Consider the following 72,089-nt stretch of genomic DNA (forward strand, 5'->3'; position numbering starts at 1 on the left):
CAAATATATAGTTTTTTACTAAAAAATATAGTTTACCCGCAGACAAGAAATGTGCCCTAAAGACAGCGGCGCTATAAGAATTTGCTCGGCTATCCTAAGAGCGCCTATTGAACCGAGCGGCGAACATTTTAATTGAAATATAATACAGATCCGAGAAAGAAAAAGAAAACTGCCAAACACGGGAGCAGCTCGATCGCCATTGGGCGTTTAGGAAAAATTGTGTCTGACCTGTAATATCGCCACATCACAATCGATAAGGTACAGGGCAAACGAAACTGGTTGTTCCATCTCGGAAGTGAATATATTAACAAACTTTTTATACAAGATTTTGAAATGCAATCGATTAAGGTCTCTTTTAGTTAAAGCTCGAAGTAAAATTGGCATTATTTTTCAAAATTTTGGAACTTGAGTGTAAAAATTGGGCTGTGGCCTTTGGGCAGTGTCGTATCTATCATAATTTTGATGGTTACAAGTGACTTTGTGGGTTTTAGTTTTAGAATTTTAGAAGTAATAGAATAATACTTAAAATGAAAGCGACACCACGCTTTTTACCCGCTACCTCAATCGCAATTTGCAAATTTGGAAAAACGAAAAACAAATGCAGAACAGAGACGGGATATTACTTTCACATTCCTCTGAACAAATTTTATTCCCTTAATTCCCAAATAACAGAAATTGCAGAACAATGCAAAGAACGTCAGTACACATTCAATTTTTTTAGTTTGTGTTTAAAATTTTGTGTTTATTAGTAATTTCCGTTTATTTATTTTTTTCTTATTCATCGTCTATTGATCGATTTTGTTTCAAACAAAACCAAATTCAACAAAATGGGTTAATAAAAGAAAATAATATTAATAAGGAAAATACAGAAAACAGTAACAGAGACAAACACAAAGGGGAGAGCAAATAATTTCTACCTAAAAAAAACTATAATGTGGAAAAAAATCGTGCAAATCCAAAATTACGAATAAAACCGGACATGGGGGAAGAGCGGGGATCCAACAAATGGCGTACTTATAACGTTAAAGCCTGCATTGCGATCGATACTTCCATTAAAATAAAGAGGTTCAAAATACCCTGAAACATTTAGAAGCCGTTATCTCCAGCAACAAGGCGAAATAAATACGCTTAAGTAAAATTTACTGCGTTCTACCCAACTCGGAATTCTCCCAGAAGAAGTAACCGACGACGGTTAATTTTTCTTTTTTTTCTCACTTCTGTTTTTTATTTACGCGGTAGCAGTTTTTATTTTTATCACATCTTACAAATTTAACCAATAAGGCAAGTCAAAAAATTATAAATAGAGAACCTAAATAGAGTAAAAACCGTCTATGTTGAGATATTACCTACGTTTCATCTCACTCATGGCTTAAGAGCATCTGTCTTGGTCACTCGGCCACAACTTCTAGGTTTGGTGATTCTAGTTAGTTTAGTTTTGAGCTAGTTGATTTTTTGGTGATTAGGCAGCAAATTATATAGCTTAGTATCGCTGCTTCTGTTTGATACTGATACTGTTTTATAACGATTTAATTGTGTTTGTAATGTTTTAGTTGTCTCTCTGAGTGTAAATGTATCGGACAGAACCGTAATTTTTGCGTTTACCCCGTTTGTAGGTTCGAAGGACACGATTGGCCTGTGGCGTAAGCGGGGGGAGCTACTGTTTTTTACATCGGTTTAAAAAACTTTCATTGCAGGCAAGAACATGGGTTGGTCAGTGAAATGTCAAAAATACTCGACGGAAATCGGAAATGGGCAAATGATCGTAGCTGTCGCGAAACGTACCGTTGACAGTGCCTTTTTTACACAAACGAGTAACGAAATTTTATAATTTAATTTGATTTCAATTCAATTTCGGTTGTTGTTGTAACTGCTTAAAACATGATTGAACGGAAGTTGGCCCCCAGAGAAAAAGGAGACCCAAACCCAAATCGACGGTGAAGTTGCCGTAGGAGTTTAAACATGACATTAAAGATAAATAAAAATAGATATTTAATATTTAAATTAATTATTCTAAAAGTAGATTTTGATCTGTAAATAATTTAGATTTTATTAGTTTTGTTTACGCAGATAGTCCTAGTTACCTCATCTGGGCCTCTATGGCTTTAAGCATTTGCAGCATAGTCAGCCCGAAACTAATATACATGTTACGGGCCCGATTTTCGAGAGAAGTTGAAAACTAAAATCCGCATCATGATATGTCAAAGTGTTTCTGAGCTACTGGGTGATTCTTAAAAATGTGCGTTCCTAAAAACCCTCTATAACATTTTTTATTTGTAAAGATAGAGATTTTTATTAAAAACATTTTTTGAAGATTTTTTTCGCCGATTTTGTCTTAAAGCCACGAGATATAACACAAAGTTAAATTTTTTTAAATGGAATACCCGAATTTTTCCACAAAAAAAATAGTTTTCTAATAAAATTTCCTGTCAAACGATGTGCCATACACCTATTTTTATTAAGTAGTGAAGAATATATCTGAAATTTTTAATAATTACCACAGTAGGCTGTGCTCAACACTGACGTATGCAATTTTACGTTATCTATCTACCTAGATAAACAACCAGACGGCAGACAATCGACAGACGGCGTTAAATCTATATAGGTGACTACATATTATAGTTATAGTTATAGTTCTTAAGATTAAATTGGCTTCTAAATGAATGTTAATCTGTTAGACAATAAAGATTATTATTATTATTATTATACGATTACATCTCAGCTCTCACTGGTCTGTTTTCACCCGAGGCTTTGCTTGCTGTGGGCTCTCTCAACTGGCGAGAAAACAGTTCAATTCTTCCCACTCAATTCAGAAACTTACGAACAATGTGGCATGTCTTTAGTATGACAGCCTTCTGCCCGTATTCCACGATGTTCGGTGGAAGTCCGATGTCTTTTAAATTTTTGGAGAAGTTTTGGGAGAAAATTCCCTCCGCCGAAATTACAAATGGGTAAATAAACACTTTATTGAGCTGCCAAATATTTTTCAGTTCCACCGCCAAATTTTCGTAATTTTGTATTTTTTCTGTTTCAGTTTTACTGATATTGTGGGAGAGTGGAACAGCGATATCAATTATGAGGGCATTTTTCTTTTCTTTGTCTATAAGTCCACTGTTCTATCCGTTGTAATAGGTCTATCCCAGTACAGTACAGCTCTGCCATGTTCGAGTACAGCCGAGGGCTGGTATTTATAATACGGTTGGTATGTTCATTAAGGCTAGTTGGAGGTGGATAATTTTAGCAAGTTGGTTATGACGGTCCAAATATGCGCTCTCCGCGAGAACGCGAGAATTATTATTATTATTATTATTATCTTCACCAACCGCATTTGAAGTAATGCCTGTGACTGATTATCTTTTCAGGGTCATTTTGATTAATTGGATGAAAGTTTAATACTTTGTTCCCATATGTGGGATGTGGAATGAGGTAAATGATCAATCGCTTGAAAAAAATTATGGATATCTATCCACTATTGGAGATCTTCCGCAATCTCTAGGCGATTTTCATTTTTAGATATACATATTTAGTTTAGTAGCGGCCCTCCAGAATTCCGGACAGTTTTTTGATGAAAGGGCATTAAAATAAGTTAGTTTTTGCCTAGATATTGTCTGTTTTGAATAATTTCGTAGTTAGATGTTCGTATGTATTTTTTATGGGCCTAGTAAAGGGTCTATGAGTAAATGTTATATTATGTTTTGGTAGGTTCATGAAAACCGAGCTACGCACCTTCACTAGTTTTCTCCGTTAGAAAGTGAAGCGTCTTGCGGACCTCTGCTTATCGTATGTTATGAAATGAGCCAAAAAGTTACCAACTTCCTTCCCGATGTTTACGTACACGCTGTAACTTAAAACAAATATTATCAAAAACATGAAATGTGTGCCACACAATTTTCGACATTGTCCGTCTCCACTCTTTCGAAAGCAAATGGCGGTTAGTAGAAGTATAACTCGGCATAGGATATTTGTTTGCGTTTTTTCCCATCAACTCAATTTGCAAATTCATGCTCGCGGTCGTTTGGTTTATTCATGCGTATCGGAGTATGAATGATTAATACGCGTAAAAACAGCCACCGCGCACGTTGGGGACCCTGTATTTTTGATGTCAGTTATGCTGCGGACGACAGTAATTTTTCTGCGCTTTTATATGCTCCGATCGGACGGGACCAATTCAATTACCGCGGCTCTGTTTACTTTAATCATCTTTGTATAAATTTCAGTAGTATTCCTATGAAGGTTCAAATTGAACTTACAAGCCCATATTACAGAGTGTTTTTTAAAAGAAAACTTCATATGAACATACGTCCTAATCGTCTTCACTTTTGGGATACAGGGTGGTAAAGTTTTCAAAAATAAAATATATTTTTTTAATATCTGTAATATTTTCACCTGTTAAATTTGGCAGACATTGATGGTACACCACTGATTTCTCTTAAAATAAAAATTATTCTTGCAATTTCTATTCTAAGAAGGAAATTTAATTTCTTGATTTTTTTCAATCTGAGGTACGGTTTTCACTTAAAAAAATAAAAACCTTTTCCCTGCATGGTTGTAACTAAATTAAATTAAATTCGTTTACATTTGCGAGCGACTAAAACAAAATAAAGAAATCAAATCAGCTCAATAATAATACTTTGGTTAATTAGGTCGCCACTGCACTGCTTAAATCGAGAACTTTTTTGTGAAATAATATCTATCGAAAACAAATTAGTTACCAACTGGATTCCTTCAGAAAAAAAATTAGAAAACTGTGCATTTACTTTTACAGTTTTAATGAAATAACATACTATTTGTAACAAATAAAAAAAGAAAAAACACTACGTACTATTAATAAATTTTAACAAAATGGTCTGTTAATTAATTAATAGTAACCTATTTGAAAAAACGTAGGATACAGAGAATGGATAAGTTTTTGAAAGTGTCGTCCACTTTGTTCATACTTTTAAGATGCCCCCATAAAAAAAATCCAAATTATTTAAACCCGCCGCGACCTACCCAGTGAGCAAGCGCGTCGTCATGCATAAAACACACACATACATACAATACTGATTAAATAGGGTACTCTTTCTACCAATATTGTCAAATCATCTTCTAAAAACCTGCCTTTCCGGCAGAAAAAAGTAATTTCCAACAATTCCAGCCCAAATATTTAAATTCTACAACTTTTCATGGGCCCAAATATGGTTATGGTAGAAATTTCAGAAAAAGGTAGCTTTTGTAAATAGTATTCTTGTTCAAACAAGGGATAATGCGCAATTTTGTCCAAAAGCCATTGAAAAAAATTAATACGCAACCGAAAATCTCTGGAAAGTAAAACTTATACTCGTTGAATAGAATACAATAGAAAATTGTGCAAAATTTTCCAAACCAAGACGTGCCAGATATTCAGATTATTTCCAATTTTTCTAATTTTTATCAACAGAATTTAAAACTGCTTGTTCAATTTATGGAGTTCTTACAGTCGAATGAGGGCAAATACTCAAAATCGACCTTCTATCTACATTGGAAAATGTTCGCCAAGCTTCCGGCACACCTCCATCAGCCAAACAACACATAAAATGTATATCCGCCAACTCCTCATTAGTAAAATCGACCATTGTTTTTTAAACACCAAATTAATAATATGCGAAGAGCTGAATTTAACAACAATTTCATAATTCAACAGAATTCATAAATAATTCTTACAGATTTAAACACCTCAGAGTTTACGTACTTTGTATTCGTACTTCAATTTTTTCAAAAATTTTAATAAAACAGATAGAAAAGTAAGAAATGATAATGATAATTATCTGCTTGCTCTCATATTAAGCATATTAGTTATGGCCATGCCGAGAAGAGTTTTTTTTTTAAGCGAAAACCGTACACTGGATTGAAAAAATTAGGAAATTAAATTTCTTTAGAAATGATTGGAGATTGTAAGAATAATTTTTATTTTACCATCAATGTCTGCTAAAATATACAGGTAAAATTCGACACGACCGCCACTGGTATATTCAAAAAACATTGTGTTACACTAAATGATCCCTCTTGATACATACCATGCATTACCGTCGAATACATCTTCTACTACGGACGACTCGCTTAATAAAGACGACTTTTTCCTTACAGGAGCGGACGTCCGCTAGGTTAATAAATATCGAACGCTTTTCCGGGACGATGCTTCAATAAATTTAAGATCCGGGCAGCACTTCAATAAAGCAAATGCGTTCATCAACCAAATCCATAAACCTCGATGCGGAAGCATCGGAGGGGAAACTATACCGACCGAAAACAATAGGAGGATATATTTTATCGCGAGGTTTAGGCCTCTCGTACGTAACAAAACCGATTCGGGAGACTGAAAATTTAATTTTTCTTGCCGCCGCCATGACCGACATCATAAAGTTTGTTTCAAAGAAGACGATTTAGTGGGCGCCGGTTTAGAAAACATTTCGCCCTATCTCAAGTGATATTAAATACAATATAAAATTAAGATGACGTAGAGGCTTGGTCATTTGATTGGATAAATAACAGCAGGTGTAGTGGTAGATGTAGCAGTAGTGGTCATACAAATAATTGTAGTGGCCGGGGCTAGTAGCGGATGAAAATAAAATAATACAATTAACTACACACTCACAGCAGAATGACAGACGCCCCTAATATTTATAAATTTTAAGCAATGTTTGAAATGTGTTATTCAGGTGCATTTCAGAAAGGTTTAGTTCGGTAGGCACAGCGAGTATAGAGTGACCAAGTGAATCTTTTTGATGCAGTGCAAGTGTAGGTGCAGGGCAGTACCATTTGGGTTAGTTCACTAACATTGAAAATAGTGTGCGTCAGGCGGAGAGAGGAGAGAGTCGTTAAAAGAAAAGAATTTTATTCTAATAGAATACAAATTAGACATTATGTTCATAGAATTAGAGGCCGTAATATTTTATTAAGCATAATAAAAAAAAAACATTACACAGAAATTAAATTAAAAAATATCATAATATTCTATAATATCAACGCTGTCTAGTGAAAGTGTTGTACAGATGTGCTTTTCCCAAGCAAATCAATATTTTTGAAAGTTGATTTATATCGGATTTGCAATAGGAGTAAGAAATAATTGAAGTTAAGGGTTACACTTTTCTGAAGTAACTTCTAATATAAGGACTAAACGTGTAAAGTCAAAAAAATCACATCGGGGCCCTAAAATCCAGGAAGCAGATTGTTTAACCAGTTAAAACCGTCGGAATGGAGCCAGCAAATGTAATATTTGCGGGTTAGAAAGTCATAGTGTACTAATAAATAAAAACAAAAAAAAAACTCGATGTCTATGTTCCATGTTTGGGATGAAGATTGTTATAGGAGCTCCAATATTGAAACTTAGCTGACCTGGCTAAGCTCGACATCCGTCCTTCTCTGATGCCTTTTAACACGTTGCCGCTCAACTACTGCAACATCAAATGATAAGACATCAACTAATCGAGCATGCAATCGTGATAAAACTGTCGATTCGAAGGGCATGAAAAGGACCACACTTTTATTAAAAGTGATCAAGAAGTTGGATCCCAAAACGGGAGTATTTTTAACGGGCGTTATTCGATCTTGGGGCAAGTTTTAGCGACTTCAACCAACTCTGAACCATTACACAGCCTATAAACCTCTCCGATGACTTCTACTCTTTACTGCTAATGTCCGGGGGTTGAATTTACGATGCTATCGATCGAGGGACAATATCAGAGTGTTTTGGCATTACGACCATATAGTTTCACCGTGCAATTCCCTTTGTTAACCCCTCCGATTCGTCCGGGATGATTTCTAAAGTCGACAAATAGACGTTCGGTTTAACCAGTCGGTTTTCGTTATGAGTTTTTGCGTTTTTCGCTGCTATCAAAGATGTTTAACCAAGCAGGAAGTCGGTAATGTTTACAAGAAGCGTTACTGTTGGTAAACATCCCCTTATACGTGGTATAATGCCAAGCGTAAACATCAGTTTATTTAAAAACATATTTTTTCCATTCATAAATATTAAACAGCTTTAATAAATTTGAATAATAATAAAAACAACATTAATAAATACGTTTATTACATTACAATTTTTGAAATAAAATAAGTGTGGCAACAAACCGGTACATAAAAGGTCCAGAAATTGCAGACATCTGGTTAAACCAGATACTGTTAAAGCCTCTGGGTTGTAAATAATACAAAGTATTCTAAAAAGGTAAAGTGGGGTCCAAATCTTCAAAACTTTATGGAAGTGTAGTTTTCTTCTACTAAACACACTTCGCCATTTTGCAGAGCATGAGAACTGCGTTCCCCACGTATTTTTCCAAATGCAAGCCTGAAGCAAGAATTTTCAAGCTTTTGTATTCTTTTTATATCGACCGAGTCTAAGCTCGGGCCATAAATCATGTCCCAATGGTTCAACTGTGAGAGCACTAGGGAATGACAAAGTAGCAATTTCGTTTCTTTTGTTAGAAAGTGTGGCTGGCTATAATTGAACTTAATCGTCATATGATCCTTAAAACAAAGCTTTGAGTCCATAATTAGACCCAAACTTTAACAGCTGTCAACGATTGGCATGCTAGAACTTTTTATCTTAATGTGAAATATTTCCTTTGCCAAAGAAACATGATTATTATTTCCAAAAAGAATTAAATTTGATTTGGATGGGTTAAGGTGAGATGCTTATTGGTCGTTTAAAGAAGGCGCTCGAGATCTAGAGTAATATTATTAATAAAGTTCTTCTTTATCTCCACTCCTTTTTAATTACATGCTGGGTTGCTTATCGCTGTTATTTTCGTAACAATTTAATTTTGAATGTAGTGTCTAGTCTTGTTGCAAATTCTGCATTACTCATCATAAAATATTTCATGATTTTACTGAAAATTTGTTATGAAGAAAAAACCCTTTAACGCGTAAAATGGAGTGCAAATTTAGGCGACTACATTTTAAAATCGCCTTTCTTTAACTTGATGATTAGAAAACTGAAATTGTGAAACGCGTCTCGAAATGTGCCCTTGCGAAACCGGATCACTCTATTCGAGAACCTTAACGAACCTAAGAAGAGCGAACTGATGGTCCTAAATATACTCAAGGGTAATGCTGACCGCAATCAAGATTGTAGGTCCAGCGCAGCGCGAAAACTGGCTGCAATCAACGACTCGCGGTTTTGCAATGTCGGAGTTTGCTTAATACATTTCAGTCCTGTGTACTCACTTTAGTTCAATAGCAAGAACGAAACCATCGGTCCTAGGGGAGACTTGAAGCTTAAATAGGTTTTGTTCTGGTAATTTTCCTGCGGTTGTACATTTTATGTACATAAGACTGACATTTCAAACACTTCATTGTCATATGAGACCATAGACATTGAAGCAGTTCACTCTCTTTGATAGCGAGGTAGGTCAAATAGAATATGCAAACTATAGTTGAAATGTTTTTGCCGCAGGAGAAGTATTTACTTTCAGACTTTGAGTCTCATCTGAATAAAATTATATAAAATGGGTTCCGAGGGTTCCGCGGACATTGCCTATCGATTGAATATTTTGGGCCGACTACTTCAAAGCGTAGATACAATTGCGCCCCAACTAACCCTTAGAGACCCCGAAGCGGCCAAGGAAATTAACAGAAACGGGAAAGTGCTGAGCCATGCATCCATTTGCGGAAATCCTTTCAAATAATCGGATGACATCTATACCCGCTTAATTCTTTTAAACGATTTTTGGTGCACTTAGGGCGTAATCTAGATGCGCGGAATTCGCGAGAAACGGAACACTTTTTCACGTTAGCGGGGGAAGAAAATCCGGCGGCGATGTCGTTTTGAAATAATTGAAAAAGATTAGAGAAACGAATATTTCGAAATCACTCTTTTTCGAAAATAGAACAATTTTAATCCCAAGGCGCTTTTAACCTACACTAACTAAATTTACCAATGATTTGAGGTGAGGTTTTGAATTTCAGTTTTAGCCCATGTCCATGCCCATTGTCCTGCGGTCCCTAAATAACACATTTTTTATGTATGTAAATTTTTATACTCCCGTCTATAAAATGCACAATTATAAACCAATCTAGGGTACGGAAAGCGTCATATACCACGCCAGTTTCATTTTCGACGTATCCGAGTCACTTCGGACATTTCCAGGATATTTCACAAGTGTTTGGGAGCAATCAGATGTTTTCGGAGATATTTCCTACAACTTGAATATTGACGTGTGTCAATTGTATCCGTCATATCAGTTCCGTTGCGCTTCGCTCGCAAATGCCGTTGACCGCATTTGCTCCATAATATACTATTAGTAAAGTAAATAAGTAAATGCATTACGAAAGTATGAAATAATATGGCATGGAACAAAAATTTCATCCTAATGTATAATAGAGACTGTTAAAGTCTGTTCATAGATATAAGAAAGTGACTAACTGATACGAATTAAGGAAAGTCATGGGCAAGCTGTAAGAATGAAATATGGCCGAACAGGTCCGTACTTTGCTTAGAATTTAATTATTTTGGGTTTTGTTAGGAAAGATACTAAACAATATTTATTTATTTATGTATGTATTTATGTTTAAATCTAAAATAAAATCAAAAATTATTTTTATTACCTACTTAAATTAGTCAACTGTCTACTTTGATAACTTGCATTGTCCATTACAATTACGCTATTAGGAGGAATATTTGGAACTAGTTTGCTTTTAAACCAACTTTCAAATAAATCAGCGGTGGTGCCCTCATGGTAATCCAGAGAAGAATCTTTAATATTTTTCGCAGACAGAGAAAGTCCATTTGGCATGCAAAATAGTTATTCTTTTACCTCTTTTTGATGGAGCGTTTGTTTTACACGTATCAGTTGAGTCAACCCAACCCTTTTCCGGGGTATCATAAGTGTCGAACCAGGTTTCATCCAGGTAAATAATTGTCCTTTGTTGTCCTCTGTAAATCCTAATTTTTTCTACATATTCCAGTCGCCATTTTCGAATTCTAAAAGATTCCATTAAAACTTACCTTTTGTCAATTTTTTTAAATCTAAAATCCATGTGTTGAATACACTTCCATAATGTGGTTTTGCCACATTTAACACCGGTTTCATCTTTTTCGATCCTTCTAATTAAGAAACCTAATGTACGCACGCTTTGATGCTGGTATAACTGATAAATTTTACGCTGTATTATATCTTGATCACTTTCATCTATACTAGTCTATTCACAATTTTCCATACAGTTGATGTTGGAATTTTCGTCAATGTGGCCGTTTCTTCTAGAGATGCCTTGCTTGCTGTCACCACGTTCAATGAGAGTCAAATAAACATTGTTTATAACTAAGCTAAGCTAACTTTTATTAATATTTGGGCCGATGAAAAGCCCCGTGCAGTTGTAGAATTGAAACACCGATAACAGTATTTGGTAAATATGTGGGCTGAAATTCTTGGAAATGAATTAATTTTATTGCCAGAGAGTCTAAACGAACAAATTAATCGCCGGTTTCTAAAAGATTTCCCAATTTGTTTTCCCAAAGTTCCCAAAGTGTTTCATGCATGACGACGCACCTGCTCACTTTAATGTTGCAATAAAAGAATATTTAAATCACACCTCTAATAACGGTCTAATAAAGTCCCGGCGTACCTCGACAATGGCGCCGTAGGTCCCCGATTTAAATAGCTTGTGCTGTTTCTTATGGGGGCATCTTAAAAGTATGGTTTATTAACACTGTAGAAGAGCTGAAGGAAAGTATAGAAGCTTCCTACGATTTAATAAGAAACAATGGAGGTATACGTCAAAGTGTGCGCGGCAATATGAGGACAAGAAGTGGAGCATGTATCCTTTAAAGTGGAGGACACTTTCTCAGCAACTTATCCAGTTTTTATACCCTACCATTTGTCAGAAGGTTTGTTATTAAATAATTAACAAACCGTTTTGTTAAAAATTATTAATTCTAGGTGGTGTTATTGTTAGGATATTATGTTATTTCATTAAAACTGTTACAGTAGAAAGAACAGTTTTCTAATTTTTTTTTCTGAAGGACACCAGTTGATAACTAAAAACTGGATATTTTGTTTTAAATATTTATTTCTTCTCTATTTAACTAGTGCATGGGCGACCTAACTAACCAAAATATTATTTGTTTATGGCCAGTCAGTGTTTATGAGCAGATTTGATCTCTTATTTGTTTTTTAGTCCGGCGCACTTAAAAATAAAAACTAATTTCTCTGCATGCTGTTTTCTCACTGTATAAATATGTTAAAAGCTATTTTAATTGTTGTTATTGATGCACCGACACTTCATTAGCAAACTTGTAACAACTGTTTTCCGTTCATTATTATGGGATGGTATTTTTATAACATTAATTGAGCAGGCCAACACAAAAAAAAATTCGATATGTAGCGTACTTAAGTGTGTAAAGGCCGGTATATAAAGAAAAAATAACGTTATTTCCCCAAAAAAAGAAATCAGTTCGCAAACTCCGTTTAGATTTTCCTGTAGACATAATCGAACTCTCGAAATCTTGTCCCGCTACTCTTCCAGCGATTGCTAACTGTTCGAAAATCGATAAACGCCTTACCTCGATGCTTTTCCGAAAGTATAAAATTGGCCCTCTGTTTACTTATACTTACGGTATCGGAAATGGATCTCACGCATTGGTTTCTATTCAAAATTTCGTAAATCGCTAAATCGTTTTCAAATATTGACCCGCCTTTGTAATATCCAAAATTAAGGTCGCCTTGCAGAAGAGACGCAGGAAAAGTTTGCGACAGGAATGGCCGCGGTCGATTCGGAGATTTCGTGCGCCAGGCCTAAACAGTAAATCGTGTAACGGCAGGTACTGACGCCGAGGGTCCATGTAGACGTTTGAAACAATCGTACATAATTCTGCAGTCAGACACATAGGCAAATTCACGACTGACACAAAGCGTTTTGATGTCGCCTGGATCCCTGTTACTAGGATTAGGCAGGCATGTCGCCCGCTGCGTGCACCTAGGATATTCCGGTTTAATACGAAATAGCAAATCGTAAGACGGTTGAAACAATATTAGGAAAATATTTACGGCAGTCCTAACAAAATTAGTGAAAATTTTAGAATACACAAAGTGTCCAATCGGGTAACTTCTCGCATCTGTAAAATACCTAATTACACACCGATTTAGCGTGCAGGAAGCGTCACTTTATCACGTCAGTTTCGTTTTCCACGGATCCGAGCCACTTCCTGGATTTTACCGGGAGCAATCGGAAGCTTTCGGAGATTTTACCGCAATTCTGGCGCTCATGTCAGTGAATCTATTCGTGTTATTTTGCAAAAATATACCCAAAACGTTATGCAATATACAAGACAATTTAAATACTACGTGCTGTAAGCTACAATTAAACTTAAGTGGACTAGTCGGTAAGTATTTATAATTCAAGTTTTCCACAGAAATTTTACCTACCTTTCGCATAAAATTTAGTAGTTTTTACAGTTTTTTTGTTAATATCTTGGCAGTTGTACCATTTTCAAATATCCATGTCTCATCAGTACAAACAAAACAAAATTGAAGGTTAGGACCTGCTTTTTCTTGATTACACGATTTTAAAATTGTGTTTATTCCGTTGTTTATATGACATATCTCTCTCTGTCTAACAAACACAGTTATAAAGGGACAACATTAGCAGAACCGATAACTAGTAAATATTGTGTTTGAATGGTACGAAATTAAGTAATCCGATAATCTGTTATTATTTGTAATTTGTTAACTTATGATTTTTTCGTGATGGTCGTATCTCACTCGTTTATTAAGCACTCGCTCCGCTCGTGCCAATTAAAGTCTGGTTGCATAATATACTATTTCATGCAAAAAGTTACTATAAACGTGTGGTTTAGAGTACAACAGAGTGTCAAGGTTTTATTTTTATTTTTGTTTTTGTGCAAAATTTCATAAATAAAAGCTGATACGACTTCTCCATATTGCGATTAAACATCGGAGCGATTAATTAAATCTGGTTTCCCTCTATAACTTAAATCCCGGTTTTATCGCGTTATGAGGGTACTCCGTTTGAGATTGTTGCGGCTTAGGAAGCCATCTTGCTTTGCTTACTGTCATCCCACATTGTTGCAGTACGTTACTGTGTGGTTCAACCGGATTTCATTTCAATTTCAACAGTTAAGATATAATCTAGGTTTATGTGAATATTTTTGGCCAAACGTGGCTCTCGAGAGTACACCAGGTTTATTTTATTGCCCGATTTTTCGGAAATGCTATCGGGAGTCACATGTTGTAAAGTCACCAGTTTTTATTATATTATGAATATTATTGTAATAAACGTTAACTGAACCTCATTGACTGTATTATTGCCCGCCCACTTCGTAGCGTAATTTCGAGTTCCGATTGAGATTTTTAGTGTCTTTTTTTTATCTCAGCGTCTTACTTAAAGAGCGGTGTGTGTGCGTGATAAAACACATGGCGCCCACTGGCAAAAGTTACGTAACAAAGCGATTCCTAGGCACACATAACAGTAAATTAGTAGTCTCAGTATCTGAGGCCCTCTGAAATTAAATTTCAAAATATCCTTGATAATACACGTCAATCGCGGGATTTTTGAATAAGATTCAAAAAGAGCAGTAGTTCACTGATTCGAAAATCCTGATGGGTTAATACGAAACAAAAAAAAATATTTTTCTCTTCTGTAAAATTATGCAACGATCTAGCATGCGGGAAGTCACTTCACCACGTGAGTTTCTTGAGATCCGAGCCACTTCAGACATTTCGGGGATTTTACCGCACGGGTTTGGGAGCAATCGGATGTTTTTGGAGACTTTTTTGCACGGTTTGAATATTGACGTTTGTCTATTCTGCTGGTCATGTCAGTGAATGTTGTTTTGCTAAAATGTACCCAAAAATTAACTGTCGTAGAAGAAGTATGCAACACGTTTGGTAAACTTTAGAAGTTGATTTTAAAGAAGAAACATAGTGAGCACAATCAGGTAATCCGAATCCTTGCGATAGAAGGATTATTTGAAATAATATGTAACTTGGCAGCATTGCCACGTTTATGAACGATTCGAATTCAAGGAAGCCATATTAATGCTTCTGATGATTTCGCGCTTTATGGTTTCGATGCTCGAACATAATTAGTAATTCACGGTCCCCGTCTTCCGAAGAGAATCTCCTTTAAAATACGCGCTAAAAAATTAATAACCACCCCACCCCGCCCTGCGATCTGGAGAATTTTAAACGGCTTCGGATACGGTATCAGTGTCTATTGCCGGTATCGGGTATGTGGGAGCATGAATAATTCAACACCGCAACCCGAAAGAAAAGTTACACCTTTCGCGTGTCCAGCGCCCTCCGGGAAATGAATTCTATGGGGTTGTAATTTCTCCCCGGATTTGCCGCTTTTTATTACCCTTCTGGTGGACTTAAACAATGATACTTTTCTTCGAGGCGTGAAAGTGACGCCGGTAATACTTTTTCCCTACGATCTCGGGAGCTTTTCCCGGACAAACCGAATAAATCAAAACCACAAAAATTAAGGATTTCATATTCATATTCATATTAAAAATATAATGTGAACCCGATCCTATTTTCGTTAGATTTTCCTACTTCGCTATGAAACGAAGTGAGTGTCCGAAATTTTAAGTTATTCAATTTCAAATTTAACAGACGGAGAGAGTTTAATCCCCTGGCGGAATCTGTTAAAACTGGGCGAGACGAGAATCTCGAAGTATTTTTACAAATTAAAAAACCTTTTTTTTCGGATCCAAAAAAATAAGCCTTTTTCGGATGACATATGACATATTTTTTCGATATTTTACCTTGACGTTGTGATTCGCTGTAATTTTCGTATTTACCCATCATACATGGTGATATTCCAAAAAATATAGTTGAAAATCGCTACTCTATTTAACGCTTTGATATTTGACTATGTTTGACAAGTGAAATTAGATCGGCTGCTATTTCAAAAGGCACATTATACAGAAAGCATGCAAAAAACATTCCATTAACTTTCCGCCAGAGCGAACATATCTCTGTACAACAGTTTTCTCGTATTGATTACCGTTTAACATACCCCAAGTACTCCCAACTTTTAATATAGTCCCATTCCGGAATATGCCCGCATTGCTGCAAAATCAAAAATCGTGGCGGGGCTTCTATATAGCTCTAAGAACACCGTCAGTTCCTAACGCGTTGTTGTGGTTTCATTAACGTTGCTAAGTCACTAATATTTTATCATTGTCTAGTATGTTTACGACTCTTTAATCCCGAGATTATAAGCCGGCGTTTAAATCTTGCATATAATCTTACATTGTTGCGAAGAGCGTTTTATTGGATTTCCTAAATTATAATTTTGACGTTTTGATTGGTTCAAAGATTAGGCTCCTATCTTAATTAATCTCAGTTAGAGACAAGCAATTCGACATGGACAATTTTCCCAATGTAAACGGCAAACCGTTATTAACTTGCAACTGCAAAGGCCCCATAGTTTGTTTACCAAAATCTAAATTCTTGATATACCTCAACTATGAATTCAAATCTTTGTAGGAGTTCAAATCTTTTTTTTTAATTTATGATAACTAAACCAGTTTCCCAAAATGCAATTTAATAATTTTGGGCGATCTCTCACACCCTGTATAAAACTATACAAAAAATATTGTAGCTCTCCATGTGGCCTATATCACTGACAAAACCAGATTGTTTTGTTTTTGTTTTCTCGTTTTTTTCATTTAAGACTAATAATTTACCACCGAAAAAGGTCTTGATGGTCTTTTCGCTTTTTGCCTATTACCGACACACCCTGCACATCATCGAAAGAACGGCTAAAATAAATGTTATATATCGGGTAAGTGCTTTTCGAGAATATATCTTTTTTAGAACTCAAAATTTGTATTCTTTTAATAGTCCCGCCAAATTTCAAGCCGATAGCTGCAAATTTCGGACACTTGTATATTCTAGCATATGTATGGAATATACCCACCCCACTACAACTTACGAAAACATTACATGCAAAAATTTTGACTCTTAATGTCGCCCTTTGCAGTGTTTCAGGTGTGACCAATTTTCCTTCCCAGCGGAATTGAATATTCAGTTTTTGGCCAATAACTGGCGCACCCTGTACAACACCAAATGCAAAAGTTATAGTACCCAACGGTATAAGTCTTCTCGTTGATTTTTTGAATAAAACGAAATAATCTTTGATTTAAAAAAAAAAACTCTTTCATTTTTTCGTTTATTTCTTCAGGAATTTTTTGAACGCCACAAGCACAAGCACTATCCTTCTATTAAATTGGAAATGTGTAGCTTCAATTTTCGGAGAGTTAACTGAATTCATAGTGTTTAGTTCATCAACAACCTACGCAGGACGAATCCAGAAAAATTGTAAATAGTATTAGAGTAGACTGCGGAAGCTTCTTTGAAAAAAACAATTATAATAATTCATCCTTATTCGTCCACATGTGCCGCAAACTTGTATTAATCACTATCATTGGACCATAAACGCGCACCTTAAAGAGTACTTCAATTTTAAGGGCCGATGGGAGGACTGTATGGGGTTTCGTCCCGATCGGCCATTAAGTTTCCTCAACACTTACTAACCCTCAAATAGTCGACCATCTGAAAACGTTTAGGTAAACTGTTTTTTTTGGAAATTTTGATTTGTAGATGTCACCATGAAAAATACTTAAGTATTAAATAAACACTGGCGCGGCAAGCATGTTGATCCCACGGGTCGTAGTAAATTTTCATTCCAACCAGGCAAACATTTTGAGCGAGTATCCAATATTGAAGCCGTATAAATCCGCCGAAACCTACCGCGCCTTGCTTCTTGCATGCATTTTATCAATACCCTCAGGTTATATGTCTAGGGAGGGAGCTTAAGGGCTCGAAACGCGTCTCACCTGTTCTGTGGCCGTGCCATACCGCATATCCGACCGCGCGCCTTTCGTTCCCCGCCCCACCCTTTGCCCCGTCTTTTCGGCATTATCGACCCACCCCGACAGATTAAGCGGTCCGGTTACCAACCTGGCCACCCTTCGACGTATAACGATTTATGACCGTTCGGGACTACTGTTCGCTTTAATTTGTTGTCTTTTGCAAATTCCGATCAATTTGACTTAATTTGTTCCCCGGAAAAAATTCCGGATGATGAGAACTTCTCTAACTTCTCCTGTTAGTCAAATAATTTATTAAAAAATTCTAAAACCTTTTTCATAAAACAAATCTTTGCAATCATCTTTCGATATACACTTTCATTTGTTAAAGAATCTCAATAAATTTAACGAATATTGTGCCTGTATGATGTGTCAATCTATCTTGAAGCCGTAGAAATAAAAAAAGAATCTCCTACGGCCATTGTCTCGAGGACAGGTGTCTACAAAAGTGAGGATCTATGATAATAAATTCGTAAGATCAATGTTAATTTTGAGTTATAGCGAAAAATCGCAGAAAAAGTAAACTCAATTTGAGAAAAATCATGTATATCCCATGTCGTGAATGTAATAGAGCGAGAACACCGAATTGTTTCCTAATGGTTTGTAAAAGTTTTTCTGTTTGAAAACTTCGGTATGAAGAAATGTAACGCCGTTGCGACGCAAAGCGCATATACTGCCGCAACCTCGTGAAACCCTACACTCTCGATATATCTCGTTACTTGCAACTCAGGTCGCGAGTCCTCTAATTAATAGCATTAATTAAAAATATAACTGGACACGTATTGCACACCAGCAAATAAACTGACGACCAAACATCTCTTTGGGCAGAACAATGACATCCAATATTTAGTAAAGCTTTTTCATTCTCTATTCTAAATAACTGGTACTCTAGTAAAGGCAATGAAGTACGGTATTAGGGAAATGGAAGGTCCTAGAAATTTGAAGAAAATATTAAGTAAATCGGCCAATAAAGTGTTTTATTTTTAATTAACTTTTTTTTGAGCCCTAAGTTCTTTTATTCATATTTCTTTATTTCTTATTTGAATATCTAATTCTCGTTTATTAAACACTCACTCCGTTCGTGTCAAATAAACTCGTGAGTCAAATGCCATTTACCGCACTTGTTGCATAATATACTATAAGTCATGCGTGACCCGTGACAAAATGCCGTTTACCACACTTGTTGCATAATATACTAATTTTCTGCTCGCTTCTGTAGAACACCTAATTATACACCGATCTAGCGTGGGGACCACACCACACCACACCACACTTATTGCATAATATACTATTTTCGAAGAATTCTGTTTTTGCGATTATGTCAGAAATCGCCACCTGGTGGCAATGTAAGCAATCGCTATCACGCAGAAAACATTAAGCAAAAATCATTTGAATTCGTGTCAGCTTTAAAATAGTACTTACTCACTTTTCCCATGTTTAACGTTACAAATTATTGTAGAAATCGACTTTTAAAGTTCAAAATGGCAATTATGCCCTTGGTGGCCATTTCAGAAACTCGAAAATATTTTTTTTTGCCGATTTAATTAATAATTTTCTTTTTCAAATTTTTTGAATGGTCCGTTTCCCTAAGACCGTACATCGTTGCCCTAACTGGGATGCCTGGTATATTGTATTGTAATTTAAATGGTGCAGGCGAAGGAAATAATTGCAAATTATTTGATATAATTTTCAAACTGGTACTGTTCTATTTTATTAATTAATACTGAGAGTGGTGAGCAGTGCAAATGCTCGCAATTGTGTGTAATATATATGTTGTTATAATGATATATATGATATAATTTATAATGTATATGTCATTTGTTCATCAGAAAGCCTAGAACCAATTCACTTAGTACAATCAGGCAATTCTTATAACACTTGTATAGATTACCAGCTAAGTTATGCAGCGCAATACTGTGTACTACCTGCAATGTCCATCGAACAAAAGCCGCAAATGCAAATAGCGTTTTTATTTTTAATGAGGTATTATAGCGAATCGGTAAGTTATCCCGAGAGTGTTATTTATTCCAACGAGTGAAATTGGTGGCGGCATGGAATATTATGGATAATTTATTAAACCGGATCTGGTACCAGGGGTAGGATTAAAACAAGGAAAAACTGCACTCGTAACACAACAGCTTACCGCGGATATAATTAATCGAGGGGCCTTGCGAGAACTTTTTTTTAGGGCAGCACCTATTCACCTGAAATGTTTTCCTTACATTTGACATGGGAATATCGGTGAGTCCATCGCGAATATTTTCTTTTAATGAGAGGTTCTCTATATTTGCAAATTTTGATTGAAGTTTCATTTTGAAAAGCAACAAAATTTCTGAAATAAACTAACAACTATTTTCTAAACCGTTTCGAGGGGTAAGTTTCGAGAATACCTACACGAAAGTTATTTAAATCATACATTTATTGAAGTAGTATTTACACTTTAAAGAAAGTAGATCCACAATTCTCGTAATACTTTGTAATATCCAGGTCGTCACAATGGAGGACCATTTTCATAACTAGTTCGAAGCTTTGTTGAATTAGTAGACAGCTGTGACTACAAAGGCGAAAGTTATTTGAATTTTTATTAACGGACATTTGCGATTGAGAGTGTTGATAGCGACCATTCTGTGTCAGTCTGGACTTATACTTGTCATTTATATTTAAAATAATTCGCCTTATTTCTCGTTTCGCATACCCCTGCAAATCAGGGGCTTTTAAATGCATGTTACGCAATTCATCTGCCACATGGTTTCCAAATATTTCAAAGGAATCTGCTGAATGACATCGGTCCAGTAAGGCTTGTTGGTCTTTTTTATTGTTCCTTTTTGCAACTTCAACGGTGTTTGGCTTGTATGTGTGTCCTGCGACCTAGATGATGGCGGTGAGAAAGCACGGGATGTAGAAGGTTCTGGAGTTCTCCAACGCGAAATATCTGTAGAGTCTTCAACAAGTTGTGACCTATGGTTTGAAAGATTAGTTCCTTGATCTTCCGATAAATAACTCTGCGAGTCATTATCAGTTATGTCTTCTTCGTTGATCTGAAAAAAAGAGTGTTTAAAGATAACCCATAATTCGATTAATCATAGTTACTATTAGTATATTTCTATTAGACATTTCTGCATTTTGTTTTACGTAGTTTTTTGTCATTTCCCGACACCACCCACTGAAGATGAATGGCTAAAAATTTCACAGCAAATTAACGAGAAATGGAACTATCCGAACTGCGTAGGTGCCCTTGATGGTAAACATGTACATATTACAGCATGTAAACATAAAGGAAGCCTCTTTTATAATCATAAAGGCATGCATAGAATTGTTCTAATGGCACTGGCTGACACAGATTATAACTTTGTATACATTATTGTAGGAAGTGTGGGGCGAATTTCTTATGGAGGAGTTTTTAACAAGTGCTCTTTGGCACCAAAACTTGAAAATAATAGTTCAAATGTTCCAAAACCTAGGCCACTCCCAGGGCGGAATAAAGCTATTCCATTTGTTATAGTAGCAGATGATGCTTTTGCCATATATTATAAAACTTTACGCGTTTAGAAACTTGCATGGTAGACAAAGGGTGTTTAACTACCGATTGTCTCGTGCAAAATGAATAATTGAAAATTGTTTGGGTATTGCTTCAGCTAGATTCCATGTTTTAAGGAAGCCAATTGAATTAGAGCCAGGAAAAGTGTCCATTATAGTGTCGGAAATATGAGTTTTACATAATTTTATAATGACCCGTCCTCGGAAGCTTTACGCCCCTAATGATATTGAAAATTACGAAAATGGTAATATCGAACCAGGTAAATGGCGACAAGTGACTGAAGCCTTATTGCCACTGCAAGTTAATTGCAATATTCGAGAAAGTATAAGAAGAATTAACAAAATACTTTCAAGAGGAAGGTGAAGTTTCGTGGCAATATAAATAAATATAATGTATAATCTATAATATGTGTTTTTTTTTGTTTTCTATTTATCCTTTGAATTTGACATCGAGGACTTTGGATTTTATCGTTAACTTCTTGAGCGGATATCGCCATAACTTCTGATATAGCATCAATGGAGGCTTTTCTAGTATTCCGGTTTTTATATTGCCTTAATGAGCAATCCCATAAATTCGCATGGGATTCGTATAGTTCAATTTATTTGAATGTCATTTGTAGTCACCAATTGATTCTACCTCAAGCTTTTCTTTTACTACTTTTTTTCTGATTTATTATTTTATTCATTGTCACAATAAACCAATTAAAAACGATAATCAAAACAAGTTTCTTTAATATATAAACACACCGGATACACCGATTTTACTTGCCCATGAGCAAATGTCTCGTGAAATATTGCGTCATGAAATTTTTCACAATATTTCACGCAACTCTATAGTGTTTCTGCCGTGAAACACGAAAGTTTTGAACTAATGACACAAAAATTTCATGAAAAACTTTCATCGTGGTTTTGCACCTTTATGGGTTATAGATTTTCCGAATTCGTTGTGGTAAAATGAAATCCTTGCAATAAATATCGCGTCCCACAGCTGACTTCGACCAGGAAAGCAGAGATGTTCTGTTTCCTATTTCATAAAATTCTCTTGTAAATAACAGCGAATATACCAAAGAGCGTAATAGAAAAGAAGAAGAAGAAAAGAAAACGAAGTAGAAAGTCGCTCCAGGCATCCTTGCGTTTTGCTTTTCTATTACAAGACCCAGCAATCTCTTTTAATTACTACTGTGCCCTGTCCTTATGGAGAGATATCCTAAATTTTTAAAATTCATATTCCTAATTGTTTGATTGTAGCAAAATGAAACGGACAGTTTCGAAATTTCGACGGACGACGCTGAAATAACCAAACGGAACTACTACAGCCGTTAAAAACAAATTGATATGAACTCTCTCGATCCTGCACGTCGTTTTCCTCCGCCAACGCTGCAAAACACACCTGCAACGTTGCGGCAGCTTTTTGGATAAGCGAATAAGCAGTAATCATTCCGTTTAACAATTAATCACTCGTCCAACGATTGCCTAGCGGGCGATAAATTAGCCGCCGCAGAAATACGCTTCAGATCCAAAATAAGCCCTTAGTTTCCACATACGGCTACCCCCACTCTTCGTGCCGGTGCGGTACAAAGTTTGCAGCCGGTCGAAACGCAATGATGCATTTCGTGGGGCGTCGGCGGCGTTTCAATTCCACACGGATTTGCATTTTGCCCGTGCGCGACATCTGAGTTATATCCCCGTCAACCGTAACGTTTCCTTCCTCTTGTAAATATTGGCGCGATTACGCAATTTCCGAATTAATTAGCACAATAGGAACGTCGCGCACAGTTTCTGTGGCCTCGAGGACGGCACCGACACAAACCTACACACTCGCACTCAATATCCCTTCTATATTCCGCCAGAGCAAATTCCTAATTTTCAGGGCTTCTCGATTGTAAAGCGGAATTCTTGGTTATCTCATTATTTCCTTGTTAACGTCGTAACCTTTTTAATTATGATTCCTAATAAGAGGCAATTAGGTTTCGATTAAACTTCAGCTTTATTACAAGCCCGGGGATATTTTCGCAGGAAAAAAGCAGTAGGACGGACAGAAAGTTGAAATGGATTTCAGGGAGAACACTTCTCTGGTATACCGAATTATAATACAAAACACGCTACTAATATGCAACAGCATCTGGCAGATAGACGGGAAGTGTTCAATTTTAGCTGCCAATTTAACCCAATACAGGAACATACACCGTGTGCCAAGTAAAACGACCCATTAAAAGATCTGGAATCCCATAGGAGATACGAAAAAAGTTTCGTACAAAAGTTTCTTGAACCCTCCTGAAGATATAAAATATTGAATGAAATGAACTTGTTCAGCATATTTATGATAAACTAGATATCGGAGAGACAGTAATCGGAGTTTTTTTCGATTTACCGCGCGCCTTTGACTCCTTAACCTTCAGTATAATGGCAAAGAAGCTGGAATGCTTGGGAATCAGGGGGCCTATCAATGATTGGATCATATCGTATATGAATCATAGGAAAATAAGTGTCAAAATAAATGGAACGTACTCAGACCTTTATAGCGTCAGCCTGGGCACGCCTCAGGGGGAACTTTGGGTCCATTATTGTTTCTTTTATATGTGAATGATTTGCCTTAATTTCTCAGCAGTGACTGTCGTGTCTTTATGTACGCGGACGATACGTCCGTCTTTGTCTCTGGAAGAGATGCAGAAGTGCTGATGGATGATGTATCTCTTGTTGTCTCACAGTCTAATAACTTCTGTAGGCAAAATCATTTGATCGTGAATGTAGAAAAGACAGTCGTTGTTGAGTTTACTGGTCAGTACATTAAACCTTTAGCTGGCTTATCGATCAGTTTTGCTGGTTCGCCATTGGAAATAAATCAGACCACGAAGCTTCTTGGTTCTTATATTGATAGCTCCTTGAGATGGGACATAAAACCTTTTTCGCAATATTAACAATTAAAGATTCATTTCTTGAGAAGGCACTAATAGCTTTTTACTACGCGTCAGCTCACTCTTCCATTTCACACAATATTGTCAACTGGGGACAAGCGAACGATGCTGAGAGAGTGTTTATACAGCAAAAAAGAATACTTAGGCTGATTTTTAAACTTCCTCCGAGGCAATCATGCAAAGAGACATTTCAACAGCTCAAAATATTAACAATGCCTTGTATATACCTATTTAAAATACTTTTGATCACACATAAAAATAAATATTCACATAGGAAGCATACTGATATCCACAGTTACAATACTCGCAATAGAGAACATCTGCTGAAGCCAAAACTCAACCATATGTTTTATAAAAAATCACTAAGTTACGCGGGACCATATTATTATAATTTGCTATCTCCAAGCTTAAAAAATTTATCTATAAATCAATTTAAAAAACACATCAAGAGGCTCCTGACGGCCAATGCTTTCTACAGCTTGAAAGAATTTGAAGCGTACCTGAGAGCATCGTAAATAACGTCAAAAGTTTACCGAGATTTTTCTAATGTATACTCTCTTTTATTTTAAATTGCATTAACTTGTTTGTCATGTTTGTTATATAAATATATACTCGTATTCGTTCTACACATTACTTAAGATTATGATATACATTGTTTTTACAATGAAACTTGTAATTTATTATTTGTATTTATTGACGAAACATCTATTGTATCACCTGGTTTTGTGAATAAATAATCTATCTATCTATTATAATTTTGTTGATGCCCTCGACATCAGCTTTGTTATTTTAAACAGAACACCCTATATATTTTTATTCAGACATCCATTCCAGGATAAAAAATAAAGTCAGTTTGTAATTTATCTTATATTAAAATTTTACTTACTTTTTGAGATATTCGAGATAACGCCCGTATAAAATCATGTTGAATTTAAAACTGCCCGCATTATGTCACTGGCAATAATAAGTAATTTTTAAATAGCAAAGACATGATACTAATTCGTTTAAAGATCTAATACTCCAGATATACGAATAAAACCTGTTGCTAACAATACAGATTTAATAAAACTTCAGAATTAATATTTAAAGAAACAGTTAATAGTTACTTATCCAACTTGATTGAAAATGCCAAATAACAAAAATAAATAATTAAAGTTTATAGGCTAACTAACCAAGATAACAAATTTTAATAAAAAAAAATTAAAAAAAAACGGGTTCGTTAATTCGGTTCAAAAAGTTTAGTACAAACTTAAAATGCTCGTGTCATTAGGCATCAAAACAACAAAGATATATCAAAATATTTAAAAATGTTACATTAAGGTGTAAACTTTGACACTGCTGTTTGTTATTTCTAGTTTGTGCATATTTCTATTTAAAAAGTTCATAGTTGTCAAGTTTTTTGTTAGTATGTATTTAATTTGTTAATTAATTTAAAGTTTTTTAGTTAACCTATATACTTTAATTTTATATTTTTGTTATTAAGTATTTTCAATCAAGCCAAATATGAATTCTGAAGTTTTATTAAAGTTAAAGTTAAAGTGTGTAGTATACAATAATTTTTTTTTTAATTTCCATGTCTTAATGGACACCCTGTATTGTTAGCAATAGGTTTTATTCGTATATCTAGAGTATTATATCTTCAAAAGAAGTAGTATCACGTCTTTGCTATTTAAAAAATACTTAACATTGCCAACAAGTGACCTAATGTGGGCAGCTTTAAATTCAACAAGAATTGATATGGGTGTTACACCACCTATTTGGAATACCCTGCTGAGGCCAATCTGTCTAACTGATTCATTAATGCATCATCTCAATAGTCTGTGGTTTAATTTTCGTTGCAATACCTGGATCAGTAGCGTCACAACACAATTTTATATGGGGCAAGCAAAATATGAAAAAACACATAACCTCAATTTCTGCCTAAACTATGCAAAATTCGAATAGGAATTTCTTAAGAAAGTGACCATTATTTTAATCAAGGATTCAAAAAATGTTGAAATATATAGGGTTTTCTATTTAAAATAACAACGATGATGTCGGGGGAATACTCTTGGGACACCCTGTATCAACAAAATTATAACATTTTAAATCTTTAGAAGAGTCCAAGAAACTTTTGTACGAAACTTTTCTTAGTGTCTCCTATGGGTTTCCAGATCGTATAGTGGATCGTTTTATTTGGCACAGGGTGTATATGGGGAGAGATAAGCACATCTAAAGGATACTGTGGTTTGAGCATTAGAAAACAAAAAAGTTTGGTACAAAACTTTCGAAAGAGGGATTTGAGAAACATTTTCTCCCGTCGCACAGCAATACACCAACAAGTAACAATGGAGGGCAGGTGTGACGTCAACACAGAATAAATCACTGCTATAGGATCAAACTTTCTTTAATTTTTAATATATTTTTAATATTAATATTATTCAGGCACCGGTTAAACAATCTGATATTTGATATGTTTTAAAATGTCAAATTTTTAAAGAATAATTATCTTCAAACTTATTAGAAACCTTCTTCCGAACAGATAAATCGTAACTAATTGGATTTCATTTTGGTCTTTTTCTTTCTTCATCAAAAAAATTTGCGAGCGCCACTTCCTCCGCCATGAAACACAGGAAATGAAAGTTTTCGCTCGATCAAAACTTTTGCTAATAATTTTCCGCTGTCCACCAAAAAAAAAGTTTGTTATTTGTTCGAAAGAGGTAAAGAAGTAGTTGAAACAGGCGCAAATCGTGCAGAACAAGATATGAATTCAGGATTTAGATCGATGATTTTTTTAAACTCTGTAGTTGCGGCTCATAATTTATTTATATAAAAACATAGAAATCATTTTGCTGGGTTGAAATTCTTCTCTCTTAAGAGTGGTTAAAAAAACAAATAAACGTAATAGTATATTACGCAACAAGTATGCGTGGCCAACGGCATTCGAGTCATGAATTTATTTGGCATAAGCGGAGCGCACTGCAGTTCAATGAAATCACGTCCTACGCAGGAAGGTACATGGGAGAGATGAGGAAATCTAAATGCTTGGCGCATGAGGCATATAGGTATTTAAAAGGTTCATAGGGATCTGGCAAACATATTGTTTCTACTCCCGTCTATAAAACACGTAATTACACGCCGATCTAGGGTGCGGGGAGTATCACTTTACCACGTCAATTTCGTTTCCCACGGATCCAAGTCACTTCGGACATTTCCGGGATTTTACCGCACGGGTTTGAGAGCAATCGGATGTTTTCGGAAATATTTCTCACGCCCTGAATTTTGCCATTTGTCAATTCTGACGGTCATGTCAGTGAATGTATTCGTGTTGTTTTGCGAAAATGTACCCAAAAACTAACGGTCGTAGAAAAAGTATAGTATGCAACACGTTCGGTAAACTTTTTAACTAAATAAACTTGTGAGTCAAATGCCGTTTACCGAACTTGTTACATACTATACTTTTTCTACGACCGTTAGTTTTTTGGTACATTTTCGCAAAACAATACGAATACATACGTCAAAATTCAAAGGGTGGGAAATATCTCCGAAAAGATCCGATTGCTCCCAAATACGTGCGGTAAAATCCCGGAAATGTCCGAAGTGGCAGGCAGTTTCGATAATCTGAAAAATCCGTTTTTGCCAATTTTTAGATGTTATTCGCGACTGGCAAGCTCAATTTTTAGATATATCATTTAAATCACTGCTAATTGAATTACGCTCATCCAAATTAAACGTATTACGTTAAAATTGCAAATCCGATCGACAATTTATTTATTTTATATCGAATTCGGAATTAAATCCATTCCCCCTCTATATCAACAGAAATAATAACCGTTGGTGTTTTATTTTAATGGGTATGTAGTGGTAAAACATACGGAAACATAAGGATTATATACAAGGCGACGTCAAGCAGCTGTGATTATATAACATACGAGCACCCTTGAGAACTATTCTCGACTTAACTGGAAAATGATATCAAGGAAAATATTAACGACCTTAGCGTCCGAACACCGAAAAATACTTACTTACGGTACGTCCGAATTATTTACTCATTTAAGAAAATATATATGCTGGCCACCCACAGTTTTGATGAACAGGAGCAACAAACTGGTATTCGAAGAATAGCGAAACCAGTCGGCTGCGCTCGTGTTAAATAAACTCACGAGTCAAATGCCGTTCACCGCACTGGTTGCATGAGAATAAATCCCTACTATAGGATTCGAATTTCTTTAAATCAGGTAAAAACAAATGTTTTTAATATTAATATTAATCAGGCTCCATTGATTGACTAATCCAAAATTTTCACTTTTTACGACACGTCATCGAAATATGTTTTAAAACGTTAACTTTTTTTTGTTCATTTGTTCCTCGTTTTTCAAGCAGGAGCTTTGTTTCGAACGGATAAATCGTAACCAATGAAGTTGTTAGTCTTTTTTTTTCTTCATTAAATAATTTTGGGAGCGCCACTTCTTTCCGCCATGATACATTAGGAAGTGAAAGTTTTCGATCAAAACTTTTGCTAATAATTTTCCGCTACCCACCCCAAAAAAAGTTTGTTATCCGTTCGAATCAAATAAAAAAGTAGTTGAAACATGAGCAAATCGTGCAGAACAAGATACGAATTCAGGATTCGGATAGATGATTTTTTGTACTTTAATAGCGTTATCAAAAATTTCACAAAAACAAAAACAACAAAACATGTTATAATGAAAGTGATATTGAGAATGAACATTGTTGGTTGTCTAACTGTCAGGCACATGGCAAGGCGGAGAATCACGGACTGTAAAAAATGAAAAACGTTGATATTATTTCTAAAAATTCTTAGGCGTCTTATAAAGAGTATTTGTTTTATTTACCTCCCAATAATAATAATAAATGTTTATAAATGACTGGGTGGGTCGGTTTAATGTCGCATACGAAATAAAAATTTTAAATAAATTCCCCCGAAGCGGTTACGAACAATAATAAAAAGCGGCCAGAATAATAAAATTCACGTAAAATAGTTTACGTTCAAAGTTTTCGAGAAATTTATCCTGACGTCGGAATTTACAACCTTCGTATCTGAGCATAAACGATTCGAGTTTATATCGTTTGGGTTCTGGTATATTGTACTTTATTAAATTAACCGGAAACGTTCTACATAATCGTTCACAATATCGTCCGTTCTAAATAAAAACCTCTCCGATTTTCGGCCCACCGACGCGCAGAAGTTGAAACGCGTTGTAAATAATAACTCGAGCTTTCCGACCTCTTCAATTTTGCATTTCGTGCAATTAAAGCAGTAAAGTTTAGGCGAAAAGTTGTCCTCGGTCCCCAAGTTTGACTTTGTAATCGATGTAATTAGTAGTTCTGCTCGGGTTTATGGCAATCCGGTTGATAGTAAAGATTTTACATAAACTTTACTTTAACTTTGAGATTAGTGATGGTAAATTTGAGTTCCCCAAGTAGAATCACTCGACCCTCCAAGTTTCGGAACTTGTTGTTTGTGCGGGTGATTAGTTTCGGGAGTGCATTGTCTCCATTGTTTTATGTCTTTGTACGATCGAAAAACAATCAACACTCTTTCCCTCGAAGCGAGAAAACTACGTTGTTATCTTTAAAAATTATTATTATGATCATAATCTATCTATAGGAACGCCTGGAAATAATGAGGAGACATCAAAAAATACTAAAAGTTCATGTTCACTTAGCCTTACGTCTTTGATTTTACCAATAAACTCTTGCGAGTTTTTTACAGAAAAACTTTCTTTTTGATGTTTTAAATTTTCAAGTTCTGCAACCAACCACTTTGAAATATTATATGTTGGAGATCCCATAGCTGAGACAATAGGTCCCATTGTTTTTCCAGGTTTATGAATTTTAGGTAAACAATATAATTTGGACAAACAATGAGACCTATTGCCTAAGCTATAGGTTCTCCAACATATAATATTTCAAAGTGGTTGGTTGCAGAACTTGGAAATTTAAAACATCAAAAAGAAAGTTTTTCTGTAAAAAACTCGCAAGAGTTTATTGATAAAATCAAAGACTTTGAACTTTGGAATATCTCAGGAAATTACTCGAATATAATAACTACAGTAAAGATATAATTGAAGAGCTAATCACTTTGACAAAGCTTTGCATGAGTCAAAATATTTTTCTATATAATCACAACTATTATGAACAACAAAATGGCATGGCCATGGGAAATTGTTTATCTCCTTTCCTGGCTGAACTTTTCATTCATCATTTTAAACAGAATGCTAAAGTAAATTTCGAGTACTTTCCTAGGATATGGTATAGATACGCCGACGATGTTTTCGCGGTTTTTGATACAACTTGCATGGATTTAAATGACTTTGTTTCAAATTTGAATAATTACTTCCCATCTATTAAATTCACATATGAAATAGAAAGTAACATGCAGTTGCCTTCTTTGGACGTTCTCGTTGTCAAAAACAGTGAAAATCATTTAGTTTTTGACATTTATAGGAAAGACACTAGTACTTTAAGATACATAACCAATGATTCTAACCATGCTTTTCAACACAAAGTGGCAAGTTTTAATTTTCTAGTCCATAGACTTGTCACATTTCCTTTAAATCAAGAAAGGTTTGGGGTGGAAAGAAGCCTTATAAAAAAGGTGGCTAGAATCAATGGCTATGAAGATAGTTTTATCGATAAGTTAATTAGGAAATTTAGATTTAAAAACAAACTTCAAAAATCAACGACTTATCAAGCTGATAAGGAAAATTTAAAAGTAGTCTCAATTCCTTTCTCTCCCCAATATACAAGTGGACTAGATAGAGTTTTCAGGGCCGCAGGTCTTCGAAGTGTCTATCAGTCCGGATCAAAATTAAAAAATCTCTTGGGTAATCCCAAGGATAAACTAGATACCCTTGAAAAGTCGGGAATTTATGAAATATGTTGTAACGATTGTGACAAGTCATATGTAGGGCAAACCAAAAGATCAATTAATGTTAGATTTGAGGAACATTTAGCTTATTTAAAATTTGCTAGATTAGAAAAATCAGGTGTAGCCGAACATATGTTCAACAATAATCATAAGGTAGATATTAGTAATTTAAAATTAGTTAAATATGTAAATAAGGCACTGAACAAGGACCGGGGTTCAATCCCATTTAGCCCATTATACGCGATGATTGGTTGCGTGAACAGTGCGTAATTCCCCCTCTCACTTCCCGATGGGTATATATATGGAGAACATTTGTTCTATTAAGTTTAGTTTTAATCTTCTCCTGAAGCTGCCAACTTGCGTCGAGTACGTATAATTGAGTTTCGGTTTGTGGTAAAACGCGTTATTGTGTGTTAGTATAGTGCCGAAGGTTCCAGTCCAGAGTTTGATCATAATCTATATTTAAGATATGTAGAGTCAGGACAGATACTTGGAGATCTCTTAAATTACATGTTAAAAGACACATACATAATTCTTGCGACTACAAAAATCTTTTGAATAAAATAATTAAAACGTAAAAATCGGTCTCTGCTCGTTAGAAAATGAAAGGCTTAAGTAATTTACTATTTCTGCAAGCTTACCTAATGATAAAATAGAGTGGAAAAGCAAAGAATTCAAATCAATTGTCAATGTGTTACCATCATCCAGTAAACTAAAACCTTGGTTGTTCTCAATTATTATCGGTATATGATTTTTCCACACGTTAGGTTGGGGTTTTTGAATCATAACCACCAGCACAAAAATAATTCAGCGCCTAAATTGAGTTGGCATAAACGTTTTTATTTTGTAACAGACGTAATCACACTTAATTTGGTAGAATTAGAGCCTCTAAATGAATGACGTTTAATTAAAGAGACTCGGTTCCGCTATATGTACTGCGTCGCATCTTAATCGCTGCATGCGTCTACAATACAGAATTTCAATAAATAGGTAAGGGCTTAAGTCGTTGCTCGAAGGAAAATAATTCCGAATCCGCTCGCTACACACCTGACTACCCTACTACTCCACCGCTTGTCAAAAGGATCCCGGCTACCGTTCCCACACCTGACACCAGTTAGAAGGCATTATGCGTTCCAAACACGCTCCACTAAATTTACCCGAATTTAGTTTGTTAAAGTTTGCCGACTTATTTAAGAACCCGTCTAATAGTTTACGTCTCGTGCGATGTTTCGAAACTAGGCTACGAATTCGACTTGTTTTCTATTCAATTCCGGTTATTTAGATTCTACCGTCAGACGAGGCAAAAAAATTATGTTTATTCCGCGTAACGTAATAGTCAATTTTCACATCCCGCTCTCTGCAGGTTACAAGATAAACCACATTTTCGAAGGAAGGAAGTTTTCCAAAACCCATTGTTGGAAAGTCATTTTTTATTAACACGCAACAGATTTCAGATTGGTTTTTTTATAATAATTATGTAATTCGCCTCTCCCTTTTTTAACCTCCCTGTTTCAGACCTTTTTCTTGTTACACCGCCTTCCTCTAATTAAAAAGGTTTTAGGACCGAGATTCGTTCTTTTCAAACCTCTCCCCTGTCTCCCTTTCTTTCGCTCTCTCTCTCTCCCTACTGGCTTCTCTATCTCCCTCCGTCAATGCCTTTCTCTCCTTTTAGAAGAGGTTCCCTACTAAAATTTAAAACAACGAAAGAAAGAGACACACACACACACAGAGAGAGAGAGAGAGAGAGAGAGAGAGAGAGAGAAAGTGACAGTGAAGAGATTTTAAAAGAGAGGGTCATTTCTATGGCCAAAAAATGGAAAATAACTAGTGATCGGTGTTTCTAAACCAGAAGTAACAAATCTTCTGTATTCGTTCTGCGTCGGTTGCATATTAACTATTAACACTCAGTGACGTACTTTCAGTGAGAAACTGATTATTACTTAAATAAACTTACTGGTCACAAACTAATTGGGTTATTAACTAATGAATTATTCACTGCGGCTCCCTCTCTGCGAGATGTTTTACTAGAACTACCTCGAGTTAAACCTCGCTCGTGCAACTTCTAAAACTTGAGAATAGTATGAAACTGATTTTGGTGTTTAGTGGATGTATTTTTATAAGTAATATGAAATATTAAGCTGCAATCTAATAAATTGCAACAAATGGAAAGCAAGAAATGAGCAAAAGCAGCAAAAAGCAGAAGCGTTACCTTCTAGCAATTTAGTTCATCAGATTTAATTATTATTTACAAGTTATAATTTGTTAGAATTTACATTTACCTTAGCCATTTTAAAATATGAAAATTGATACTGATATTTTTGTAAAGTTTAAGATTCTGAATTTTGTCTTAATTTGGTGATTTACATTTAATATAAACAAATCTAATTTAAATTATGTTCGCCATGAATTTTTCAATATTTTTTTTGCATCCGTGAACAAACAATTTTTATTTGCCAAGGATTTCATTTTCATTTTCTCCAAAAGCCCTTTTTTATCCTTTTCTTCGCCAAACGTTTATAGACGCACAAGAACTTCGGAAATAAAAATTCCGTTTAATATAGCGATTCCGTTTTTCTAAAATACCGTTATTATTGAGGTTATTGACGGCGTTCCCTTTTAAAAGTCCGCACTAAAAGCGAGCACAAATTGCAGAACGCCGTTTACGGTAATCGAATATGTAATACTCCAGTTATAATACGGCCGTTTCTGCCGTTTATTTACGTATTAAACGCGGAAAATGACTTTTACAACCTGACACCTTCGAGCGCTCGTAAAACCATCCGAATCTCTCCTACGTGAATATAGTTTTTCATAGCATTTTACCGCTCTTCAGCACCAGTTTCACGTACAGAATGGAGCCATTTTCGATAGCTTTTTTTTTAAGCGGCGATAAATATACAGAGTGTTTCACCACATCGTCAAACTCAACCTATCGATGACGTATCAACAAACAATATGCCTCACTGTGTTTCGATGTGTTTCAAAGTCATATTAACTTCAACCAAACCAAACAACTTAAACCATCTCTTCTACTATTTACATATCTCCTCCTGCTGAAACGTCAGCAGGAGGAATCCACAAGATTTGTAACTAGTAGTGACCTGTGGCCGGTTGCTATGTGAGCACCTGTAAGATCCAGCAAAAGTAATTATATTTCTCCAATAGGTTACTTAGTAAAAACGCAACAAACGCAACTGTCATGAGGATTTTTCTCGTCGTCACCCTAGCTTTGTTTTCTTTCTCTATACGATGTCCGTCTGCACGTCTCAACGCATACCAGTCTGGATTAACAAAGTCCCAAGTCGATTTTATGAATCGAACTGTTTTATTCGTTGCGCCAAATTGTTGTGATCGATGGGAACGCATTGGCGAATTAAATCGCGAGAAATTTGGACCAAATGCCAGTCTAATGCACTGCGCGTTGCAACGCGTTGGGGAAGCTTATTTATCAAATTAACAGTGTTCCATTAGGGCCGTCAAAAACCGTATTCGTAGGCGGAATTAATTGCCAGCGTCGATTTAACTTCTGTGACCCCCTCCCGCCCTCTCGGGAGACAGCTTGGTCACGATTGATAGGCGTTTGGAACTCGTATAAAATCTTGATCGTGATCAAACGAATATAGGGTAGGTATATAAAAAAATATTTTTCTGCTCCCGTCTGTAAAATACCTAATTACCCATCGATGCAGCATGCGGGAAGCGTCACTTTACCACGTCAGTTTCGTTTTACTTGATTCCGAGCCACTTCGGCCTTTCGCACGGATGTCTTCGGGACATTTCCCACTCTTTGAATTTTGACGTTTGTCAATTCTGACGGTCATGGTCATGTCAGTGAATGTATTCGTGTTGTTTTGCGAAAATGTACCCAAAAACTAACGGTCGTAGAAAAAGTATAGTATGCAACACGTTCGGTAAACTTTTTAACTCACTCGTTTATTAAACACTCGCTCCGCTGCGCTTCGCTCGTGTCAAGTAAACTCGCGAGTCAAATGCCGTTTACCGCACTTGTAATTCCATGGGTGATGTATAGCATAGAAGAGTTCCAGAGGAATTCAAAGGAACCATTAGTATAAATAGAATTAAAGTTTTGGTTTGTTGAAATTTTTGTTTTTGTTTTGTTGGTGTCTAGTGTGTAGTATAATTTTAAGATATGAAATGAGAAATGGCTCAGCAGTGGAGTCTGGAAGAGCCAGGTGAATGGACTCGATATTGTTATTCGTAGGTCAAATTAATTTTCGTGTCCGGTCTAGTAAACGCACTATACTTGCTAGCCATTGCACTCTATTCAGCTCCATACTCTTATATTGTTAAGTACTGCCAATTCTTGATAGCAGGAGTATTGTTAATAATAACTTTGTAACTTGGAAACTTTTGTGAATGCCTAAATATCTAATCTAAATCTTTTAAATGTCTTTTTTCTCTTTTATTTGTTTTAGTCCCTATCCGTTATTAAACCGTTAAAAAAATATCTGACTGCGTCCCGACATTTCAGGATGCTGAGGGTAATAGAAAAGCCAATCAGATCTCTCCGTTTTCATTCTGACTGTTCTCTATTCTTGTGGCTGCACCTTTCATTTTTCCTCCCGTACCTAATGTCCTGTAATCGGTCCACAAAGGCCCTAACTAACGGGTCCTATCTCGGGCCTACGTAATAGAATTCGTAGATAACGGCCGAATAACAATTATGATTAGTAAATCCATTAGTAAACCCCGCGAGGGAATTCTTCGGCTATCAATCATCCTCGCGGCCGCCCGACGTTTGATGAAGGTGGCTTTTGTTCGTTTGACAGTTTTCGCCTTTACAATTCTCTAATGTTTGCGCGCGCGGAAACTTTTGAATCCCGTAAGAAAGTAATAAAAGAACTTTGACATAAAGGGAAAGGGAAAGCCACAGCGGAACCGGGTCGGATTTATTTAATTTATAGACGGCGAACGCATTCTAAGCGGACTACCAAGTGTTGCTATAGTCTGTTTCTGTAACGTGTAGAGCATTTTTTTAGTTTGCAGATTTAACGGTCGATGGTAAGTGAGACGTTTATGGAGAACGAAACGTAGGACCGTTCTAAAAATTTGGTACTTTAATAAGGGAGGACGATTTCACTCCCGATTCTAGTGAGTCCGTTCTTCATGTTAGACGAGGACAAGTCTCATTCTTCAATAAATCTCTAATACCCTACTCATATCCGATCACAGTGGCAATCTGAAACGGCCTCTAGGATAGAAACTGTGGTCAAAATCTCATTATCCTTCTAGCATTCCCGGCAATGCTGGTTCTATAGTGACTAATAATTATTGGACTAGGTTTGTGAGTCTGCCTGGTCAGCTTCGATAAGGCATCCCGGATGTTGTTTCGATGCTTTTGACACTGTCGGCTTTATCCGTTGCAATGCATCCGCGCCAAGTTCTTATTAGCAACTAGCTTAAAACTTTTGGAGGTGATGGAAGTCTAAGTGATTTGACAAATAATGACCGTAATTTAGTCTATGCAACGTTAAACCTTTCGAAAAAACAAAGTAGCCCAAAATTATCCAGTCCCTTAATTATAACGATATAATACAGTACAATCCAGTATACAATACAGCAAACAAATATATTAAAAACAAAACGCCAGCTAGATTTCAGACCGACAGCGGACTTAGGAATTATATTAAGCATCCTTAAAGACCTTTCGGCAAAAAAATAAAGGATTTTTTGGGTGAGGGCAAAACGACTTAATCTTACTAGAAACAAAATAGGTGATCTCCCGGAGAAATCATGAATCCCGAAGTACTTACGTTTTAAATTTTTTGCATCGTGCATTCAAGTCGTTGATAGTATTACAACTGATAAAATAAATTATAATTATTACAGAATATAAATGGAATATCCACGAACGCGACTGGAGATGAAGAATTTCTATAAAAGATGTCAAGCTCTGTCTTCCATACTGTAGACATCTTTTAATAAATATTATTGACAGCGAGTCAATCAGTATACTCAGTTTTTTCAGAAATAATAGAGATGCACATCTACCAACAAATGTCTACTTTTGTAAATTTAGCCTAAATCATCAGGGTTTAGTTCATTTTAGTACAACTACCAGTCTGGTTAAGTTATTGAATGATATTCGCCACAATGAAGATAGGAGGGAAGCTACATGTTTGCCTCCTTTGGATTGTAGTAAAGCTTTCGACACAATTAATCACAATATGTTGTTGGCAAAACTTCAATATTTCGGTTTCTCAGCTGGATATGTTAAGTCCCTGGAACAATATCTGAGCAATAGATTGCATCGTGTTGGAGTTGGGGAAAGCAATGTAACCTAGAAAAACCTAACTATAACCCAATCACTACTGCAGTGGCCCAATGTTCAATTTTGGGATCTTTATGGTGTAGTCTTTATATAGTATCATATATGAATGAGTATATCAAATAATTAATGATGTACCAATATGAAGATGATTCCCAAATTTACATTTCTTTTTCTACGGAGGACTCCAAAAAACTTCAATCTTGACTTGAACAGTGTATCCGCCTATTATGTGGACCATAACTTCAATTCTATTTCTAATACAAAAATATCTAACAACAAGCAAGTTAATACAAAGTATACCGTCCACCAATTTTAAAACAGGTTCTTAAACTTAACAGACACAACATGTTCTAAAAATTAAGTTGAATTTCTGGAAAAAGGTTTCAACTTTAACTTACAGCACTCCTACATTAATAGAGAATCAGACTGTTGAATTAGCAATTAAGGACATTAACGATTTTAATTAAAACGAACATATATTAGCGAATATAATAAACTCTCAATTAATAGATAACAACAAGCACCAAGAAATTTCTCAAATGTCACTAGTAAAAACTATCAAAAACAAAGCTTCTGAAAATAACATAATATTTACACGTGCAGATAAAGGGAAGACCAACGATTTTCTTGAACCAGAACTTTTTCAATGTATGAAACTCGATCCTACCTATCCTATTCTTTTGAATTAATCAACAAAATTAAAGATATGAAAATCCCTAACGCAACACTATTGTCTTTTGATGCACAAAACTTATTTCCCAGTATTCCGCCTATGGATGTGATAGATTTAATAGATTTCACCCCCACTAGAAAACACCCATTGGTGAAACAAGATTTATTGGATTGCTTAATAGTATCTTTAGACCAAAATTATTTTGAATTTAATGGACAGATTTACATCTCTAAGGAAGGTGTGATAATGGCAAATCCACTTAGTCCTTTGTTAGCCGAGTTTTTTATGGATAATTTGGAAAATGTCATACTAGAACATCCTTTAAGTAAAAGTTTTCTATGGTGGTATGCTTTGTTGGAACGGACAGACAATTGAATTATTTTTTAAATTGCTTTAACTCATTGCATAATCCTATAAAATTCAATATCGAGATTGAACAGGATAATTCTATTTATTTTTTAGATTTAACTATTACGAAAACGCAAAACAAATTATATTTTTCCATTTATCATAAACCTTCACACACGGACACAGTCAAATCACCCTTATGCACAAAATGGCTGCACTTCACTTTTTTATACACAGACTTCATACGCCGCTCTCAACAGAAAATGACAACATTGAACAACGGCTACAATCCGTCCATTATAGATAAAAATTCTATTTATCCGAAACCTAATACAGAACACCAACAATTTAAAACAATTACATACATAGGAGAACCCAGTGGAAAAAGTTTCAAAACATTTGTCAAAATGTGGTGTTAAAATAGCTTTCAGAACTAACAACACAATAGGAAAATTTTTAAAAAACAATAAAACGAAATGTTCAAAATCTTAAAAATCAGGTGTCTACAGATTGAAATATGCATCTTGTCCTAAAATTTATATTTTTACAAACAGGTAGATCCTTCAAGAAACGCATTAACGAACATAAAAGAGCGTTTAAAAACAATAGTCTAGATTCTAATTATTACAGTTAAACACAGAAAAACACATTTTTGAAGACAATTTTAATATTTTACATACAGCCACAAAAAGTAGAAAATTAAATTTATTGGAAGCCATGGAGATTAACAAAATGAGACATTCAAATGTATTGCTTAACGATCAATTAGATTTAAATACTTCTCTTTTATTGAACTTAAATTCTCACAACAACTTTAATTAAGGTTTTATTGTCATTTTTCGGTATATATAGTAGCAGGTAATTTGTAAATATTACATTTGATAAAGACACGATGTTGTCGAAACAATTGACATGGGAAAATATATAATTTCGTGAAAATCTGAACTTTTAGTTTTTATTTATTTTGTCAAAGTCAACTTATAAGTCCTCTATAAATAATGATTTTTTTTACTCCCGTCTCCAAAATACCTATCTACACATCGATCTAGCGTGCGAGAAGCGTCACTTCACCACGTCAGTTTTATTTACCACGGATCCGAGCCACTTCGGACATTTCTGGGGTTTTACTGCACGGGTTTGACGCCTTGAATTTGACGTTTGTCAATTCTGGAGGCCATGACAGTGAATGTATTCGAGTTGTTTGTGAAAATGTACCTAAAAACCAACGGTCGTAGAAAAATTATAGTATGCAACAGGTTCGGAAATCTTTTCAAGTCACTCATTTATTATGCACTCGCTCCGCTCGTGCCAAATAAACTAGTGGGTCAAATGTCGTTTACCGCACTTTTTGCATGCTCGTAATATACTATTTACATATCGTTACGGAGGTTAAGGATTTAGGAGCAATTTTTTAAAAATCTTTTGCTTTTCAATCATATATTAATAACAAACTGAAAATGGCTTATATGCGTTTAAAAAAAACTTTACGATTTTAAAAAAAGTTTTGCCCGCTAAAACTAAATACTATTTGTGCGTTAGTCTCATCTTGCCTTTGTTTGATTATGCGCATGTTGTTTATGGAAGCTCACTAAATAATCACACAGCTCATGCCATACAGAAAGGTCAAAACTCTTATATGCGTTTTTCCTACAATATCCCATTTCCTAATCATTTTACACCGTATTTAAGTAGCAATAAAATACTGAATATAACTAATCGCAGAGTGTCCAATGTACAATTAATTTTATTCTTAGAATTTTAAACTTCGATCAACCCGAATGTCTTAGGCGGCAGTTCAAGGTTCCTAAGCATAGTACGGCTACTTTTCAAAAGTCATTTATTTTTGTTGCGGTTTTGAATGTGGAAAGTGTGTTTTTGTGATCCCGTCTCGCATTGCGCATGGTCGGGGCGCTTTTTTTTAGTTTTCTAATTAGTTATTATATTTTTTATATACTTTTGTTTTTGTTTATTGATTATATACGCTAATCAGTTGTTAGGTAAATGCAGGGTTTCGTCACACATGCTTCAAGCTTTTTGTCACTGTCATTGTTATTAATTTATTAATAACGCGTGTCGCGCGTTCCGGAATAATTTAATTCATCAAACGTCACTTCATCCCACTCAGGATAAAAAATCGTTCCCGTCTTCTCCCCACCACCGGCACCGGTGCGAAAACACCGTCTTCCGCGACGTTTTAATTTATATCCGCCAGTCCGGCAAGATGAAAAATACATTCCCTAGAACTGAAAAAAAATCCCGACTCTCTGCCTTTCTCGCTCGCACATTGTACGGTCTTCCCTTAAATCTAGAGGAAATACTTTTCGGCCGCAGTCGGTCCGCGGGGAACAACAACTCTGCGGTAACCCGCGGAACCAATTACGGAACTCTGGGGTGATGGTAGTAGCGGTGGCGGCGCTCCGTTCGACAAACAGGGGAGCATAAATACACGTCGCACGTAGGGGCTGAAATACGGACAAAGTCCAAGGCCTTTGAGGGAAACGAACCGTCGCACGGTTTCGCGGACGTTGATTTTTTAATGCACGGGCCTCTATTTGTTGGACGCGCTTAATTACCTTTGGTTTTTTCCTGTAGAGGTGGACAGGGGGCGTCCGCTGACTAGATTGTGTCAAAATGTTACGGGTGGTGGCTTCGTTATTTCCTCTTGCACCTCGATCAAAATGTTATTATTAATACGTTAAAACATTACTGTTTGTCTTGGCGTGTATTAGAATAAGGATTGTGGGCCCGACTGATATAGTTGCTCGATTTCTTCTAGTAGTTTATTCCTTAGTTTGATTAACCTTGTTTAAATTATGCGTCCCGTCATCCTTAGTCACTTTGAAGACCTTTAAAATTCATTTCTTTTCAGTGTTTGGATAATGTACGCCGTGTACCAAATTAAACGATCCACTATACGATTTCGAACAAAAGTTTCTTGGATTCTCCTGAAGATTCGAAATGTTATAATGATGTTGATACAGGGTGACCCAAAAGTGTCCCACCACCGACATCAACTTTATTATTTTAAAAGGAACACCCTGTATATTTCGTTATTTTTCGAATCCTTAGTAAAAATAAAGGTCAGTTTCTTAAGAAATTCCTATTCGAATTTTGCGTAGTTTAGGCAGAAATTGTGGTTATGTGTTTTTTTTCTTTCTACTGAGTCAGGTATTACAATGAAAAATTAACCACCGACTAAGGAGATGATACACTACTCAATCAGTTTGACAGATGGGCCTCAGTTTATACAGGGTGTCCCAAATAGGTGGTGCCGTTTTGGCGAATTTAATTTATTTTCAATTCTTCTATATCTTCAATATATTCTTCTATATTTTTATTCAGATATCAATTCTACTATCCACTACGTATTTAGAAAAAACAACCAAGTCCAAAATTCTTGAGTCATCAATAAACGAGGATACAACATGGAAACTCATTCACAGGGAAAAATCTAGCCGTTGTCTAAAATTCTCTCTACGTCCAATCCGTGAGCGCCTTTAACTCACCAGTATTTAAACTAGAAAAACATTTGTCCAGATTTTAAATTCTTTCAAGATGGACAAGGACGGCATTATGGCAAATTTCGCCGTCAAATCTCTATACCCGAGGATTCCAGTAGAGGACGCACTCCTGCTTATAGAAGAAAACGAAGATCTTCCGCGGTACATAACAGATCTGTCAAGACACTGCCTGAAAAATGCTTTCTTTATGTATAGATGGAGCAGCAATGGGATCATCTCTCTTACCTCTGATAGCCAACCGCTTCGTGGTTCACTTCGAAAAGGAAGCAATAGCGACGACAAATTTGAAGCCAATACTATGGACGTTGATACGTTGATGACGTATTTGTCGTATGGTCTTTTAGCAAAGGAAAGCTTCTGAAATTACAAAACCATCTGAATTCTATTCATCGAAGGATTTATTTTGCAATAGAACTTGAAGGGGATAACAGTCTGCCTTTTCTAAGTGTGCACATCACAGAGACCGAAAAGGGACACAGTCTATAGATAACCAACAAAAACTAAGAGATATCTGAAAGTTAAATCTCATCACCACCCATCACAGATACAGGCAGTGGCAAATACAATTAATCTTCTCGGTCCTTCAGACTCACAAACGAGAAGAACAGAAAGGTGAACTGAGGAAAATTAGGACCTGTCTTCGGCAAAATGGATACCATGAGCAAGGCAATCAGCAAGCAACAACAACCTCAACAAAAAGTGCAGTGGGTTACTGATAAAATCGGCCGAATATTGAGGAAACATGAGATATCTACGGCATACAAATATCATCATGCTAGAACAATATTAAGAAACCCAAGTATATAGTGTAACTTGCGGATCGTGCAGCATGGGGCAGACCAATAGAAGGATTTCAGCCAAGCTTGATGAACATCGATTAGCCATCAGAAATAAACAAACAATATCAGCTTTATTTCAGCACCAACACCAAACAGGCCATAAAATTTCAAACAAATAGCTAATATTGCTGATTTTAGGACCAGGATTATATGAGAGGCCCTGGAGACAAAAAAGTCCTGACATCTAAATCGGAGAGACGACGTTCTGCATTTATCCAATACGTGGAAAACGATTCGCATTCAACGGAGACATCGCAACTAAGATCGGGCGAAATAAACAACTCGACAATGTTCGAAGTGATTTCGGAGCGGGAGCATTGAAAATGCCAATTGAGATCTTGGCGAAACGTCCGCAGGATTCCAACAAACGAACGGATGATATTCCGGAATATAATGTTATCATATGCCTGTAGTATTTTTTTATAAATTCTGGAATACTTATTCTGGAATCTGGTGTTCAGAACTTGAGTCTCTCTATTCTTGCACAACAGTTTAACACCATTTATCCCAATTTATCCCAGACTAGTAGTGAGTTTAATCACGTGTGGCTCAAAGCCACCATCTTAACCCGACTCCACTGTCTAAAAGCTAGCGGCCATTACGACGTCTATAACATTCATAATTACAGATTGGCAATTAGTTTTTTTTTCTTTATACACTGGCGAGCAAAAAATTTAGGTTACTCAAGAAATTTCAAATTATTTGGAAGACAAGGTTTATCGCAGAATCGTAGGTCCAGTAGCCTTTCGACAAATGCGGATTGAGATATTTGTTATCTGTCAGTTATTTTCAGTGTAGTTTTGACTTTATGAAATAAATTAAGTTCGGCCTAATTAAACTTCGTGCGTTAAATACTTTCCAGTTTATTATTCGTTTATCCCCATTAAACTTAAGATTGTTTGGTGTATTTTAGATCTAAGGAGTATTTAACTGGTATGTCTGTCTTTAGATCCTATTGTTTGTCGCTAGAATTGTAGAGTTGATACAAGATCGTCGAGGAAAACGGGAAATCGCAAGAATTGTTGATAGGAGTCTATGTGCTATACAATATGTATACCAAAGCTACGAGGAGAATGGCTTGATCACTAGAAGGCCAGGATCCGGTCGAAGAAGGATCACCAACCAAACGGATGATCTATTTTTGGTATCCGCAAGTTTTCGGAATAGGACAGCTTCTGCTGTTTGGTTTCGAAATGAACTTCAAAAAGCTGGAAATGTCAATGTTGGCCAATGGACTGTTAGAAGAAGGCTTCGTGCTAATGGATTATCGTGCAGAGCAGCCATTATACCGACGGCATCACTTAGACTGGAATGATTATGAATGAAGCAAGGTACTGTTTTCCGATAAATCCCGTTTTTGCTTCACTGGGTCATATAGACGTCGGGAAGTATGAAGGAGACCCAGGTTTTATTAAAAAAACACTTCCACAAGGTTGTGGTTCGGTTACGGTTTGGGTGGGAATCAGTTCGGAAGCACCCACAGAGTTGGTCTTTATACAGAATGGCTCCCTAACAGCTCACAGGTAAATTGAAAGAAATTCTGAGTGATCATGCTATGCCTCTAATGGGCGAAGATGGCATTTTTATGCACGATAATACTAGACCCCACACCATCAGAATTGTTAGTCACTATCTGGATAAGGTGGAAATGGGCTCTAAGAAGTGCCCAAGAGCTGAGAAATTTAACTAAATAGAGTAGGTTAGACAATTTACTACCTACTAGTTCGACGATCGGTGTAAAATTTGTAATTTCTTGAGTGACCTAAATTTTTTGCTCCCCAGTGTATATATTTCACAATATCTTTCCAATTTGAACAAACTACCCGCTCGGGGAGGGTCGCAAGATATTTTGGCAAATACATATAAATAATCATTACATCTTCCACTTGCCTATATTTCTAGCGGCTTTCTGAAAGTAGATAAGTAGATCAAAACTTAAGAAAAATAGGAAAGTTACTCGCCATCTCGTCGGTACTTCACAACTCTATTTGGTTATCTAATGAAGCCATCTGCCTAGACTAAAGATGCCCGAAATTACTAAGTCAGAAATTTTAACTGTGTACTGTTAAGGTTTATACGACAGACGACCCGTCGAGACGATGAAAGGAAAATCCAGGTGATAAATTAAAACTCCAATTTCTCAACGAAAGCATTATTTTCGCTTCCGGCGATCCCAATATCTGAACCTCCGGCTCCGCGAGCACTTAATCTTGGAGACGATCTGCTTCAAAAACTAATGTACGAGAACTCCCAATGACAAACGATTTTACGGTCAGGCTATTTGGAAGCAGAAGTCTGCAGAAATTTTCGGATCGATGTCCTTCCTCTCGGACGTCGTGCCGCTGCAAAAAGAAAGTTTTCGCGTCAGAACTCCGATCTTATGCGTAAAATTTTCCAAAAGAAGACAATTGGAATTGTTAGAGAACACGTTAAAATATACACGGTCCCTAAAATTAAGTACACAAAGGCTAATTTAAAATAATTGATAATAAAACAATTAGATTCTCAGTACAATTTTCGTTAGTTAAGACTGATTAAAACATGCGAATTACTTGATCCTGATTTGCTCAAAAAAAAACGCCATAAATTTCAAAAAAAAGATATGAGAAAAAATTCATGGAATTTTTGGTAATGTCCTCTTAAGATTTGCTCTATTCATTACAAGCAGTGTCATTATGTAATCGTCAGGAGATTTACAGAACATTGAAGATAGCTATAAACTAACCAAAACGATTGCAACAATTAAAATAGATAAAGTAAATTAAAATTTTTGTATTTGTAGGCACGTTATCGGTTATATATATATATATATATATATATATATATATATATATATATATATATATATATATATATATATATATATATATATATATATATATGGATGTTAAAACTAGGAATGCTATTGCAAGCAACAAATTTTTGCGCACCCTGGACAAAACACCTCCTTTTGAAATCAAAGAGGGGCATGAGATACGGTACGCTGTTGTTATGTGTTGTAATGTTTCTGTTTTATCTTATTGTTTTAAAAATTATTTTCGGAAGTTTTCCTTTATCAACTCTTTAATGGCATGAGCATTTACTAATATACTACTTCAACTAACTATGTAATAGGTTATTTATCAGTATTTAAGCTAACTTTGGCACCAATTTGACGCAAATATGTGTTATAAGAAATTGGTACAGATTCAGTCGGAAATAGTATATTATGCAAAGCGTGGGAAAAATCTCCGAAAACATCCGATTACTCCCAAATCCGTGCGGTAAAATCCCGGAAATGTCCGAAGTGACTCGGATTCATGGGATCGGTGGGAAATTAGATATTTTGCAGACGGGAGTAGAAAATATATATATTTTTACATATTATGATTCCTACAAGATGTGTTTTGATAAATCTCCGTTTCTTTGTTAATTTTAATGCTTGGTTGTTAACTTATTGAGAGAAATTCGAAAAGTAATTAAATAAAAGAAAACGATGTATTTTCAATCCGGTGGGTAATTGGGTATTTTACAGACGGGAGTAGAAAAAAAAAATTAATCAATCTGAAAATCAAAAAAATCGACAGATGGGTCGATAAAAATTAATCTTCATGGTTGCCGTGTGGCTCAATATCAAACCTTACAAATTACAACAAAATGGTGAGACCTCAAAATGGGAAGATGCTGATTTCCGCGAATAAAAAGCGGGATGTTTTAATGTTTATCAAGGGGTTTAATTCTGGGCTCAGTGGCGGATTTCCGTAGGCGCTGCGAGCGATTACCGAGGAAATGAAAAAGGCTCTAAAAATCATTATCGCGGTCTTCTATAATATAAGGTCATAAACGAGGAAGGGGTTTAAATTTATGGCTTCAGTTAGCGTGTTTGGGTCCTGCTAAGAACGCATCATAATTGTTTTTTGGGATTAGTTTAGAATTTTATGTTCATTGGAATAAAGAAAATCTAGATATAGTTTTTGCTAACAATCTTTAAATATTCTAAATGACTTCGAGAGAAACTGCAAGGTAAGTTGTCACAGACTTTCGTGTGTGTGTAGCAGATTGACTCTGTTTTATCCATTATAAAATTTGAAATAAACTAAACGTGATTTTCCTTTTCAAAATTTTGTTTTCCTTATTAAAATAAAGGTCTACATTATTATTATTATTATTACGTTATTATTACGTATTTGTATGGTAGGTCTGAGAGAGTTAACCCACCTTTCTTTCAAGGAAACACAAGGGATAATTAAACCCAAAATATTATTAACGTTAGACTTCTTATTATTTTAAATGATAATAGTATATTATACAATTGAAATTATAATATTTTGCTATTATTTTAAATGATAATAGTATATTATACAGTTATAATTATAATATTTGGCACCAGTGGTGCGACTGATTAATTAATTCATTAAACATGTTGTATACTATATCCCTACACTCAGAGGAAGAGGATGCTCAGCTAGATTTTGCCGCATTAGTTTTTAATCACACAAAACTGTTGTATCGCTTATTTGTTAGTCAGTTGAATACGCTCTTGCGGTAAACTAATGATTTTTGTGGTTTGGAAAAATAAAGTTTTTAAAAAGCAACTGCTTTAGGCACTGTACCGTCGCAGGGTCCAATCGGAGCTGATTAACCCGCAGCTTACGTCGCACGCATGTCAAACGGTAGAGAAAAAGAGCTTCTGCGTGTAGTTTGGGCAACCAAATATTTTCACCCCTACGTTTTTGGTAGACAGTTTAATATCATTGCATATCACAAGCCCCTCCAATGGCCATTTTCACTAAAAGATCCTAATTCAAAGTTATTGCGCTGCCGTATAAAACTAGAATAATTCAATTATAAAATATTTGACAATAAGGGTAAGCTCAACACAATGTGGACGTGTTTTCTCGTATCGAAATACATACTAACAAAACAAACCATAGTTTTAATTTAAGTCAGTACATGGACGGTTTTAACAAAAGCCTCGAAAATGATCAAGCCCCGCCGGAAAATAACGACGTTCCAAATAATAATGCTGAAACGTCTTATACAGAAAAGAATAATAATGACCCTGGCCAAGACAATATTTCTATCATTGCGCTACCTGACACCAAAAACGCTGCCAATGTTCCAGACGATGTCAATATTACTATACATACGAACGCAGATCAACATTCCGCTGCAAGAATCGCGATAACAGAAACCCCTGTTAATTACGGCGCAAATCGAATCGTAAACAAAACCTAAAACAATATTATTCGGAAAGAAATAACGCTTTACAATTGAAATATCTCAAAATAATTTAAAAAAATGTCTTAGAATTCGTCAACTCGACGTTCAATACCACCGCCATTTTGAAAATCCCCAAATATACGAACCTTTTACAGAAGTAGTTGGTAAATCAAAACTTGTCGACGTTACCAAAAAAGACGACATGCAAGACACAATTAAAAGCTATCACGAAGGAAAATCGAACCACAGAGGAATCTAGGAAACGGAACAAAAAATTTAAAGTAAATATTATATTATATATGTAAATATTATTATATATAGTATGAGCGGCACCCAGTCAACGTAAAAATGAATATTACCCTTACCGTGAGTTTCAAACCATCATTGACAGCTTTCCAAAATATAGAATCTGTTGAAGTTGCAGATTGTTTATTCTATTCGCATCACTCAATCCCTAAACAGGTAATTGCGGATAACGGTCGTGAATTTACCAATTTGTTAATAACGGAATTGATTAGCTTGCAAAAGATAAAACTTTATTTTATTAGCCCTCATCATCCTGGTTCAAACGGTACAGTCGAAAGGTTATAGTCAACATTACTAGGACATTTTCTTCCCTTAAACACTCAAGGATTCTTAAAATCACCTGTACACTTAAAAATGATATATGCCATTGTGTAACAAAACTGTAGCCAATTGACATTACTCCCTTCGATATTAGTATTGATGAAATGGTTAATAATTATATCAACGACTACAAAGGAATGAAAAAAAATATATTCAAATTTAAACAAAAAAATAATCCAAAATAAAAAAAATTGTAATCCAAAACTTGAATAACGATTGCGACAATCCTGAAATATTTCAACCACAGCAAATGGTGTATGTGAAGGAACACATAAGACAGAAAACCGCGAAAAATTTCTAAAAACCCAGTAAATTAGATTTCGCTCATAAAACGGTTTTCACGGGAATGGAAGAAAAAAATTCATATGGTAACTTAAACCCTCCCAGAAAGAAAAATTACACCTTTAGTAATTAAATACTTTTGACGGCGAACGTTATGACGCCATTATTCAAATCCTTGAGCAGAATCAAGAAAAATTAACACAGCTCAGCAAAACACGGTTTCTATTAATTTGATAACACAATTGAATATAACAATTCGCAAAATAGCTACTAACGAAAGAATCTTAAAAAATGAAATTAATGAATTAATAATTTTTATTAAAGGTACGGAAGGTCATTCACTGTTTATCATATATCAATTAATAAGCCTTTAAGAAATAATTAACTCAGTGTTACAGAATATAGAAAATTCAAGCTCTTGAAGAACTTCTTAGAGTAGAAAAGTACTTAGAGAACAGTTTCCATTAACAGTAACTGCGGAAAATATTTTTAAATTTCAAAATCGATATCGAATCTTACATGAACGATAAGAATATGACATACATTTTAAAGGTCGTGATTACCCAAATCGACAATTTTATATATCAATTTTTGTTAAAAAATAAATTGCACTACACATTTAAAAGCGACCCCTGCAAGAAATATAATATTATACATGCCAACAAACTCAAATTATAAACACTAAGTCGAAATTCCAACGTACGGAAGGTTCTAATCAGTATGTTGGTCTCTTCCCTCGCAAACAAGAGATTAAGTTATAAAGAAGAAACTCTCATCCTGACTGGTACATATTTATTTGATGTACCAACCGACTGTAAGGTATCATCTAGACAAGCGCTATTCGTAAGCGAAACATCAACCAGCACTAGCCATTGGAATTACCAGTTCAACCAGATGTTAACATCGAGCTCGGCGACATCAAGTTGAACGAGCTGAATACAATACGGGCCCAAATCCTGCAGAAATAACAGGAAATGTCTGCTATAAGTCCTTTCGTTGATTCTCCAAACTTATGGATTTTACCGATTTATGGGGTAATGATTATCGCCGGCTGCTACGCTTGCTATAAGAAGTTCCTCAACGTTAGGAATATCAAAGAAGCCGAAAGAAGACCAGAACCAATTATCCAGCTAGCCAATTATATCAGGAGCCATCCCTACATCCATAGGAAAAAGATGCTCAGCTAGATTTTGCCTCGTTAACTTGATCACATAAAACTGTTGTTTCGTTTATTTCTGAGTTAGTCAGTTGAATACGCTCTTGATGTAGTTTGCAAAAATAAAGTTTTTAAAAAGCGACTTTCGGTTTCTTGTTAGAAAAGTCACGAATACATTCGCTATTCAGTGACATAACGATCAGAATTGACAAACGTCAAAATTCAAGCCGTGAGAAATATCTCCGAAAACATCCGCTTGCTCCCAAACCCGCGCGGTATGTTCGAAGTAGTTCGGATCCGTGAGAAACACCACTGACGTGGTATAATGACATTTGCCGCACGCTGCTTTGGTGTACAATTGGGTATTTTAGAGAAGGAGGTAGAAAAATACCATTTTTACAAAAAGTAAGGGAATCAATTCATAAAATCCTTTTAGACAATAGGTTACCCCGCTTTTCACAAATGTTGAACTATTGTTGTCAATTTGGTATTTGATCCGATTTTCAAAATAACATATGTTACAACTCCCCAAAGTGTTCTTCTGGACTATTATTTTTTGTTTGCTCTTTTTAATCCATGTATCTCTTATATTTTGCTTTAAAAGAGCCTGTATAGCCCTGTAGCATTTAAAGCCTGTATAATTTTTCCATTAAAACTGGTTTGCTTTACTTTAGGGGATAGGCTTTCGCTTGTTATTTGCCATCAAATTTCGCAAAGAAGATAAATGTGGTCGTTGGTTTACTATATTATACAACATTGCAGACGTGGAGTCGTTTTGATTCCACTTTAACTTATGACATGTCAACGTTACGAAGCATGTAAAACCCGAAAGACGTAATAAAACGACGTCGTCCCGTAACGTACCGAAAGACGTTTTTACGAAAAATTTAAAGTTTATTTTGAGTGCCATCGCGCGGCGACAGATAAAATTGGAAAAACAACGCAAAGCGTAAAAAAAATTCTTCGATATTTTACTGACCCAAATTTATCAGAGAAAACTTTGCACTTTGTTGCAATTATATCTCAATGTTTCTGTTGGTGTGTATAAAAACTACTAGCTTGTAGATTGGTATTCGAAAATTGAATTCGGAAACTTGGTGGAACGATTCAACGTTGCAAAATAATGCTAGTAAGTTATGTAACAAAAATTCGCAAATAGAACAGATTGTGTTAACCAGAATCACAAATCCTCAAAAATTGTTGCTCTTGTTTTTAGTCGATAAGTGTTATCGTTTAGCCACAAATCGATTTTTTATTCTCGGCTCAAATTTTGCCTGTAAATTACCTACCAGGACTTAATGAAATTTGAAAAAAAATTAGTTTCCATTAAAACAGCTTATTATCCAACTGCTACTATGATGATCCATCAGGAATATCCAAATACTGAATATCGCGATATGCATTTTTGCTACGGAAGAGCAAATGGAGATGCAGATCAAGCACGACGGCTTTATATCGATGCTTATCCGAATAGAAACGTTCCATCTGCTAAGATATTCATCAACATATATAGAATACTTGGTGAAAGAGCATCATTCAAACCTGATACTATGAATATAGGGAGGCCAAGTTATATAACTTCAAAATTACCCTCAATTCTTAAATGTCAGTTTGTTCACTAACGTGGCTGCATTCAATTTTCGAAATATGCATCAGTGGAACATTGAAAACCCACATGCAAGAAAACCGGAGCTGGTATTTTCTTTCAATGATCGCTAAATGAGAAATGTGGTAAATAGCGCTAGAAGATTTACGACCATATAATTTGACGGTGATGTCATCAAAGGGGTCGCACACTGATGGGTTTGTTTTCATAGGTGTTGGCTATTATCGCGGAGCTTGCTCGAAGAATATTTTTGCGTTGCAGTCTGTTTAAAGCGGCCTATACACCTGCAGGCAAGTGTTAAGATTTGCTTGCACAGGTCGAGACACGCGAGTAAGTGCGAATGTGTATGTGTCAAAACTCACGGCGCGTTCAGTTCCAAGCGCGGCTCGAAGCGAATCAGATTGTGTCTGATTTTTAGAGCAAGTGCGAAGGCCAACTTCATTTTTCGCACAGCAGCAGGTCCCAGCAACTGACGAACCTTGACGTTGACCTGAATAATGTGTGGCCGCAATTCGTTTCGCACTTGCTCGCGGACTTGTCTGGACACACTTGCGCGCGGACTTGCCTGCATGGGTATAGCCCCCATAATACGTTGACCAAGCGATATGATTATCTCTATTACGGTGTTTCCGAATAAATAACTTTTAGCTAGACTTCGCCTATTAATTTCTTACACACCTCTGCTGGAAGAGGTACCCTTGCAGTGGAGACAAAACATATGGCTAATGCGATGGCGTTGACCCCATTTTACATTGGCTATACGAATGTATTTAAATCAGGCATTTGAACGTGGATGGATAGGTCGGGGAGGACCTTTAGCTTGGCCGCCTCGCTCACCAGACCTTAATCCGATGAACTTCTTTTTTCGGAAAAAAATAAACGGTTGCGAAATCTTCAAAATAGGCAAAATAGGCATTTTTTAAAATGTATAAGAAAACGTTTAGAAATGAACGGTGGGCATTTTGAAAATGAACGTGCTTTGAAAATGAATGAGCTTTGTATACTGTTTAATTCCCGATTATTATTAATAATAATTTTTATTTTTGAAAATGTTAAATGCATTTATGTTACTTAAATTAAACATGTTATTGCATTGACTTATGCAATATTTTCACTTTTTTAATTTGTTTAATTTTTGTAATTTGTGTAATTTTGATTTTCCATAACTGAAATGCATATCGCGATATCCAGTATCACCTTTCAGTAAATTAGAAGGTATTCGGTCGAGAATAAAAAAGCCGATTTGTGGCTAAATGATAGCACTGATCGACTTAAAACAGGAGTAATTAAAATACAGGACAAAATGTTCTAGGTAAAGTGCCGTCTAGTGACAGATTTCTGAAAGAATTTTATTTTATAACGATGACTTACTAAATCAAGGTTATGTGTACATACGAGCTTATTCCGTCGAGAATTACCATCAGGTTGCTGGTGTATGAAGTGGTGATTAAAATAGCCTATTCATATATTTTTTTTTAAATGCTTGCACCAATATATCTTATTTACGTCTTTCTTCGACTATTGCATTTAGTATTGATATTTCGTCTCACAGCATATTTTCTATGTTCCTTGATGTGGGTTTCCGTAGACCGTCGGGTCTCTAATATAGACTCGTCCGCACTGACAGCGCTTATTTTTTTATATGCAGTTTTCGGTATCAGGTTTTGTCTTGGTGATGGTACTTGCCTATCTTCTTTTTCAGTTGGTTGTTTCCTTGTCTTCCCCTTGAACTTTTCGGATAAGCTGATCGGGTCTTTGTTGATGATGCAAGCTCTAATCACTCTAATCACTCCTCTTTTAATCGTTGGAATTTGGGATAGCGTTAAGGTATCCTTCAGAGTGTGTTTGCTTCCTGTATACTGATGTCGTGATCTTTGCTTTGTTGGAACATGAACAATAAGTATTTGTTGTTAATCTGCCCTAATAAGTCATTCAGTTAATTTGCGTCATCGTTTCAGATTTTAAAGATGTTGCCAACGTAGGTTAGGTTTTATATTTGCTGTTCTGATAGCTTCTTCTTCGAAACAGTTTTTAAAGATGATGACGATAACTGGAAAAATGCACCAAATGCATTAAACGAAGGCCGAAGTACAGTTGCTATATGTTTTTCATGATTGCTTCTTAAATTCCTGTAATATCGGCATAGCCAATATATTTCTAGTAACTATATGGTTTTTCAACATAGGAAATTTTAGAAGTGTATCTGTGAAAGATTACCAGAGTTATAATATATTATATCAACGCGAAACCTGACAACATTGCTATTAGCCTTTTTGTATTCTGCGTGTTCAAAAACTCCAGGTATTGAATTTCATAGATCCAGCTTTGGTAGTTTTGGACATATTGAAGTATTCCGGTACTTTAAACTAACCCGGTCCATATAACTCTAATATAGCGAATGAAAAGTCCAAACAGGTAGCTTTAACAACTCTTTGCCTACATTTCTCAAATAAACTTTAGAAAATTTTGAAACTTTGGTAGAGTTCACAAATAATTTATTTAAAGAAATAAGTAACTCAAAAGTTGCTAAACCTGCCTAGGTCCCACGCAGACAGGGAACGACAAGCAGTTGACAAGCTTGAGGAACTCCCAAATCCACAACATACCTTACATAAAATCTTAATGTGTTTCGAAGAAACAGACTATTATTAAAATTCTGGTCGAAATCGAAGGTATCAACAGCTTGTAATAGATGAAAATGTATTACCTACTTCTTGGTTGCGTTTTTATCTACGCGCAGTCCACGATACGCCACGATATAATTTATTATTAATCTGCATGCACAACGATCCACTTCCTGTATTACATTTGAACGTCAGTTTCGAGAAATTCCAACTCCCATAATTACATCTTCCCGCGACATACGTCCCTGCCGCAATAAATAATGCACGCATGCAACAGCGAGTTTGGAATTAGGACAAAGTTGAATAATTAATATGAATAAACTAACAAATCCATTCAAAAACGGAATTACTTCTAAAATAAATGAATGAAATTAAATATTGGGGATCTGGGTATTATGAAGTTATATTTCAATATAGTTCCACGAGATCACAATATTTGCAAGATTTGCAATCAAAATAAAATTTATTATAACTTGGGCCGTCAAGTTAATTCAATTGAATATTGATTACTTCAAGGAGGATAATGCCAGCGCTGAGCTTTCTGATATTTACTTTACATTCGACGCGCGAGCAATGAAAAATTCCAAAATTCCAATCGGAATTCATTAAACGAGCGGACGATATCCTGGAATAATTATTTTTTATTTCCGTAACTTTTGCAAGAGTTTTTAAAAATAATAAAAAAAATACATGTCTCATGGAAATTACAAAACACAAAAGCATACATACAATAGAAAAATAATAAGTAAAAACCAGAAACAATACAAACAATAAACAATTCTGCATTCAAAGAGTTTTGAAATAGACTACAACCATTTTTGTAAGAAGGGATCTATTTATTTTCATAAATTATGAAGTGATCTTAATTTCATCTTTTAGACGGGTATAACTATCGACGGGCGTCAGCAGTCTATTCGAATGAGCTTTAGTAAGATAGACTTGACGCTAATTGTGATTCTGAGTGACGTATTTACTCGATTGTGCCAAAGTATTCAAGCAATAACTGAGCTGTGACCAAATTCATCACCCAATCCTGACAAATCAAACTGAATCGAGTAAAGTAATCTCCCGACCGACATTTTTCCCCAAATCACCAAGAAATTCATTCATTTGTTGCTGCCGTACCTCTTCTAAATATTCCATAGATCATTGGTGCATGATAACTGTTGTAAAAAAGCATTATTTTTTTTAATTAAATAAAAATATACTTTTTAATTAAGGTTAATATTTTTCATGGTTTTCTGTTATAAAAAAAAATCCCCTTTTAACCTGGACTAAAAAATCCAACTCTTCCGTCTCTTAGATTTTCTTATAAAATTTTCCAGGGATATTGAATCCACTTTCATGCATTTTGCGACAATTTCTGCAAAGGGCTATGTTCTTATTAATAAATAGCTGCAAAAAGTCACTTCAATCTGATACTAAACCCAACTAGCCGGGACCTCGCGCAATCTGGCGCGTATTGCACGACGTAATATCGCTAAAATGCTTTTCAAAAGTAACTAGGAAACGATCGGTAAAAATTACGACCAACTTTTTAATTTTTCAATTCAATTTGACCCGTAATTTGTAGTTGCACGCTTTTCGTGCGACCAAAGCATTAAACTTAGTTAGCCAGGGACCAGGAAACGAAATAAAACTTCAACTTTAAATTAATAACATTTTTCAGCTGTTCTTTTTGCGCGACCGCCACGCCGTGAAAAAATGTTTTGACACGTGTTGCTGACAAAGTTACTAATTGGGCTGTTATTAATATTCGCGATATTTATTCCCAGTTCTCTATGAAATGCACAGGATATTTCCTAAGATAGTATAGAGAAATATCCTTAAATATAAGTAACTATAACTATAAATAAGCAATACAAAAACACAATTTTTATAGTAAATATTGAAAATGCCATATAATATGCTCGAACATTGAACATGTGATATTAAAAGACGCAAACATCCTGTGTTTCTTACATTTTCGATATCCGGCAGTGTAGGCTAATTCTTTTAAATATCCCCAGATACAGTAACACCGTCCACTAAAATTAATACAAAAACGATGTTATTTGTTTGTATCACTCATTTGTGATTCTTTTGTGTTCCAGAAATTTAGAAGCAAAATTACGGTAATCAAGACAAGACAGGCTAGAGGCTTTTTATTGATTCATCCAAGAAAAGCCTTAAAGCTGTTCTTTTGTACAAAGAAAATTTTTTACTCTGTATCTTTGAGCTACATATTGTTTATAAGGTATGTGGAGAAGGTTTAATAGATTGGGATTCTATGATATGGTGAGAGCCAACAAATGACCATGATGACTGCAATTTCTGCATGTGCATTATTCGTCGATGTAATAATAAAAATTTTGAAAAGCATTAGGCCAGTGCTACATGGCCCATATGTCCCGATACCTGAAAATCCATCCAATTAGGAAGAACATACCACCAGTTTTTCTGAATCTGAAATAGATAAAGATACCCTTAATGATGTTGGTGATATATGGAGTGTTTCTCAGCAACCACAGGTATTTTCACAATCAGAACTTAATAACTTAGTGAGAGACTTAGGTTTATCTGGGATTTTTACGAAAAGTTAGCATTTAGACTTCGAAATAAAAATTTACTTCCACACGACTAGGAGGAAAATTTCCCGCTCATTCAGATGCAAAATTAAAGGAGGAATTTTTGTAGGTCCTCAAATAAGGCGATGATCGATGGAACGTTGCAATGATTGTATCCCAGATAGCACACATTATCCCCAGTAAATCCGGTCAATGCGCCATTTAAGTCGCATGTCCCGGGACATGTGGAGTATAGTCTTAGGATATACGTTAGCATACATACTAAAGATATATTGTAAAATACATCCCAGGATATCTTCTGAATGCATATCTTGAGGATTTACTGTACACGATATACCACAGATATAAATAGATAGCCTGAGGATATCCCCTTGCGCCATAATGGGAACATTAGAATAGAAATAAGGGAAAAAAGTGAAAAACCTTAAAAAAAAAATGAAACCTAAAAAGTTAAATTTTGAACAACTGAGAAGGAAAATAGTTAGTTTTTTTAGATTTCTTGTGTTTTGGGAGACATTTCATTGGTAACGTTCTTGTGCACATCTACATCGACGTCAGTGTTGGCAAGTGCTAAATCAAACCATTAAACTTACAAAAAATTACAAAAACGTAAAAATAATATTTTTGTTTATGAGATGACTTGAGGATATCCCCTTGCGCCATTATGGGAACATAAGAATAGAAACCTATAAAGTTAAATTTTGGACAATTGTCCAACTAGTCCCAAAAAAAAACGAAATCAAACCGGTAAAATCAACTTGTTATTATTATTTTTTTACACGAACGAGACAGGAAACGCCATTTTAAGAAAAATACAACAGAAAGCAGAAAAAATTACAAAAACGTAAAAATAATATATTTGTTAATAAGATCCCATTTGACCACACTGTTCGGCTGCAACCAAGGACGCAACTACTAGCGGCCGTGTCGTGCCGGACTCGCTCGAGTCTCGTCGGCTTCTCTCCGTCTCGTCGCCCGCCACCTTTTCAGCCTTGTTTTTGTTGGCGGTGTAAAGTATACGGCGACTTGGCGTATATTTATTTTCAGTGCTTTCATTTGAATTATTTTTTGTGGTATTATTATTACTGCAGAATTCGTGTAAGTAAAGGTTTATGGTAATATACAACATTGGATCTAAGCTGAACGAACCAATGTTGTGTAGTCTACCACCATCCTTGTTTTTTATTATTTTGCTAGATCAACGAGATAGCAAGATCAGTCTGCGGCAGCAATTATGAGTTGGTAAAACAAGCTCCGATCCAGCTGATTTCAAAGAAACTTGCAATGAAATTTAATTGGTTGGGCATGAAGAAAAAGGAGAAATTTTGAAAATTACAATTGGCCAAATTAACATTGTTTTTTAAAAATGAATCGGACGTAAATGTAATATAAATAAAGTATAAGGAATAAAATTTAATAAAATACGCATTATGGTGATTGCTTAGTTGATACTTTTTTGAAGAGTGAGTGCTGGACCGAGTTAAGATAAAACTGTTTTTTTATAACCTATATAAATATTATACGTTTCGGGTTACATATCTTTTTTGATTCTAGATTTCTTTTCGTATCTTAGTGCTTAGTTTTTGAAAGCAAAAATAAAATCCACTTTCTCTTCATGTTTTTTGAATAGTCAAATTTAAGCATTCAAAAGTAAACTAATTTTTTAATTAAGTCAAAAATGTTAGAGAAAATCCTGTAGAACAAAATTATATTTTTAGTTATAGTTCTTAAAATGGATGCAAAAATCGCCCCCCAAAAACAAAGTATTAATTTTAGGAATCACCCGTTATAAAGTACAATTTTCACATTAAAATGGTTAACCCGGGTGTTCATCCGTTCGTTGTTTGACCTTGGAGTAGGATCATTCACCTGACGTTTCGCCAAAATATCACTTCGCATCTTCAGAGGCCGCGCGTCCATGTCACTCGTACGTGTCCGCACTTAAACTGAGGTGAAAATGTGCGGTGCGGCGCTTTTTATAATCGCGGTCCCCTCCGCCGCCCTATCGCGGCGGGGTGGGGGACACGGTTGCCGCGACTAGCGGTGCTACCTCGCTATTGGTTCGACTTGATTGCGCCGCGGTGGTTGGCGCTTCTTCGCTATTGGTGGAAACAATAGGCTGTGCAATCACGCTGTTAGTGTAGTTTAGTACCACTTTCCAAACTGCAGGGAGGGTTGAGGCATCATCTCTGTTGTTTATATTATCATGTTTTTGAATTTCAGTCGCTTCCCTTATTGTTCTCTGCTTGAATTTTGTAATGTTTGCGATCTCCTTGCTTTCTCCAAAATTCATTCTGTGACCCGACTGCAGGTGGTGCCGGTAGATTGCCGATGTCATTCGTTTATTGCTTACAGCCAGTTTGTGTTCATCGATTCAGGTGATATTTTTCTGTTTGTTTGTCCTATGTAATATCTACACGGGATTAGATAGACTCCTTCATTTTCTAGGTGGGAAGGGTCCTTTGGATTTCCTATTAGTTGACCCACTGTTTTGTTTGTATATCCCTAGGATATACGCTATGTGCCGTCAGATATCCCGAGGACGTTTTACGCTTGTGCTATTTGGGATATGACTGTTGGTCATTAAAAAGGGGAGAGATCTCCTAGATATAAATAGACTTAACTATTCTTTGAGACTTCGTCATTTAATTCAGATTTCTTAATTCGGATTTTGTACTTGTACTAATAAAAATAATGTTGCTTGCTTGCTTGTAATACATATCTCCTGTAGGTAACTAGCATTAGACGTAAATTTTTCTTGTAGAAAACAAAAATTCCTAACCAAACGTTAACGGAAAATTGATATTGATTGAATTGAATTTCCTTTGGCATGCATTTTTGCATTAGTGTAATTCACCATTATAGAATTAAAACTCTTAGTATACAACAAGAATAAGTTAGTCGTGTTTTCTATTTAAACGTACGGATGAATGTCAAATAAAGCGGTAATTAGAAACGCCGTAAATGACAGAAGTTCACTAGATTTTTTTATCACATAAATTTTTTATCTCATAACAATAACAATAACAAAATATGCGGGAAGTGGGTTTTTATAATAGTAAATATAAGTAAATACATAATATTTTATTGTTCTATTTCCGTTTTTAAATTAAGTTACAAACAAACTGCCCTTTATTTTAAATAAGTTTAAGTTAATTTTTTCGCACTTGTTTTAAAATATCCTGTACGAAGCATATAACATATTATGGTATATAATTTTTTCAAAAAGACTTAAAATTACAATGGAATATTATTCAAATGATTTTTTAAGAGGAACTCAATTATTTAGCAGTAACATTTCATAAAAAGAAGACATGAGAACTGCAAAATTTGAAGAACGAAGGCACGAAACTGATACGGAGACAAAAATATATTGAGATAAATATAGAAACCTTTAACAAGAGCAAAAATAATATATTTTTTAGGTAATGTATTATCACACTACTTCGGTATATAACCGCTGTAGTGGAAAATGACGCTTGCTAGATATCTTGGAATTACCGACCACCAACCAAACACAGGTCAATGGGTCAGATATTACTGGATAATAGCCAGTCAAATCAGTGTTCATCGTAGAGTTCTTGGCACCAGCAGAAATCAACGTTAACATTAAGGAATATAGCGGCGGACAACATACTGACCAAACTGAGGAAGAGTCCAACATGCCAAAACTCATCTATCAACTGACGATGACGATGCAGAAAGCCTATGTCCTGGGTGTCTTTGTCTGTTGAGGCAACTAACGGTAACCACAGATGTTAAGAGTGGTTGTGACAACACTTTGACCTCCACATGTCGGCCCGTGTGGTCGAAACCATACAAATAATAATAAACGGTCTGTCTGTTTCCTCTATTCCTTAATCGTTTACATTAAATTCGATCCTAATGCGTCTTAGAATATTCCAAATATGGATTTAGCATATTGTAAAAATATATCGCGAAATTGATAGAAGTCTATAATAAAATATCCCCAGGCGTTGCATACAACCTTGGCATAGTACTGTGCTTCTTTCGGGAGGCCCTGAACTATTATAAAACTTTTTTACTACGTGTTCAAAGTCGCTCCCGACGTTTGTTCGTCGTCGAAGCGTCCGGGACGCCCAGTAAATTTTTATTATTTTGCTCAACTTATTTAATAAAGGTCCGAGGAGTGCAGTCCTAATTTTCACGTTCTTAATAAAGAGCGCCGTAACTTACAATAAGCCCCAGTTTAATTACCTATAAACCAACTCCCGGATCCTCCACTTGATAGCGTAAACTTTAACCGTTTCGTCTACGGACTGTAAAAACGTCATAAACAGCTAAAGACGCGATAACGTGTCTGGCAATGGAAAAACCCTTCTGCATAATGAACGTTTCTTCTGTGTGGGATCGAGGCGGCTGGGGTGCTTCTTTCTCGTTACTTCCAAAACTTGGCAACATGCGGCGATTCTCTAACTTGGCAGGAAACACACTACAGTTAATAAATATTGATTTAAAAAAATAACCTGCAACGTAAAGCGAGAATGAAAATTGAATGTAGATCGATATAGACTCCATTTACCAGAGAAGTTTTTAACGGGTGACGAAAAAATAGATACTTAATAATCTCCACGAATGCCGCTAAAAAAAGTGTTTTACGCATTTTTTTTAGATGAATCTTAAACCTATAGGTATGTAGTAATAAGTAATTTTTGTAATTTTTTTTTATTGCTACGCTAGTTTTCGAAGAAAATTTCAAAAGCATTTAATGAAAATTTTCTAAATACGTCATTTTAATTTAGAATTGAAAAAATGTTCAGCATGTATATCTTAGAAACTACGAATTCCTGCATTATAAAATGGACAGCAAAGATTGGCAGGCAAGAAGTCAAGAGGTAAAAGAAAGTGTAAAAAAAGGAAAAAAAATCAATTTCATACCGAAATGGGACTGGTTGCAGACAACCAAAATGTGGTACGCAAGAGAAACGATTTAAACACAGACCGTAAATTCTTTGTTAATCCAGCGCTAGTATCGGAAAAAAGACGATACCCTTATCAGCAGAGATTATCGCAATGTTAAAAGAACCTTAAATTTTAGGACAAATATCTGCAGAATAGGATGACTTAAATTATTTTCCCTAATTGATCGAGCATGCGAACAAAAATAAATCCATGAGAAATTTTTTAATTTATAATTTCATCTAGTATATTGGGGGGGCGGGGAGGCGGGTATTTCTGGGTACGAAAACTTTGTTACACCCTGTACATAAACTAAAAGCAAATTGAGATCTATGCTAAAAATGTATGGCTTAGTTTTATACTGAAATATGATTTGCATTTAAACTCTCAATAAAATATCAAATAAAATCAATGAAAAGGTTTTTGTAGCTGTAAAGTAACTATTTTGCAAAAATGTCATACTAAATAGTCGGAGAAAAAGTGTAGTAAGCAAGACGCTGATAAACTCGTGACTTAAGTGGCATTTATTAACCACGTATAATTTTCTATATAAAGAAAAGACATTGATTTTTTTAAAACAAACACTTCAACTCAATTAGTTGCGGTCATGAATATAAAAATAAATAAAATAAATAAAAAAAAATATATTTTTGGCTGTCCTGAATTACATCTTTGATTTTTAAGAACTGCTGTTTTTCGGTGTAGTTGTGCCAAAACTCCTAATTTTTAGTTAGAAATATTAATGAAGAAATAATTAATAATAATAATAAATAATAAATTTTCAACTAGCATAATTAATTATATTATAATTAATAGTATTATATGCAACAAGTGTGGTAAACGGCATTTAAATCACGAGTTTATTTGACACGAGCGGAAGCTAGCGTTTAATAAACGACTGACTTAAAAAGTTTACCAAACGTGTTGCATACTATACTTTTTCTACGACCGTCAGTTTTTGGGTACATTTTCGGAAAACAACACTAATACATTCAATGACATGACCATCAGAATTGACAAACGTCAAAATTCAGGCCGTGCGGTAATAGTATATTATGCAACAAGTGCGGTAAACGGTAAATTTGACTCACGAGTTTATTTGACACGAGCGGAGCGCAGCGAAGCGAGTGTTTAATAAATAAGTGACTTAAAACGTTTACCGAACGTGTTGCATACTATACTTTTTCTACGGTTTGGGTACAAAACAACACTAATACACTCACTGACATAACCGTCAGAATTGATAAACGTCAAAATTTGAATTTTGACGTAGTAAAATGATGTTTTTCTACTCCCGTCTGTAAAATACCTAATTAGGCGCCGGTCTAGCCTGCGGGAAGCGTCGCTTTACCAGGTCAGTTTCGTTTCCCACGAATCCGAGCCACTTCGGACATTTCCGGGATTTTACCGCACGGGTTTGGGAGCAATCGGATGTTTTCGGAGATATTTCCCACGATTTGAATTTTGACGTTTGTCAATTCTGATAGTCATGTCAGTGAATGTATTCGTGTATTGCGAAAATGTACCTAAAAACTAACGGAAGTAAGAAAAATATAATATGCAACACGTTCGGTAAACTTTTTGACTCACTCGTGTATTAAGCACTCGCTCCGCTCGTGTCAAATAAACTCGTGAGTCAAATGTCGTTTACCGCACTTGTTGCATAATATACTATTCTCGGACGTAAAATACCTAGGTATTTTACAGACGGGAGTTATAAAAATGTTTTGCAGCAGTTCCCTTCTTTTTTATAATTTTTAAAACACCATCGTGGACTTTTTTGGTTATCTCCTCCAGATTAAAAACAGATATTTGATTGTGATACGCGAGTATCCCACCTAAATATAATAATTAGTCTAGTAAGTAAAGTACAGTACACAGGGAATATAGAGATTGCTACAAACCAATATCTGCGGAATGAGGATATATATGGCGTAATTACTTTAATAATTATTCTAATGATCTATATTAATAACACCAGGTGACACAAGATAATATGCATCTTATGAATTTTGTACTGGTTTTGTGTAGGCAAGTTTCTCCCATTTTCTTCATTATTTGATGATGTTAGAGATAAAGAAGATTGATTTGGAAACTTTGCTAACACCAAACGGACTTATAAGAAATATTTACAGCCGCCTAAATACAATTTAAAAACCAAAGCCAAAAAACATATGAAAAATGGTCCTATGATGCGTACAATAATTTGCTGTTGTATCCAAAAATGTATACCTGGTGCACACTGTAGAGACCCAAAAGTTGTCGTCGCTGCCGCTCAAATCGGGGGCGAATTCATTTACCACATACATCTGTTTTGGTTAGTTTGAAAATTTGGCCGCTCAAATTTAAAATCACTATTTCCACTTTGAGTCGCTGGGAGTTACGAGAACTTAGGTAAAAGTTAAATAAAAAATCTTTTAAAAGATTATATAACTATATTAAAAGATTTTTTCGATATCAATAATAAAATAATTGTTTCGGCGTTTACAAAACTCTGAGTCGCGATAAAATATTGCAAAAATAACGCCGAACCTACGAGCTAGCGTTAGCATTTCAATTTTTTTTCCTGAGATAGATAAATCCGTTTCCTTCGAAGGGCGACATAAATTCCGTGGGACGGGACGCCGGCAATAAATAACTTTATTATTTTGAGCGATCGTTTCCCCCCCAAGTAGGTCAGGAAAACACTGTCCACTTTCCGCACATCGAAGTGCAACAAATATAAATTGTTCCCGTTTCTGTGTTGTATTTTCTCCGGCCGAAATGTCGCAACATGGTCCTCTGGTAATTTATAGATTTATGAGGCTCATTCCGAAACGCATTTGTTCTCATAAATTCCTGATTTTTAAATTAATTTGTGTGCCCTCCAGACGACGTCACGCCTGCTGTTGCGTTGATTATTTCATTAGTTGACCAATTAATTAATGATGAAAAACCACAGTAAATAAAGAAAGAAAAAAGTGGGGTAAACGGTATTTGACTCTAGTTTATTTGACACTAGCGGAGCGCAGCGGACCGCAGCGGAGCGGGTGTTTAATTAACGAGTGACTTAAAAAGTTTACCGAACACTATACTTTTTCTATGACCGTTAGTTTTTGGGCACATTTTCGCAAAACAACACGAATACATTCACTGACATGACCGCCAGAATTGACAAACGTCAAAATTCAAGGCCTGGGAAGTATCTCCGAAAACATCCGATTGCTCCCAAACCCGTGCGGTAAAATCCCGGAAATATCTGAAGTGGCTCGGATCCGTGGGAAACGAAACTGACGTTTTAAAGTGACGCTTCGTGCCGTCTAGATCGGTGTGTAATTAGGTATTTTATAGACGGGAGTAGAAAAAATTATATTTTTTTTATATAACGATTCTATTAATTGCTTAACGCTAATGGACTCAACATTATTAATTTTTTCTGGTTCTGGATTTAAAAATGCTTTATTTTGGTGCTATATAAAATAAGAATGTTATTAGTTGTAGGCCAAAATCCAGGCACTATAATATAATATTTTAAATGTTGAGATAAGTATCATCCTGTAATAATGGGGCCATTCGGTAAGTAGCAATCAAAAAAAATATTTCATCACAAAGGCTTGGGTATAGAATCGGAATTCAGACAGGAATTATGAAATTCATAATTCCCGCCTATCAGCGACGTACCACAATGTACATTAGGTCTTCATTCATCATTTTTTAAAACCTACAGTTTGTTGTGCTGTTGGTCAGGCTTATGTCAAGATTAATGTCATCAAATCGCATTCAGCTCTTCCGCAATTAATCAACTGATTTAACCCTAATGCTTTATTTTTAATGTTCCATAAACAAACCATGGCTCAAAAAAATGTTAAAAATTATTAGGTCTACCCTTATAGCTGCTAGAGAAATTTAGGCACTGCCTATACCGATAACGCAGGAACTTATGAAGCAACTATGAAAAAAATTAGATTTAGCAACGATGCGTAGTTAAAAATTATATTCCCCGGTAACTAGAAGATCAAGTTATAGTTATTTAAATTTCCCAGATTCGAAAACATTCTTGAACCACATGTATAAGATGGGAATTGAACTGAGGTGGCTTTTACTTGATAAAAATCCATTTATCAAAATAAATAAGAACTAAAAGTTCAGATTTTCACGAAATTATATATTTTTACATGACAATTGTTTCGACAACACCGTGTCTTTATCAAATGTAATATTTACAAACTACCTGCTACTATATATACCGAAAAATGACCATAAAACTTTAATTAATGTTGTGTGAGAATTTAAGTTCAATAAAGGAGAGGTATTTAAATCTAATTGATCGTTAAGCAATACATTTGAATGTCTCATTTTGTAATTGTAATTTTCTACTTTTTGTGGCTGTATGTAAAATATCAAAGTTGTCGTAGAAAATGTGTTTTTCTGTGTTTGAGTGTGTAGCGTAATTAGAATCTAAGCTATTGTTTTTAGACGCTCTTTTATGTTCGTTTCGTTCGTTTCTGGAAGGATCTACCTGTTTGTAAAATATAAATTTTAGGACAACATCCACATTTCAACCTGTAGACACCTGATTTTTGGGATTTTGGACATTTTGATTTATTGTTTTTTAAATATTTTCCTATTGTGTTGTTAGATCTGAAAGCTGTATTTAAACCACATTTTGATAAATGATTTGAAACTTTTTCACTAGGTTCTCCTATGTATGTAATTGTTTTAAATTGTTCGTGTTCTGTATTTGGTTTCGGATAAATAGAGTTTACTGTTGTCTGTATTTGTTTTTTATTTATAATTTTATCTATAATAGACGGATTATAGCCGTTGTTCAGTGCTATTTGTTTAATGATATTAAGTTCTTTGTTGTAATTTTCTGTTGATAGTGGCGTATTAAGAAGTCTGTGTATAAAAGAATTAAATGCAGCCATTTTGTGTGTATAAGGGTGATTTGAGCTGTTATGTATGACTGTGTCCGTGTGTGAAGGTTTACGATTTATTGAGAAATCTAATTTGTTTTGCACTTTCGTAAAAGTGTAAATATATATATATATATATATATATATATATATATATATATATATATATATATATATATATATATATATATATATATATATATATATATATATATATATATATATAAAATTCAAAGGAGATTGTTTAAGTCACATTCCCCCTCTAATTATTTACATATAATAAATAAGAACTAAAAGTTTAGATTTTCACGAAATTATATATTTTCACATAACAATTGTTTCGACAACACCGTGTCTTTATCATTTGATGAAGACACGGTGTTGTCGAAACAATTCTCATGTCATAATATATAATTTCGTGAAAATCTGAACTTTTAGTTCTTATTTATTTTTATAAGATGGGAAGTTTTTTACAATTGAGACAGAAAATATGGTTAATTGTTACTCTAAATATCCCTTGCATAACTTAAATATATCTTAAATATTGAAGAAAGAAAAACTAGGTTTAGGTATAGCAAACCTTATTGAAATTCACTATTATTTTGAGCGTAGAACTCAAAAATGCTATAACATAGCATTATACAACCATGATACATTCATTAAAAACCTTTTCGAATTGTAAGCTATGCTTCTTATTGTTACATCGAATACTTAGTTTCGAGATACATGGAATTTTCAAATACTTTTTATACTTTTTAGAACCGAAAAAATTAAATAAGCGGGCTAGTACGACACTGACTCGGCGCCGTATTGTCAAACGCTGGTGCCGGCGAGCGCTCGAAGTTATTCGTTTAAGACAAAAGGTTTATAAATCTCATCTGAATTTCCCTTTTAAGGAAAGCCCGCTTAGAAAATTCGGACAATAAACTAATTAATTGCCCGGCATTTTGCGCGGGAGCCATTAAAATTTAAATTCGCGCGGATTTTGAGTCAAGGTAACGCCGGAAATTAATTCGGGGGTGTGCGTTTCATTGAATTAAATAAAAAAAGGGTTTTTTTGTTTGCCGGAAAAACATGGAGCCGTTCGAAAAAAATTCTTATTGCGTATTCTACAGATGACGCGCCACTTAAAGACATTTACCAGGGTCGTATCGCACCAATTTGCATTCTAGGCATTCCCAAAAATGCAAACAAACATTATTTATGCGACTTCAATTGTTTGCAATTGAAATATAAGATAGAAAAAAAATATATTCAATAAAATTTAATTTTAACAAGTATAATTTATTAAATTAAATTTAACCGTTGTGGCTAATAACAGTTGTAATTGGAAATATGTACATATTGTCATGTCATATATCGACACACCCCTACAGGTTTTACTCTGGGTTATATCAGGAACTGGTAAGTATTTTGCTTTTAGAATTGAAAGGATGAACTCTGTTCCGAATCACATAATTTGCTTCCTGAACTTTTTTTAGGGCGTACCGCTTGACTTGTCTTTCTAAATTAAATAGTAACATCTTGCAACATTGTTTTGTATCGCAAAAATAGGATTACCAAGTCTAATGCAATCTTATACACTTAAAAGTATGAGTCTTTGTTCACGAATAAGTATAATTAAGTGTAAGAATTAATTTTTAATAATTTTATTGGCTGTTGAAAGGAAAAATTCTCTCTCCTCCCTCATATTGGCTACCTTGAGTTCATATTTTTCAATTGTTGATATTTCTAAGCCGTATTTTGGTTTATTTGTTTGCATCGTAGACTAGTTTTTATCAGGTTAGTTTATCAGGTTATCGGCCAAGCATATAGACCAGGGTTTTGCGCACCATATCCATGTGCAGAGCATTTGAAAATTAATAAGCCGTTCGTTTGCTTAAAATTCAATTACAGCGTTATGTAAACATTATTTATAAACAGATAACGTAATCATAATTAATATTACCGGCATCGCGAAAATTGTTATATTGAAGACGCAATTTTTTATCACCAGGTTATCGGCAGAGCATACAGAGCAGGGTTTTGCATACGATATCCATGTGCACAGCACTGGAAAATTAATAAGCTGTTCGTTTGGTTGAAATTCAATTACGGAGTTTGGTAAATATTGTTTATTACCGGCATCGCGAAAATTACATATTTAAATTCAAATATGTTTTGTTGATCTTAACAAATTTTAATTTCATTCTTCCCATGATATGCCGAACATTTTAGTTTTCAAACGTTTTACAATACTTAATTTTTAAAATCACTCATCATTAACATGCGACTCAGACATTCGTGTAAAACTGGGTAAACCCAACAACCAATAATTTATTCATAGGAAAGATGAAAGACAAAGGGCCTTCCAAGGCCATATACTATATCTGTATATTAATACAGATTAAAAATCAAACTAACATTGCTAAAAATAATGAAAACAAATGCTATCTGAACTACTGCATAAATAATATCATTAATTTGGAAAATATTCATCCATTCGTAAAAAAAAAGATGCTGATCGGTATAGTGAACTTAGATCTATTAGCATATTGTCAGTCCATTCAAAAGTTGTAGAAAAAATTATGAACTGTAAAGTTACGGAACATTTAAAAAAAAAAGTCAGGAGCACCAGTCTGGTTTTAGGCCAGGTTACAGTTGTACAACTGCGTTATTAAACATAACCGATGATATATTTCTAGCTGCTGAAGTTTTTGACAAGTTAAATCATGAGTTACTTTTAGCCATTTTGTATTTTGTTGGCTTCTTTGGGAGCGCGATTGGACTTATTGAAAGCTATTTGGGAAATGGACTTCAATTTGTACAAACTAAAAAAGGTATATGATCTAGCGAAAAATAATCTTGTGGGGTATCCCAAGGTTCCATTATGGTATTTGGCAAACATAGGGATAATACTGTAATTTCATTTAACATCACAATTGGAAAAGACATTATTAGTTGCATAAAACAAGAAAGACATCTAGGGTAACGTTTTGACACATTTCTACGTTATAAGCCGGTATTATTTCCAAGTTTGGATAAAATAGATAAAGACAGAATTCAGAGGGTACAAAAATCTGGCCTTCCATTTGTAAATACTGTGGTTTTGTTGCGCAGTAACTCTTATCTAGTAAACAAGATTAAATACAGATCCGAAGTTCATAATTTGAACTTAAGATTTCAAGGTTATATCTCGCCTCCTCCTCACTATACCTCATTTTATAAAAGATCGTTTTCTTATGAACTCTACATGCTATACAGTGTGCCTAGACAATTAAAAAAAAAATACAAACAATGTATTATGGGTAGTGGGGTGGATCATGCCTTCTTTTTAATTTTCTCTTTTTCTCTATCACTTCTGTAGTTCATTCAAAATTTAATCTTATTATTATAAAACTTAGCTTTTATTTTTTTCGATTATACATAGTGTTGGGGCTGAACTTTAACCCCTTCTAAATGGCCTTTAGTCCCTTTTTGCTTATATTTATATACAATTTGCGCAAACATGTTTTCTGTAATTAATTTCCCGGCAATAAACTTTATTTATTATTATTATTACTATATATACTGCATGTTATATCCTTATGGCAGAAGAAAAACTGCTTCCAGCTTCTTTCCTACTTAGTTGACAGTATTATAGGTTGCAACTTGGTGTTTGCGAAATTTATTATGAGCATTAAATCACTGAAAAAAAAATTGAAAAATATTAAGCGGACCATTCACAAACACAAATTTATTAGCAGTCTTTTCCTAAGAAAATGGCTTAAAACCGGCTCTATTATACTACTGAAGTTGTAGGGCCGTATCCGCAGTGGTTCTTTGTGAAATAACCTTCTTCCTTAATAGTAAAATAGAACCTTGAGAGATTTTAGACAGTTTCTATATGCTCTATCGTTTGAAAATAAATTCTTAGCATTGTTGGTCATGTTATATTTGCGTGCTAGTGCTATCTTTTTCGATGATTTATATATTTTTTTTTAAATAAATAATCTTTCATCATCATCTTTATATTTTTATTAATTTCATAAATTAATATTGTGACTATCTTGTTTTATTTTAATTTATTTAGACAATATGTACATAATATACAATTTACAAAACCATAAAAATTTTAACAGAAAATGCTGTATAAACTAAAATATCCTTATCCAAAAATCATTCTAAGTTGGGGTCCGTCACCTTTGGGAACAATTCAACACTAGTAACGAGTTACGAGCGTATAAACAAGCTGGGACAGTTTGTAGACGTATTGGTAAATAGACGGCGGTGGTGATGAATTATGGACAGTTTACGCCGCAACGTTGATTGGATAACGAACACCAAAATTATCAATTTGACAAAAAGTTACACACATATATTTGGAATTTCTCCGAGACATGGAAAATTGCTGCTACTAAAGAAAAAGAATTCGTTTTCCTGTAATGAAAAAGGCTACTTTTCAGGAATATTGCTAATTTTCTGAGCAAGAGATAAATAATCAATTTTTATTATAATAAATAGAATCCAATATTTTAAATTTTTTCCATGTTGGTTAAAGTTTCTTTATAAATAGAATAAAAATTGCGTGAATTTGACTATTCCCACGCTTGATGAAAAAATGGAGAAGTATAACTTGTTAAGTTAAATAATCGTCTGTTGCCACCCAAACTAAAAACAGAAAAATATTTTAAATTCTCTTTCGATTGGTTCTCGTGACTGAAATCACCCTTCACTGTGGTGGTCTGGAACTTATTTATTGGTGTCTTCTGAAATAACACTCCGAATAAGCCATATTGCCTACGCAAATGAACATTCGCATACAAATGTTTCCAGAGATACATATAAATGCTCAAAGAGTTAACCTCTTTTATGACACACATGATGAATTAATCCCAAATTTGCTATCCAGTCTCAGTTAAGCTCCGAAGAAGTCGACAGGATGATTGGCGAAAGATCAGCAAGTTCGATCACAACCGACGCACGAGGAATCCAGAAGATTCGTAAATAGTATTTCAATAGTAGTGGTAGAAGTATTTTTGAAAAAATAATAAGCCTTTATGGAAGGAACATCAGACGCATAAGGAGAAAGTTATAAGATCACCGACTGAAACTGGTAAGATTACTCTGTACACTAACTTTTTCGTTATCCATCATTTTCTTAAAATGTCCCATCATGTCAAAACCTCATCCACTTAGAAAATTCTTCGTAAATCTAGTTTTGCTTTACATACAGAAAGAATTCACAATACCCGTAAAGAAAGAGACCAAATCAATGAGACTCTTCTGTCTTGGAATTGCTTCCATCTTATTCCTATCCGAGTTCGATACCCTTTCAAATAAGATTCACTCATTCAAAAATTTTAAAAACTGACGTAAACACTATCGAAACCATTAAACTCTTC

The 72,089-nt window shown here is 35.0% G+C and overlaps 1 protein-coding gene across 2 annotated transcripts; it reads right to left on the reverse strand.

Annotated features, from left to right (window-relative positions):
- Positions 1-20,403: 20,403 nt before the first annotated feature.
- On the reverse strand, positions 20,404-58,836 carry LOC132705596 (uncharacterized). 2 transcript variants are annotated; one of them, XR_009619470.1, is made up of 2 exons: positions 28,305-28,414; positions 20,404-20,886 (listed from the first exon to the last, which is right to left on the reverse strand). XR_009619470.1 is itself a non-coding variant. In XM_060676273.1 (2 exons), exons 1-2 carry the CDS (start codon positions 58,829-58,831, stop codon positions 20,563-20,565), a joined length of 375 nt encoding a protein of 124 aa, XP_060532256.1. In that variant the 5' UTR covers positions 58,832-58,836; the 3' UTR covers positions 20,404-20,562. The 2 variants fall into 2 exon arrangements, 1 of the variants encoding a protein (XP_060532256.1); XM_060676273.1 differs by lacking the exon at positions 28,305-28,414 and adding an exon at positions 58,781-58,836.
- Between the last annotated feature and the right edge of the window lie 13,253 nt (positions 58,837-72,089).

This window comes from Cylas formicarius, unplaced genomic scaffold, assembly GCF_029955315.1.
Source record: "Cylas formicarius isolate icCylForm1 unplaced genomic scaffold, icCylForm1.1 PGA_scaffold_7__23_contigs__length_41026272, whole genome shotgun sequence".
NCBI lineage: Eukaryota > Metazoa > Arthropoda > Insecta > Coleoptera > Brentidae > Cylas > Cylas formicarius.

What these genes read in the sequence shown, in the direction of transcription:
- LOC132705596 (XM_060676273.1), bottom strand. Translation starts at nt 58,831, where the DNA reads ATGGACGCGCGGCCTCTGAAGATGCGAAGTGATATTTTGGCGAAACGT. An exon ending in ATATTTTGGCGAAACGTCAG is followed by an intron (nt 20,887 to 58,780) that starts GTGAATGATCCT and finishes TCTTTTTTTCAG; the next exon opens with ATCAACGAAGAAGACATAAC.